We start from the raw sequence: 72,089 nt of genomic DNA on the forward strand, positions 1-72,089 counted from the left end.
TTTCCTTGAGAATACAAGTAATTTGAAAAGGGAGTATCAACATAAAGTTGAATAAGTGCATAAGTGTTTATGTTTAAAAGGGTGTCTCTGTATCTTGCATATGTAAACTGTTCCAGAAAATCTTATATTTTCTGTTGTATATGAAAAGTAGTTTTATTCCCATAAAACCGTTCTATTTGTAAACCAATGTTTTGTATTTGTAAAACTTGTAACTGAGAGTGTGCCTGGCTTCACCAGCTGTTACTGAAAACTGTATTGAACCATTGTAATTTGTATTCTGTAAACTGGTACATAGAAGATGTACTTTCGTTTAGTTGATTATACACTAACGTATTGTTAATATCTTTTTTAATGAGTTCTTATAACCATACTATGACTGGATGGCTTGAAACAAACGCTTGTACGCGTTTAAACTGTTGATAACAATTGACACTCATTGGCGTGTATGCCTGACTGTAGCTAGCAGTCTGAGTGTGGGGTTGTCAATCCCAACATAGATCTACACACAACTTGTTTCGATCCCCTGACTGGAGATTCTGGTTATAATGTCAGGACTTTACCTTGGTTGTCTAAATGAATTAAACAACCTGAATTGAATGACTCATAAAAAGCATATAAACGTTACATGTATATTAGTCATGAAAACCCAATCATTTTGAAATAAATGATTGATAGTATGTTCTTGAATTAGTATTCCGAACATGTATTTGACAGTTGTAAACCCTTGATTTGTTTTGAATCAAAATCCTTGTTTCTTGTAAAACAGTGTATCCTAGTATACTTGAATCATGAATTATTGTTCTATGTATCATAAATTATACCTATTATAATTTATATGTACTTTCTGAATCGGTATTTAACTATTTTTGCATACGAATTACCTCCTTTGAAAAAGAATTTCTTTGGTTATGGCCGATACCTATTGTTGTCAATGAGAAGATCTACCCGGAAAGGGATGTACCCCTTGCTCAACATGTTACAAAGGTAGTTAAACTGATGAAATAACTTTTATATTTATATACATATACAATTCTATATATAAGTAAAATTTAAACGACACTCGGACAAATAGCCGGTACTATAAGCCCACATCCAAACAAGGAAAAGGACCCAGAATGAGTTATCAGTCCTAAGCCTTTTAAATCTTATTTATATACATACATACATATATATATATATATATATATATATATATATATATATATATATATATATATACAAATATGAATTTTAGGGAAAAATATAAGTTTACAAAAGAGTTTAATGTTTTGAGTATATTTTGATGATTTAATGTCGTTTTATCATGATTTGAAATTATGTATTTATAACACAATGTTCTTGTGTTATACTTGTATTCCCCTCCTTAAAACAGTAGAAATTATGGAAATACGGGGGTATGAACTCACTTGATAGGTGGTGATTTGGACAGCGTTTCGTTTCCCGGAAAGGAGTTTATTTGATGAAAAACCGGCTTAAATCGAGCAGAGTTTCGACTGGAGAGAGGTTAGCTTCTCGAGAATTTCGGGGCTTCGAGGCTTGCTTATGGTTTGAAATATGATACCGGGGCTTTGGGGGTTGTAAATATGCTTGTGGGGGTAGAAGATGTGAAAAAGGATGAATTTTGGGGTAAAAGGTATGAATTTCTCGGAAGACCTCGCACCCTTATATAGGGCCGAAGTCTCGGACCGAAGGAGGTGAGTCATTGGCACGCGTCAGACATGCGAATGGGACACGGAGGTGAGGCTCGGACGCGAACACCTGGTGCGAGGCGCGTCGGAAGGTAAGTGGACCGCGACCTCGGTCGAATCAAAAGGCGCCACACGAGACTTCGGTCCAATCAGCAGACGACACGTAGCGTACACGGGTAAGCCTCGCATGCGAGGTGACGTGGCCGAAGGTCAGCCATGCGAAAATTCCCGGTTTTCAACATTTCTCAATTTTTGTGCCAAAAACTTGCGAAAATCATAACTTTCGCATACGAGCTCCGTTTTCGACGTTCTTTATGTGCACGCGTAGGTAAAATTATACTCTACAACATGCGTTTAGACTTCGTCGGGTAATTTTAAATTTATTTTTAATATTATTATTTTTAACAGACCGGGACAGGAAATCCGTTAAAAATTCATAACTTCTTCATCCGACGTCCGTTTTTTACTGTCTTTTTACCGTCGTACTACTATTGACGAGACCTTCAATTCCCGTTTAGGTTGTGTCGGCTAAAAATCACTCGATCTTTATTTCGAGTTTTTAGCTGTACACTTCTATACTGAAACTTAGAAAAATCGTAACTTTCTCATACGAAGTCAGATTTTGCCGTTCTTTTTATGAAAGTTCTCGGTTTAACATAAACTACAAATTTCATTTAGATTGTTATGGCTAAAAATCCTTTTATTGAAAATTCAGTTTTTACACTGAAACAGTGTTTTGCCGGTTTTGTCGCGGATTTTCGATTGATCATAACTTCTTCGTTATAACTCGGATTTTAGTGTTCTTTATGTTTTTGGAGACCTTGTTACAATCTCTATCACTTGGTTCATCCCAATCGAGATTGTTTAATAATTTATTTTTGAGGGTCAATTATGTAAATATACACGGTATGCTAAAATTTCTCTTTATTGTTTTAAAAAGAGCTACACATTGACCTACATTATTACATAGGTTTGAGATAACGGTTTGTTACACGCAATAATAAATCCATTAAAATTTAACAAAAAAAGGAAGAAAAAAAAGGCTTGAAACGTCGCTTGAGGTTAAAACTTGATCGGCATCTACTAACGCATCATCCACGTGTTTTCGCCCGATCGCTCATCACTCCCACTATCCGACGTTTAGCCACAGTCACCCCTCCAACATACCAACCTCCTACCTCCACAATCCACTTTGTTATAGTTTAGTATCGTATATTTGAAAATACTAAGTGTTTTTTATATTCAATCTCATGTTTATTAATTATTGAGTTTGGGTGTTTTGTGTCAATATTACAATTCTTTGCTTTCTCTCATTAATGAAATAAATTTGTTATAAGGGGTTATTCTTGGTATTTTGGGAATGTTGTGAGCTGTGTCTCGTTTCTTTCAAACTACAGGTGTGAAACGCGAATCTGATCCATGGTTAATATCCAAGACTCGGTTCATATCCATGACCCGGGGTATATATTGGTGAGAGGTGAAGGGTTTCGTCATATTCAGTTCTTTTTTTGCTCCCAATACTCAGATCTCTCTTTCTCGTTCTCACCTGCTTTAGTTAGGGTTTCACAGTTGTAATATTGTGTGTGATTGATCATCCTTTTGTTATTAATCATTATAGTGTAGGTTGAGTGTTTCATTCTGAGAATAGATTAGGGGTTTATAGTGAAATTTGATTTGTAAGTAACTTGAAAACCTTATGTTTCTTAATCCTCAAATGATATAAGAAATGTTGATGTTGGGAAAATTTGGTTTATCATTTTTTAACATGGTACCAGAGCTCTAAGGCTCTCCGATTCTCGTTTCTGACGACTGACGGTGTTCTAGCGTGTCTTTTTCGACGCTTTGTCGTTTTGAAAGGTTTCTTTCTCTCTTTTCTTTACGTTTTATATAGATCCTTATAGATTACATTTTATATAGATCCTTGTAGATCTTCACAGTTTGTGTTTGAATTAAGTTTCACTTGTAATCCCTACGTCTATGAATTAATCTGTGAAAATCTAGGGTTCTTCATTTTTCGATCTAGGGTTTCCGCTTTATTCTTCCAAAATCGAAACGTAATCGCTTTATTGTTTAAGATTCTGGTACTGCGAGTAGTTTGTTTGATCTTGCAGATCTGCTGACTCGTAACATGTGTTGGTGTATCGCCATCTATAACTTGTTCTTATAATATGCAATCGATTAATCCCTAAAATCTGAAATAACTCTCTAAAGGTCGGCTTTCATCACCGATAAACTCTTGCATGGAACGGTTCCAGGGAGTCGATTCTTGGTCATCTCTACATATCTGCAATGTGAGGGTTTTCTTATTCCCTTATTTTTTCTTTAACTGTATATGTGGGAGATCATGGTTGTCTTGAGTACAACAGTTATTGTTTACATTGTTTTCTTGACTCTGATTGATTGTCTTGGGCCCCAACATACCATGGTGACCATTTGGAATTTAAGTCAACACAATTGCCTGTTTTCTTTGTGTATTTGTTTGTTGTGCCTGCTGTATGATTTCTTTCATCATGACTAGTGAAACTCCTAGTGGTAGCGGTAACGATAATCCTGTTGATTTTGATGATCCTCTATATATTCATCCATCTGGTAATGCTATAACTTCTATTATCACTATAAAACTAATTAGGAATGAAAATTATCGATTATGGTGTAGTGCTATGATAAGAAGTCTTAAAGCTCAGAATAAGTTAGGGTTTATAGATGGTACTCTTACACTTGATAAAACTGAATCATCTAAAACCTTTAAATGGGAACGTGTTAATGTTGTTGTGTGTACTAGGATCTTAGGGTCAAATTCTGAGTTTATATATATGCCAGTCATGTGTATTCTAATAAGGCTGGGGACATTTGGAATGAGTTGTTTGAAACATCTAATAAGGCTGATGGGTCAGTTTTTTTTCAATATTCATCAACAAATTAACACTTTAAAACAAAATGACACATCCCTTTCTGACTACTTTAATAAGCTTGACTCCTTGTGGAAAGAATTTGATGGCTTAACTAGTTTAACTAAGTGTGTTTGTGATGCTGCTACAAGCTTAATGATCATTCTAAACTAATGAAACTAATGCAGTTTCTTAGTGGTCTTAATGACGTTTATAATCAAGTCAAAAGTCATATTCTTTTAATGGAACCCTTACCCAATGTAAAAACTGATTTCTCTATTCTTCCTAGAGAAGAGTCACATCAAAAGAATGGCTCTCTAGTTTCTATTGGTACTTCTAAAACCCAGGCCTCTGTATTTAATAGTAAGGTTAATAATTTTAAACGGGGACAGAATCAAAATAGGTCTAGGAATAAAGGACTACAATGCAAACATTATGGTATTAAAGGTCATTTGATAGAAAAGTGTTATAAGTTGATTGGCTATCCCAAATATTTTAAACCCATGAAAGATTTTAATAATCAAAATAGTCAAATTAAATCCTTTGCTGTGAATTCTTCTTTTGTTAATTATGGCAGCAACTCTTCTGTACTTATGAGTCTGTTAGTGGAAGTAATGATCGCTATCTTACAAGTGAACGATACAACAAGTTTCTTCGTGTCATTAATAATAACTCTGTTAATGAGGATGTGACTACTACTACTAATATGGTAGGTACTTTCTTGTTTCAGTGTTGTAATTCTTTTATCACTTCTAAGTCCCCTTAGAGTTGGATTGTTGACTCGGGAGCAAATCAACATATGATAGCTACTGATTCCCAACTTAGTGATACAGTGGATGTATCTAGACTTAATATTCTTGTCAAACATCCAAATGGTTCCTTTGCTCAAATAAATAAGATTGGAAATCTTCAGTTGTCTTCACATCTCACCTTGTTTGATGTTTTTGTTGTTCCAGACTTCAATGTTAATATTTTGTCTGTACATAAGCTTTGTAAAGATAGTGGTTGTCAAGTTGTATTTTATGAACATACCTGTAAAATCCATGATTTAGTGTCAAAGGAGATGGTGGAGAATGGTAGAGAATCTGGAGGGCTATATTATCTTGATTGTTTCCCATCAGGTATTCCTGCTAACATGACTAGCTCTAAATGTTGTGTCTCTAAACTTACGTGACATGGTAGACTTGGTCATCCTGCTGATCAAACTTTGAGTACTTTAAAAGGGAAATTAAAACTTGGTAATGAGTCCGTACCTCCATGTGATGTTTTTCATAAGGCAAAACAGACTAAGGAGTCTTTTCCTCATAGTCAACATAACACAACTAAATTAGGCAAGCTAATTCACCTAGATGTTTGAGGACCTTATAGGGTTACTTCAGCTGAAGGTTTTAATTATTTTCAGACTATTGTGAATGATCTTACAAGGACCAATTGGGTTTTTCTTTTAAAATCTAAAATTGAAGTTTTTGATTGTTTTATGTCTTTTGTCAACATTCTTCAAAATCAAATTAGTGTTATAATTAAAGTGGTTCGTTCAGATAACGGAACTGAATTTATTAATAATCAGATGAGTTCTTTTTGTTTTGAAAATGATGTTGTTCATCAAACATCTTGTGCTTACACTCCACAACAGAATGGAGTTGTGGAAAGGAAGCACATACATATTCTCAATGTAGTTCGTTCTCTTCTTTTCCAATCAGGAGTTCCTACTAAATATTGGGGAGATGTTTTGACTTTTGTTTTCTTTATCAATAGAATGCCAACTTCTATTTTAAATGGGTTATCTACCTATGAACTTGTTTTTAAAAGAACTCCTAGTTTTTATCATTTAAGAGTTTTTGGTTGCTTATGTTTTGTTGTTAAACAAAATATATCTAATAAGTGTTCTGAACGAGCTGAGAAATGTATTTTACTAGGTTATTCTTCTGATAAAAAGGCTTATAAACTTCTTAGTCTTGACACTAATTCATCTTTTGTATCCAGGGATGTTAAATTTTACGAATCCATCTTTCCATACAAGTTAAGGTCAACTTCTGTTGATTAATTTTCCAATAAAAATGGCCCTTGTGATCCTTTTTCCTATGATGTTTTTGACACTAATGAATATTCTAATGATTCTATTAATCTTGATGAGCTAAGAGTAGAACCCCAGTGGGATGGTGTTGATGCAGCCATCAACCTAGATGAGGCCAATACTAATGAGCACACTGATGAAAACTAGGAATTAAGAGGACAGAACTCTGACTCAAGAGCTCCTAATCGCCGGCTATCAGACACCTTAGGGCTTCGCCGACTAAAAACTTAAGGGAGAAAGGGCTTAAAATTGAGAGAAATCAAGAGAGAAACGTTCGAAGGGTGTGAGAATAGACTAAATTTTGACTTCTATCTATAGCTGATTTTGGACTGCACGTTGCGCACCTGGTCCACTGCACGTCGCGCATTTCGTCGGAAGTGATGACGTGTCGATTTCTGCATGGTACCACGTGTCGCATTCTAGGTGGAGTGTCAGTGCGTGCGGCGCACTTTGTCATTACACGTGGGTGCGCGCAAAGAATTTATGTTCCCAAGAAAGTTCATATCTTCTTCATATGAGCTCTGTTTTCGATGGATTTTATATCCACGCATAGCTATCGACGAGATCTACAACTTTCATTTAGACTTCGTCAGCTAGTTTTGAATTATTTTTAAAGCTATATTTTTAACAGAATTAGAATGTTAAAGTCCATTAAAAATTCATAACTATCTCATATGATATTCATGACTGTCTTTATATCAACAGAATCATGAGGATTAGATCTTCAACTCTCGTTTAGATTGTTTTTCCTAACAATCAACCGATCTCTACTTCAGTTTCTGAGTCGTATACTAATGTGCTGAAACTTGTGAAAACCCTAACTTCCTCTCACGAAATCAAATTTTGACGTTCTCTATATGCACATTATCGGTTCAACGACCACTACAACTTTTTTTTAGATCACCTAGGATAAAAAGCAACCTATCTTCGATTTCTTATTTACGACATCCAATTCAAAAGCAAAACTTCGGAAGGTCGTAACTTCTTCATTCGAAGTCGGTTTTGGGAGTTATTTACATGCACGAAATCCTCATCACATATACTATAAATTTGGTTAAGATTATTTATCCTAAATAATCTTCTATCAGAAAGTCAATTTTAACGCTTATAATAGTTAAATTGACTAGCCCTAATTTGCGGGTTTTACAGAAGTTACCGATGTTAACTATCGTAATTATCCTTTTATCCTTGAAAAGTTATATTTCGGTTCTAATACAGTAACTAAATGTTTACAATCATGTACACATAAAATTTCCTTTTTGAAGTTACCGATGTTAACTATCGTATGTTTATGTGTGTGTGTGTGGGGGGGGGGGGAGTTAATAGTGTGTAAAACCTAGTTTCAGGATGTTTCTTATTTCATGATTTTGGATTGTAATTTGATCATGCAAGGGTATTAGGATTCAAATGAATAGATTTTAGACTTATTGGATATTGATGATGTTGGATAAGTAATCTAAGCCTTGAATTGTGCTTAGGAGCTAAAGGGTAAAATGGGAAAAGTGATATTTCGGAAACTTTTTGAATGAATTAATGAATTTAGTTCGATGTGTTTTAAGCCAAAAATAAGTAGATGGAATTGCGGGGCTTATCAATACCTTCACGTGGATATAAAGATCACTAAAAATGGAGTTGAAATGAAGAAGTTATGATTGTTTGAAGTTGAAATGGAAAATATGAATTTTGCCCTAAGCGGAGTGTAGGAAAGCCCCTATGTTGAGCGTAGGTGATGAATACTAGACACAGATTTAATGACCTACGTTAAGCGTTGGTTATGCTACGCTGAGCGTAGCCACTACAAACCAAAACCCTAAACCTAAGGTTTTGAGCCATGTTTAAGGGGTCTAACTTCATGGGATCCTTCCCATGACTAGCCTTCATCACATGATATCATTCCTTGAGAAAACCAAGCCTCTTCTTTCTTGTTTTGAGCCTTGGCATATTTTGTGATCTTATCTTCTTCATTTGATGGTTGAATCTTAAAGAACAAGGTGTTTGTAAAGTGCATGGAAGAAGGGTTCAAGTATAGATCCAACAAGGTTGCTTCATTCTTGGACCATTGTGAGTAAAAAGCTTCTAACTTGCTCACTGGTTTCATAGATCTTCTTATTTTTTCATATTTGTCACTTTTTGGTCACTTAAGCTTGTGTTTTGGGAGTTGAGACAACTCTAACACCCTTTGATCTATATGGAACACTCTTGGGACTTGTTGGACATGGAAAGTTGTGCTTTGGTAGTTATTCCTTAAGCCATGCAAGTTGTGTTAGCATTTTTGGTCATTTTAGTGCATAAAGTTAAATCTTGCTTGATGGGAGTGTCTTAAAGGGTAAAGTTGGAAACTTTATCCATTAAGACATTGTAAAGGTCCATATTTGAAAGTTTGAGGGATTGGCTTTCTGTATTAGGAGCTTAATAGAGTTTATAGAATTCTGAGGCTATGTTGAGCGAGCATCATGTACGCTAAGCGTAGAGCAGTATGTTGCGCTGAGCGTAGGTCAGCTGATGGTTGACCGTTGACTTTTGACCAATTTAACTTTTGGTCAACTGTGTTGGGATTTAGTCTTGGATGGACAAAATGGTCTTTTTTCCTAAGGAGGATTAGCTATGAACCAAGAATGTTTGGGAGTTAGTTATTACCTTAATTGTTAATTAGGGTTTTATTATGTGTATGTTTAGCATGAGGAGACTTGATATCGTCAACTCGAGTGTGTGGTTCATCTTGTCTTCTTATTGAGGTGAGTCTTCTTACTATACTATGTAGGATGCTAGCTATATTTGTGACTCTTGCAGGTATATTGGGCGGGGGCCGTTATGTTGGGCGGGGCTCATTATGCTGGGTGGGGGCCGTTGTTATGTATGGTATGTGGTATTTTGGGGGACTCACTAAGCTTTATGCTTACGGTTTGTGGTTTAAATGTTTTCAGGTTTTCTTATATTACAAGTGGGGCATGGCTTTATTGCATCTCATCCAATGGAGATTTTCGCAGTTAACAACTCTTACATCGATACTCTGATAATTATTTTTTAATCAAATGGATTTATTAGATCCTTGATGTTGTAATTGGAACAAATAACTTTAATTTAAATGACAAATTTGGTTTGAAATTTTGGATGTTTCAAGTTGGTATTAGAGCCTTGGTTTGAGAGATTCGGGTACACTCTCGGGCGTGTTTAAACTCAAATTGAGGAATTGAATTTTTTTGCTAAAAAGGTTTTAACAAGAAAAAGGGGTGTGATGCATGAAATCAACCGAGCTCAAGTAAGTGATTCCCAAAATACACATCCATGTGGTTATGTTATATTTGTTATAATATGATATGCATGATAGAAGTTAGAATAAGGATATGCTCAGGGTTGCATGCTAGAATGCTTGCTCAGGAGAGATGCCTACTATACCTATTATGTGTATTGGTAGAGATGTATGATAGTGAGGATCTTAGGAATTACGTGTGCGGATTGCCTGGTCTTAATGATTCCTTATTTCCAGTCACTTTCGTTGCTCGAATGTTGCTTTCTTTGTGTTATGTGAGACCTATATTGATGCTAATTAACTATTAATCGAATATGTTAGGTTGCATGCCACAATAATTAAATAATTTTAGATTGCTTGATTCGGAACTACTGTGCAACTCTTGTTTGAGTCCAACCATTATAGGGCAGGATTTTTCAGTCGAAAGATTATTTAATATTTGTTGCATGTAATCTTATTCGTAAGATAGTTAATAGACATTGGTAGAAGTTCCCTTTACAGTTGAGAGCAGGGTGAAGTAGGGTTCCCAGTGGATTAGGAACAATATTCGAGCATGCTTATATGGAATGTGGAATCCTGGAGAGCCTAGGAAGTGCTTTAGTATGTTGCTTAGCCCAAGGATCTAAGAGAATGATCATAGGGAGGTGACATGGAGGATCCAGGATGATTCTTGAGGAAAGTACAAATAGGTGTGGTATGTAGTATTGGGCCCATACTATTGGAAGTACAGGATCTGTACTCGAATCAAGGAAAATCACAGGGGTTCTAAGGAGTAGGTTGAGGGTATATAGTGTGGTTTGGCACCATGACTCATTCTAGTGTTTCTATATTTATCGGTATTTTACGTATGGTTATCCAGTATGTAGATGAGTCTGGTATTTGTTCGGGCCTTAATGGCCATGGTAGTTTGGATCTGAAGGGTACATATCTGTGTGAGTTAGTTGCTCTTAAGGTGTCGAAGACCTTGTTCAAAGTAGTGCCAAATTGAGTCGTATGACTCATGTAGGAGGCGAATGTGATGATCGGCCTGAGGGTTGCAGCCTGAGGATGGGTGGTCGGTCGATGGATTGGGACATCATTCTCTACGAAGGGTTATGTTCTTCCAGCCTTAGGCGTATGATAGGGGAAGGGATCAAATGTGTGTCAGTTGATAGATATAATAAAGGGAGGGTGTTCTCTACATAAGCTTCTTCCCCAAGGGGGTATCGTTCAATTTGTGGTGAATCGTTTACGTCTTTCAACAGGGGAATGTTTGAGACTCGACCTTTCTTTTGGTTCGGTGGCCTACGTGAATACCATGTCGCGAGTCAAATATGTGGCACAGTTTTGAGAAGATCGGGTGTATCCAAGGAGGATCGAGATGTTCTGATTAGGAAAGGAAAATTTTATTGATATGTTGAGTTTACCGGAGTTATTATTTGAGCGTCTATATCTAACATCCCAAAATTCAGATAAAAATTTTATTTTTAATTCATTTCAAAACATCCAATGACCATGTCAAAACAAACAAAAGTGTGTCATGGTGTAACAATATCAGAGTACAATCCCAAAATCACATAAATGTGGAAAACATGGGTAGATGCGGTGCAATCAAGCCAGGCCCTTCCCTTTCGAGCTGGAGGTACCTGAAACATAAAATGAAAATTGTAAGCTCAAAGCTTAGTGAGCTCCCCCAAAATACCCCATACCATACATACATAACAGTTAAACATATGTGGGTATTTTTCAACCCCTTCGATCTCTTTCAACTGGTACTGGGTCTATTTCACCCCCTTCGGTCTCTTTCAACCAGTACTGGGTATTTTTCAACCCCTTCGATCGCTTTCAACCGGTACTAGGTCTATTTCACCCATTCGGTCTATTTCTACCGGTACTGGGTATATTTCAGCCCCTTCGATCTCTTTCAACCGTTATTGGGTCTATTTCACCCCATACAGCTAGCATGCAATCAAAAACAGTAAGAGTCACAGAGACATCAAGCATATACAAGCATAACATGTAATTGTCATGAAAACAATCATCATCCTACAAACATAATCTAGTGGGTCGGCATTGGTGCCTTCGACCCACTAGTATAGTGAAGGAAACTCACCTCTCAATCGATTATCAACTACTGCTGCTCTCATGGTCAGCTACACCGGTGCTACTCCACACCTAGGTAACCATACAAGGCAAACCTTTAGTCTACCCTTCAAAACCAAGAGTTGACCAAAAGTCAACTCTGATAAAAAGTCAACACCTAAGGTCTAGGGTTCTTCATTTTTCGATCTAGGGTTTCCGCTTTATTCTTCCTAAATCGAAACGAAATCGCTTTATTGTTTAAGATACTGGTACTGCGAGTAGTTTGTTTGATCTTGCAGGTCTGCTAACTCGTAACCTGTGTTGGTGTATCGCCATCCATAACTTCTTCTTCTAATCTGCAATCGATTAATCCCTAAAATCTGAAATAACTCTCTAAAGGTCGGATTTCATCACCGATAAACTCTTGCAGGGAACGGATCCAGGGAGTCGATTCTTGGTCGTCTCTACATACCTACAATGTGAGGGTTTTCTTGTTCCCTTATTTTTTTCTTTAATTGTAGATATGGGAGATCATGGTTGTCTTGAGTACAACGGTTATTGTTTACATTGTTTTCTTGACTCTGTTTGATTGTCTTGGGCCCCAACATACCATGGTGACCATTTGGACTTTAAGTCAACATAATTGTCTGTTTTCTTTGTGTATTTGTTTGTTGTGCCTGTTGTGTGATTTCTTTCATCATGACTAGTGAAACTCCCAGTGGTAGTGGTAAAGATAATCCTGTTGATTTTGATGATCCTCTGTATATTCATCCATCTGGTAATGCTATAACTTCTATTATCACTATAAAACTAACTAGGAATGAAAATTATCGATTATGGTGTAGTGCTATGATAAGAGGTCTTAAAGCTCGGAATAAGTTAGGGTTTATAGATGGTACTCTTACACTTGATAAAAATGAATCATCTAAAACCTTTAAATGGGAACGTGTTAATGTTGTTGTGTATACTTGGATCTTAGGGTCAAATTCGGAGTCTATATATATGCTAGTCATGTGTATTCTAATAAGGCTGGGGACATTTGGAATGAGTTGTTTGAAACATATAATAAGGCTGATGAGTCATTTTTTTTCAATATTCATCAACAAATTAACACTTTAAAACATCCCTTTCTGACTACTTTAATAAGCTTGACTCCTTGTGGAAAGAATTTGATGGCTTAACTAGTTTAACTAAGTGTGTTTGTGATGCTGCTACAAGCTTAATGATCATTCTAAACTAATGAAACTAATGCAGTTTCTTAGTGGTCTTAATGACGTTTATAATCAAGTCAAAAGTCATATTCTTTTAATGGAACCCTTACCCAATGTAAAAACTGATTTCTCTCTTCTTCCTAGAGAAGAGTCACATCAAAAGAATGGCTCTCTAGTTTCTATTGGTACTTCTAAAACCCAGGCCTCTGTATTTAATAGTAAGGTTAATGATTTTAAATGGGGACAGAATCAAAATAGGTCTAGGAATAAAGGACTACAATGCAAACATTATGGTATTAAAGGTCATTTGATAGAAAAGTGTTATAAGTTGATTGGCTATCCCAAATATTTTAAACCCATGAAAGATTTTAATAATCAAAATAGTCAAATTAAATCCTTTGCTGTGAATTCTTCTTTTGTTAATTATGGCAGCAACTCTTCTGTACTTATGAGTCTGTTAGTGGAAGTAATGATCGCTATCTTACAAGTGAACGATACAACAAGTTTCTTCGTGTCATTAATAATAACTCTGTTAATGAGGATGTGACTACTACTACTAATATGGTAGGTACTTTCTTGTTTCAGTGTTGTAATTCTTTTATCACTTCTAAGTCCCCTTAGAGTTGGATTGTTGACTCGGGAGCAAATCAACATATGATAGCTACTGATTCCCAACTTAGTGATACAGTGGATGTATCTAGACTTAATATTCTTGTCAAACATCCAAATGGTTCCTTTGCTCAAATAAATAAGATTGGAAATCTTCAGTTGTCTTCACATCTCACCTTGTTTGATGTTTTTGTTGTTCCAGACTTCAATGTTAATATTTTGTCTGTACATAAGCTTTGTAAAGATAGTGGTTGTCAAGTTGTATTTTATGAACATACCTGTAAAATCCATGATTTAGTGTCAAAGGAGATGGTGGAGAATGGTAGAGAATCTGGAGGGCTATATTATCTTGATTGTTTCCCATCAGGTATTCCTGCTAACATGACTAGCTCTAAATGTTGTGTCTCTAAACTTACGTGACATGGTAGACTTGGTCATCCTGCTGATCAAACTTTGAGTACTTTAAAAGGGAAATTAAAACTTGGTAATGAGTCCGTACCTCCATGTGATGTTTTTCATAAGGCAAAACAGACTAAGGAGTCTTTTCCTCATAGTCAACATAACACAACTAAATTAGGCAAGCTAATTCACCTAGATGTTTGAGGACCTTATAGGGTTACTTCAGCTGAAGGTTTTAATTATTTTCAGACTATTGTGAATGATCTTACAAGGACCAATTGGGTTTTTCTTTTAAAATCTAAAATTGAAGTTTTTGATTGTTTGATGTCTTTTGTCAACATTCTTCAAAATCAAATTAGTGTTATAATTAAAGTGGTTCGTTTAGATAACGGAACTGAATTTATTAATAATCAGATGAGTTCTTTTTGTTTTGAAAATGATGTTGTTCATCAAACATCTTGTGCTTACACTCCACAACAGAATGGAGTTGTGGAAAGGAAGCACATACATATTCTCAATGTAGGTCGTTCTCTTCTTTTCCAATCAGGAGTTCCTATTAAATATTAGGGAGATGTTTTGACTTTTGTTTTCTTTATCAATAGAATGCCAACTTCTATTTTAAATGGGTTATCTACCTATGAACTTGTTTTTAAAAGAACTCCTAGTTTTTATCATTTAAGAGTTTTTGGTTGCTTATGTTTTGTTGTTAAACAAAATATATCTAATAAGTTTTCTGAACGAGCTGAGAAATGTATTTTACTAGGTTATTCTTCTGATAAAAAGGCTTATAAACTTCTTAGTCTTGACACTAATTCATCTTTTGTATCCAGGGATGTTAAATTTTACGAATCCATCTTTCCATACAAGTTAAGGTCAACTTCTGTTGATTAATTTTCCAATAAAAATGGCCCTTGTGATCCTTTTTCCTATGATGTTTTTGACACTAATGAATATTCTAATGATTCTATTAATCTTGATGAGCTAAGAGTAGTACCCCAGTGGGATGGTGTTGATGCAGCCATCAACCTAGATGAGGCCAATACTAATGAGCACACTGATGAAAACTAGGAATTAAGAGGACAGAACTCTGACTCAAGAGCTCCTAATCGCCGGCTATCAGACACCTTAGGGCTTCGCCGACTAAAAACTTAAGGGAGAAAGGGCTTAAAATTGAGAGAAATCAAGAGAGAAACGTTCGAAGGGTGTGAGAATAGACTAAATTTTGACTTCTATCTATAGCTGATTTTGGACTGCACGTTGCGCACCTGGTCCACTGCACGTCGCGCATTTCGTCGGAAGTGATGACGTGTCGATTTCTGCATGGTACCACGTGTCGCATTCTAGGTGGAGTGTCAGTGCGCGCGGCGCACTTTGTCATTACACGTGGGTGCGCGCAAAGAATTTATGTTCCCAAGAAAGTTCATATCTTCTTCATATGAGCTCTGTTTTCGATGGATTTTATATCCACGCATAGCTATCGACGAGATCTACAACTTTCATTTAGACTTCGTCAGCTAGTTTTGAATTATTTTTAAAGCTATATTTTTAACAGAATTAGAATGTTAAAGTCCATTAAAAATTCATAACTATCTCATATGATATTCATGACTGTCTTTATATCAACGGAATCATGAGGATGAGATCTTCAACTCTCGTTTAGATTGTTTTTCCTAACAATCAACCGATCTCTACTTCAGTTTCTGAGTCGTATACTACTGTGCTGAAACATGTGAAAATCCTAACTTCCTCTCACGAAGTCAAATTTTGACGTTCTCTATATGCACATTATCGGTTCAACGACTACTACAACTTTTTTTTAGATCACCTAGGATAAAAAGCAACCTATCTCCGATTTCTTATTTACGACATCCAATTCAAAAGCAAAACTTCGGAAGGTCGTAACTTCTTCATTCGAAGTCGGTTTTGGGAGTTATTTACATGCACGAAATCCTCATCACATATACTATAAATTTGGTTAAGATTATTTATCCTAAATAATCTTCTATCAGAAAGTCAATTTTAACGCTTATAATAGTTAAATTGACTAGCCCTAATTTGCGGGTTTTACAGAAGTTACCGATGTTAACTATCGTAATTATCCTTTTATCCTTGAAAAGTTATATTTCGGTTCTAATACAGTAACTAAATGTTTACAATCATGTACACATAAAATTTCCTTTTCGAAGTTACCGATGTTAACTATCGTATGTTTGTGTGTGTGTAGGGGGGGGGGAGTTAATAGTGTGTAAAACCTAGTTTCAGGATGTTTCTTATTTCATGATTTTGGATTGTAATTTGATCATGCAAGGGTATTAGGATTCAAATGAATAGATTTTAGACCTTATTGGATATTGATGATGTTGGATAAGTAATCTAAGCCTTGAATTGTGCTTAGGAGCTAAAGGGTAAAATGGGAAAAGTGATATTTCGGAAACTTTTTGAATGAATTAATGAATTTAGTTCGATGTGTTTTAAGCCAAAAATAAGTAGATGGAATTGTGGGGTCTATGATAGTAGAATAGGATAAGATGTACCATATAATCACACAAATTTCAGCATAAGGGCATTTTAGTCAATTAACCTATATTAAAAAAGAAAAGTTTCAGATTTTTAGGGATAATTAATTCCTTTATTTTTATAAATATGAATATTTTAAATTAATTCAAAATAAAAAATCCGATTTTATTCTGTCAGAATGACAGAATGTTAACCATAAACTAGTAAATATATTTTTCGATTTTATTCTGTAGAAATGACAGAATGTTAACCATAAACTAGTAAATACATTATGAAAAGAATACACAAAATCAATTCTTGAACTAATAATATACCAAATAATTACATTGTATGATTGTGATTCATTGAATAATAACAACATTCTGAAAGAAAAAGAAACATCAAAATCTAACAAAACACTAATCTATTCTGAGAGAATATTATTTTTACGCAACACTTTATACATTGTAGCATAACACATTCTGGTATAATACACTCTCGTTCTCTATGTTTTCTTCCTTCTCTACATCAATGTTAGCCTCTTCAAAACCTAAATCCACAAAGAAAACATAGTCAAGTTTCAAAAATTAAAAAATTTAATGCACTCAAGTTTCACAAATTCATTACCAATTACACAAATATACTTGTTGTGTATGAAGAAGTATGAACCTGTTCAACCATTTTGATAGAATGTAATCCTCGAATCACCAATTTTTAATCGAAAAAAGACTCAAAAAACATAAAATACACCAAATTAAAGAATTAAAATTTATCAAAAATAATAATAAATGACAAACAAAGATTCTATAAGAACACATATACTTTATTCTAACAGAATATTACTTAGAGTCTAATAGCTATCAAGAAACATGTTTATTCTGCAAGAATGATATTGTAAAAATTCTCCAAGAATGGTTTTGAATATTCTTATAGAATTTGTATTATCAAGCCAATGGAATGTAATCCTAAATTTGAAATGAGAATAACCGTCATGAAGTTGTATTATCAAGCCAATGGAATGTAATCCTAAAATATAGTGGTACTTCTTTTCTTTATGACTCAAAATGAATAGATAGATGAGCTAAATTGGTTAAGTGGGAGAACGGTGTCTTTAAACCATTAAGACCTACTTCTATTTTTAACAAATATATTATCTATCTTGTGATTAAAATTTTAGTTGATATTAAACAAGTTGCAAGGATTTAAAATTATTCTTCACGACACTTAATGTAGTATTCAATAAAGATGAAAAATGAAAACAAAAAAATAGATACTCATCTACCTATCTTCACCAATGAACATATTCAAATTGTAAAAATAATATTCTGAAATTATAAAGAAAAAAAAATCCAGCTAGTCGTTTGATGATCTTCAAAAATATCATGTAACACGTGTAGACTTTTATTATTAATTGTGGTTGTAAGGTTTTTATACAAAAAAACTAATCTTTTTAGTTTTGAGTGTTTATATTGTGGATGATTTTGGTTTTATCATTAACTGAAAACTATTAATGAGAAAGTAAATGTTATCCTAAACATATACTTTTTTTTAATTTTTTTTATCCTAGTCATTTACAATTTCAATTTATAACTATTCTCAAACAGTCAACTATTCTAAACATCATTTCTAGACAGACAAATAAGTGTTCATTCAGCAAGTCTTTGTTTATGCAAAACTTGCTCCAAACAAACATCTATATCCATACTACTGCACTTTGCCCATACAACACAAAATGTGGAAGAAAAAGAAACAACCCCTAAAACTTTCCCCATTAAGTCTTATGTGAGAGAGAGAGAGAGAGAGAGAACCTGATATTCCTGCAAATACACAAATCCAGTACAAATTGAGAAAAATGTCCAAGCTATCTGAAACATAGGGACTATAAGTATGGCATCGAACTGTGATAATCCTTCGTTCAACCTTGCCATCTGTAGATATATGGTATACATAAAAACAAGTCAATACATGTCATCCAAATTTTTTACTACTACTAATAATAATAGTGTTAATGCTATTATTAATCATTACCCAAAATCCAGTTGTACATAGAAACAATAAAAGAATCGAATACGTGAACCAACTATCCAACCGATATGAACTTGACATGGACAGTCTTAAAAGATTTGAGCTGAAAAAATAACACAAATATTTCCTTCATTAATACCAATTTTACCAAATTAAAGCCAGCAAATCACATCATCATAGCAATGTAGCATTAAGAAAAAACTCACAGAGACTTTGCAAAGAGAACTGAACATGATCCTATGGCTCCTGAAACTATAGCAAATGAAAAAGGAAGCAGTAACTTCCAGTATCTCATAAGATCCTTCCCTGGAATAGCAAGCAACAATTATCCTCTCCTGTTTAATGTTAACCCATCCCAATTTATCAAATTAATTAAATGAAATGATTTTTTAGGGAAATATCTTTCGATTTGAAGGGCTTACCTTTATACATAATGATGCATGAGAACCACCACTACCAAAAGCAAACAGTAAAAAAGGAAAGTAATGTTGTTGTACTTTTCTGCCAACTGCTCCTGTGTGTAAACTGTAAAATCTACATACATAATATTTATAATCACCAACAGAAATAATTGAGAAACATTTTTTTTACCTGAGTCAATAATGATGATAGATGCGAACTTTTCTTCGGCGGAATGATGGTCTGTGTGAACGGCAGCAATGGGATGGCCGGCAATTTGGTTAGGGTTATTAAGATGCAAAGGTAGGATTAGAGAAAGAGAGGGAGAAGAGATAATAAAGGGAAAAAATTGATGTCCACATTTGTAAAAGAAAATATAGTAGGTATTTGTTTTGTTTCCTTAATTGTAGGGATTTATTTATATGATCTCATTAATTGCTAGTGCAAAAAACCGAAAATACCCTTTTTTATTTAATTAATTATTTAATTATTTGCAATTTTCTGATTGGTGCATTTAGGAACACAATAGTTGCTATAAACATTTGAACCTAGCTCTCTCCCCCCTCTCTCTCTCTCTCTCTCTCTCTCTCTCTATATATATATATATATATATATATATATATATATATATATATATATATATATATATATATATATATATATATATATATATATATATATATATATATAAATTTTTATTAACTACAAAAGACTAGAGATGTGAATTGCATATGGCATGTCCATTAAAATTTTCAAATTTTATACGAAGAGAATACATTTTGTTGCATACATTGTTACATTTTGTTATCATTTGAAGTATTTTGCTACCGTTCATATTTTTTAAATTATTTGGCATACCTTTAAACAAAATCTTGTCTCAGCCACTGGTGAAGCTAGCAACCAAATTGGCGAGACAATTGTACCTCCTACTGGTGGCTTTGTTCCTTCTTCCTCAAGTGTCTCTTAGGAAAGTAGTCAGTTGCATACTGATCCTTCAATTGATCAGTCTATTGGTTCCTCTAGGTCTAGACATGAATCACATATGTCTGTCAAGTTTGCTGACTATGTAGTAGATGGTAAATATAAGTATGGTATAGAAAGAATTGTTAACTATTCATGTCTTAATATTGAAACTAGATGTTTTGTGTCTAATCTTAATAAGACTGTTGAACCTAAATATTATAATGATGCTTCGCCTGATCCTGATTAAATCAAGGAGATGAATGAAGAGATGGAAGCTCTTCATCGAAATCACACTTGGGATATAACAAGTTTACCTAAGAATAGAAAACCCATTAGATGCAAATGGGTTTACAAGATTAAGTATAAGTCAAATGGGGAAGTAGAACGGTATAAAGCACATTTAGTTGCTAAAGGGTATAATCAGAGGGAATGTATCGATTTTGAAGAAACCTTTTCTCCGATAGCAAAAATTGTTACTGTTCGTATTGTTATTTCTTTGTTTGTTCATAATTCATGGTATTTATATCAATTGGACATAAATAATTCATTTCTTTATGGAGGCCTATCTAAAGATGTATATATGACTCTTCCACCTGGGTATTATACCGATAATGACTCTAGGGTTTGTAAACTTGTTAAATCTTTGTATGGCTTAAAACAAGCTCTTAGGAAGTGGAATGAAAAATTATGTGCTTCTTTGTTCATGTTTGGTTTTCAACAAAGTGTTAGTGCTTACTCTTTGTTTATTAGAAAATTTGAAGATTCTATTACTATTTTATTGGTATATGTACATGATATAATATTAATTGGATGTCATGAGAATGAGTTACAAAAGGTTAAAGATTTTATGAAAACTCAATTTTTGATAAAAGATCTCGGTATTCTTAAATATTTTTTGGAAATTGAGGTTGTTAATTTTGGTAATGGCTTGTATTTAAATCAGAGGAAATATTGTCTTAAGCTTCTTCATGGGTATGGTATGCTAGGGTGCAAACTTGTTGCCACACCTTTAGAAACCAATCTAGTTGTTAATTATGGTGATTTTGTTAAAAATGATGAATTGTTGGCAAATAAAACTGAATTTCAAAAACTTATTGGAAAGTATATCTCACCATTACTAGACCCAATATTTCTTATGTTGTTCAGGTTCTTAGTCAATATATGCACAAACCTAGAAAGTCACATTTGAAAATTGCTTTCAGACTGTTAAGATATTTGAAAAAGCAGTCCATGAAAAGGGGTTGCTTTGTGATGGATTTGAGTTAAAAGGTTTTGTAGATGCAGATTGGGCTAAGTGTCTATCCACAAGGTCTGTAATTGGTTATATGATTTTCCTTAATAATTCATTGGTTTCATGGAAGAATAAGAAACAGTTTACTGTTTCTAGGTCTTCTACTAAACCGGAGTATAGAGCCCTTGGTTCTGTTACTTGTGAAATAATTTGGATTTTGAAAATTTTGTTAGAATTGGGTATAAAAGATCTTACTCATGTATCTGTTTTTTGTGACAATGATTCAACAATTAAATTGGCTCTTAATCCGATTTTTCATGAACATACTAAGCATTTTGAAATAGATCTTCACTTTGTTAGAGAAAAAATATCTAATGGTGTGTTGAAAATGGTTAAGATTAGTTCTTCTTATCAAAATGTTGACATTCTTACTAAGTCTTTAAGTTTTAAGCAACATGATTTTTTGTCGAATAAAATGGGGCTTATTGATGTTTTTAAAAAGGAAAAATAAATATTCCGATTGAGGGGAGATGTTGAAAATACTAAGTGTTTTTAATATTCGATCTCATATTTATTAATTATTGAGTTTGGATGTTTTGTGTCAATATTACAATTTCTTGTTTCTCTCATTAATGAAATAAATTTGTTAAAGGGGGTTATTTCTGGTATTTTGGGCATGTTGTGGGTTGTGGCTCATTTCTTTCAAACTACAGGTGTGACACGCGGATCTGATTCATGGATAATATCCAAGACTCGGTTCATATCCATGACCCGGGGTATATATTGGTGAGAAGTGAAGGGTTTCGTCATATTCAGTTCTTTTTTTGCTCCCAATACTCAGAGCTCTCATTCTCGTTCTCACCTGCTTTAGTTAGGGTTTCACAGTTGCAATATTCTGTGTGATTGATCATCCTTTTGCTCTTGATCATTGCAGTGTAGGTTGAGTGTTTCATTCTGAGAGTAGATTAGGGTTTTGTAGTGAGGTTTGATTTGTAAGTAACTTGAAAATCTTTTGTTTCTTAATCCTCAAATGATATAAGAAACGTTGATGTTGGGAAATTTTGGTTTATCGTTTTTTAACACGTATATTGAAAAAAGTGTTTTAAAAAAAATCAATAACAATGTAATTATGAATATATTTCAAGATATAAGATATTGTAAGGTACAATCATAATAACTTTATTAAGTATAACTAATGAAGTTATGTTTAAATATTTGAAGGCATGCAAACTGACCCGTCACCATTATTATTTTTTACCTTTTCATCTTCTTCGGTTTCATTTACATAAGAACTCATGTGGTTTTCGGTTCTACATTTGACACTAAAAGTACAAGCCCACACCCTTTAGCCTAAGGGCGTGTTTGGCAAAAGTAGTTGTTAGCTGGAAGCAGGTAGCGGTTAGCTGGTAGCGGGTAGCTGGTAGCGTGTAGCGGATAGGTGGTAGCGGGAAGCTGTAGCTTTTATTTGTTATATGAGTGTTTGGTAAAAGTAGCTGGTAGCTTTTGAAATATATAAAATTACATAAAAGGACAATTGATTAAAAATAAATCAATATATAAATATATTTTTAAGGGTAATTATGGAAATTGATTTCAAAAGCTCAGTAGCGTTTTGTTAAACGCTACATGAAGTAGCTTTTAGATTTGGAGCGTTTTGTTTAAACTAAAAGTTAAACGCTCGTACTGCCAAACGAAGTTTTTTGTTTAAACTATAGCGTTTTGTCAAAAGGTAAAAGCTAGAAGCTCCCAAACGCTTCCAAAAGCTCCGTGCGAAACACGCCCTAAAAGTATTTTTATGTCTTCAGCTTCGCAGCAAACCTTTCGGCCTCTCTTATATCATATCATCGATCTCCTTGAGGCAATTTATAATGTTTATTAACCTAAAACACCATAAATATTTTCTTCATATAAATAGCCCAATAAGAAACACATTATGAGTTCTAGGTTAACAAATACTAAACCCCCAAACCGCTAATAGCTCTCTCATCATTGCATAAAACTAACTCTTAAAAATAAATACTAATATTCAATGCTCAATAATTGGCTCATAAGTCATAAATACTCTCTGAAAGTTAAATACAAAACAATAAATGCTCATAAAAATAGATGAAACCCCACATATCTTGAATGTCGTAACCTTTCCATGGCCAAATGGAAAGTGTCTTCATAAAACTTCATTTTTTACGAGTTTTACAACTTTGATTTTTTTGACTTTGGTACAAATCAACCCATAATTGCATATACTTAATAATTTCACCAAAATGGGCCAACACTCACAACGCACTTTTCATCATTTTGCTATTTCGCTCACACTTTTATCCTTGAAATCTTGAAAGTTTGTGACACCTACATAATCACAAACTAACTTTTTATTTCAATATTCACTTATTAAAATTTTATGTAAATTGGGTAAGGGTATTGTATTGTCAAGCATTTTCGTGGTTGTAGGTTGGAAAATAATGTAGAGAGTTGTTTTGGCATAACGCTAAGTTGAAAACTTGATATAGAGGGACCTCTTTTTTATGTTTACAGTTGAAATTTCAATTACAATTAATCAAACTATGTTATCAAGTTACGTACTAGGGGTATCAAAACCCTATAAAAATTAAGAAGTAAGTTGAAATCCAATCGCATCTCAAACCACTCACCATCCATGTAGATCAGGGCCACATGCTATATTACATTGACCGAGTCAAGATCTCATCCTTTTTGTAATTTCTATCCAAGTCACACAAAGGATTTCATTTAGTCAAAGCTATTAAATAAAACTATTAAGTTGATTTTTTATTTGAAACCCCATATTAACTTTAACCAATAAAATAACTTCTTGCTAGTTGCTCCTTGTCCAACTCCCATACAACTCAAGTAGAAAAGTTATCCATGTATCATGAGCATGTAAAATGCAAAATATGGGCTCATTTTGTTATAGGACTCAAATTTATACATGATTTTACTAAATATCTTTATTCAAACCCATTTGTTACGTTTCTTAAAAAAACCCATTTGTTACATGTTTAGTCGCGTCATTTTTTACCAACATGTATTTTATCCAAGTCAAATTCTAACATCATGGTTACCAAAAATAGAAAATAATTTGTAATCAATATTTGGTAAGAAAATCATTGATAAAAAAAAAATGTTGCACATTTAAAATGGAAAAATAACAAACAAACAATCCACTTATAGTTTTGTACCAAAGCATGGTGCTTTTAAAAAAATATTTTTACCAAACCAAATTAGTTTAAAACTTAATTACCAAAAGATCAACATCAACTAAAAGCTACTACTACTACTACTACAACTCATAACAACATTTCTAGCAAACATCTTGTAAATAGATACCAATTTCATAAAAAGATCAAACCAAGGTTTCTTTACTAAACATCAAAACCATAAAAAACAAGACTAACACATATACATGATTTACCAGTCTTTTATGCTAATAAAAAAAAACATGTGTCCCATGTCTTCGTACTCAATTGTCACGAATCAAATTTGTTGGCGCGCTAAAAACATACTTTGGTAACTCATATTTTGCACCTGCAATGTCCAAAATAATTTTACCATTAATCGAAACAACACGACCAGACAAAGTTTCTAGGGCTATTTTCGTCTTTTGTCCCATACTGACATCAGTCTCAGTCCCAGTCCCAATCAGAGTAGTACTGTCATTACACAATTAAGAAGTACCTCTCTCATCATAACAGACTGTCAAGTCAGCTTTTTGAACGATGACACCAGCACTATCTACTATGGCTTGCGCAAGGGTTAAGTCTGCCTCTGCAGCTGCTTGAAGGGCTTCCCAGATTTCTAATAATCACACAATTATATAAAAATAAATAAATAAATAAATAAAATGGAAATAAGATGATATAATAAATAAATTACCTTTTCGGCCACCATAATGTGGAGCAGTATCCCAAAATTCATCACGCATCTGCTTAAGCTGCTCTGTTGTAATTGGTTCAGTATGTTTCCATGGTTTTGGTTTTGTTATCTTTTTAATAGGTTCTGTTCAAAAATGATTATATGAATCCAGAAAACATCAGAATAAATTTATAATAAAGAAGTGTATAGTTCACATAAGAATCAGGAAATAAGCACAAATAGGTCTTAGGAATATAAAAGTAATGAATTATGTATAGTGGTCATAGATGACAACAATTTAAAATTACTTGTTTTCTAGATAATTTGATTGAATTCATTTGGATCCATAGGATCCATCTGTCTTGGATTATATATTAACACATTTGACAGAAAATTATCAACCAATTTTCAAGTAGGAAAAATAAAAATGAAATGATATGATACAGATAACTGATGCGATACAGACTACCAAACAGGAATTGGAGCTTCCATGTCAAAATCATTATTTGTTTAGGAATTTCAAAAACCCTCGGAAAGATTCACACTTTGAAAAGCCCCTAAATCAAGCAAGGATTATTCAATAATACTCAATACAAACAGCAAGTAGACTAAGATTTAAGAACCATCTTAATCAAAAATCCCCAAAGATCAATCAGAACAAGTTAAACCCTTTTCTCCTAGCACCTAAATTAATCAGTCAATTGAGTAAAATCCAATCAAGCTCATTAGATGCGAAATTTGTTTCTACAATCGATACATGCAACAACAACAACAAAAAAGTCTCCAAAAACACAAAAAAAAAAAAAAAAAATAATCGAAACCCCAATAGAAACTCGGAAATTGGAATGTTTACCGTCCCCTTTCGCATGCGATGATCCAGCACAACCCATACTGAAAACTCCGGTTATCCCCCTGTAAATATCTCCGGCGAGTAAAGTTATATCGAAATTGGTATAGTTTCCTAAGATAAGAATAAGAAGATCCCAGAAACGATTTTATTCAAAATCTCGAGAATAGTCTGGGTCTACGATAAAGAAGCTATACATTAAAAACTAATGAATGATTACTGGATAAAAGGAGACATATTAGGAGGAAGTTGGAGCCCTAATTTGATTATGGGCACCGAATTTGGAACTAGGTTTGTTGCTTTGTCAAAAACTGATAAAAGTTGGATGATAGAAAGAGGGGTAAAAGGGGCGGGATGATGACGTGGCTCATTTTTACCCAGCTCGGTACAACCTAGTTTTCTATATATACACACATGTGGCCTCCACATGGACCACATCTAGAATAATATACATATGTGATATGTCCTTTTGTCCTTTTAAACTATAGGTTTAAATGTTTGGGGTAATCACAAAAATAACCAAAACAAGATGGATATAATTGATGAATGGTTACATATTTATCTAAAATTAAAAAAAAAAAATTGTAAAAAAATCATTGTAATCTTCTTCTTTTTTTTAATTTTGAAGCAACAAGTTATTTGGGCTCGTATGAGACTAGCACGATTCATCCGTTTATGCATTAGGCTATCGTAATCAAAGCACATGCCCAAAGTATGTAGAAACACTAATAATTCTCTCATTATATATTGTAAGATGCTTATTTTCGAATAAACCAATATCTTTCATTAATTAGATATAAGTACAACATTACAAGGGACTTGATGGTCTATACAAAAATAGGGTAGCATGGTCTAACTATACATTGTTCATGCATAAACTAACATCACTGAAAGCTTTATTGGTAGGAACCGTTTGAATGTTTAAACCTAATCTAAACTCATTAAGTAGAGATGCTAGCACCCCTTTCGTGAAGATATTGGCATAATGAGAGCTATAAAGGACATGAAGAACTCGAGCATGTGCCAGGCAACCTAATCACGAACAAAATGAATGTCTATCTCTATGGTTTTGGTTTGTTGATGTTTTTTTGGTTCGTTGATGTTGAACGAGGATGGTAGACATGTTATAACATTATCACATTATATGATCATTGCTTTGTTATGTGACTCATGAAGTAAATTGCAAATACAACATGTTTGTACAACCATATTGGTCCTCCCTCGATACTCGGCATTTACACTGGAACAAAAGATAAATTGTTAGCATTTAGACAACCAAGATAGAAAATTATTGTAACGTCCTAATTTCTAGAATAATTTTTCATTTTTAAAATACATTTTCGTAAAAATACATTCAAGTCAAAACCCTTTGTTCAAATACCATATTTCAAAATCAGAGTTATAAAGGAAAACAACGTGGAATCTCAAATTACAAAACTGCAATGTATGTGTGTACAGTCTCGCATTTGCATCCCCAAGAACCAATAAAGTACCGGAAACATTTAAATCCATAACTGTAAGCCAAAGCTTAGTGAGTTTCCCAAAATATCCACTTAACAATAAACATAAAATTCATGAACACATGAGCCTTCAGTCTGACTGGACCACCTCGCAAGGCTTATAATACACCTGGACCGCTCTCCCGATCCTACAACATATATATGCACCGCTCTCGTGAGCCTACAACACTAGGATGGACGCTCTCCTTGGACCGACAATATCTACTTGACCACACGGGCCTCTTGGCCTACAATACACAGCTGAACCGCCTCAACTGTAACATCCGGGATCTAGAAGGTCAATTATGGAAATAAAACCTCATTTCTAAAGGCTAACTCTTCGAGTTTGGGGGAAGAAACTCGGCATGTTGGAAGTGTTGGTCGCACGTATTTTTGAAGACCAACTCGACGAGTTGGAGAGGACCAACTCGACGAGTTAGACGTGGTTTGGGAAACCCTAATTTCGGTGTTTTGCACCCTATTTAAACAACTTAAACCCCATATGTTGGCCTCATTTCCAGCCACCATTGTCCTAAACCCTAACCTTGAAACCCTAAGGCATTTTTTAGTGTTGTGAGCCATTTTGAGTGCTTTGGTGGTGTGCTTGAAGCCATTGGAAGGAAGGGAAGCTTGGTGAGAGTTGGTGATACAAGAAGGAGCTGCTAGATCTCGAATCTTTGCTTCATTTTCTTCACTTTTCTGGTAAAAAGTCTCAATCTTGCTTTGTGAATTCATAGATCTCCTTCTTAGGGTTCTTTTGCATGTTTTGGTCCAAATAGAGTGGTTATTGCGAGTTGGACGTCCCATTTGGACAAACCCTTTCAGATCTATGGTTCTATAGAGCTCTTGTGGCATAAAGGTGCCAACTTAATGGTCTTAAGGGCTCTATGCATCCATTAAGCCCTTATTGTGGTCTCTTTTAAGCTTTTAAGTTCCCTCTAGCCTTGCATGTGAGTAAATTTGAAGACTTTACGTGACCTTTTAGTCTTTAAGGTCCAAATCTGTGTTCATGGGTTCTATCTTGAAGATATGGTGGTTTTTGGGATTAAGATATAACGTCTGTGTTTCGAGGCTAAGCATTGATGTGATGATGTAATAATAGAGGACAACCGTTGTAACCTATTTTAAAGTAATAAAGATGAATTACTTGAATATTATGTGAATTATGTGCTTTTATGTGATTATATACTTGTTTGTAAAGATATAATAAAAATAAGCGTCAAAAATAAAATGTTAGATAAGCCCGATATCGATGAAGAAAGTGGTAGTGGTCGTGACAAGGATTCCGGAGATATAAAGAACACCGAAATCCGAGTTATAACGAAGAAGTTATGACTTGTCGAAGTTTCGCGACAGAACCGGCACGACACTGCGTGACGTAAATAGTGAATTTATGATAGAGGACGTTTTATCCTTAGCGATCAAAACGAAAGTCGTAGTGTTCGTTAAACCGAGAGCGTGCATAAAAAGAACACCCAAATCTGACTTCGTATGAGGAAGTTATTATTTTTCTAAGTTTCGGCTTAGCAGTATGCAGCCCGAAGTTCGAATATTAGACCGACTGATTTTTAGCTGACACAACCTAAATGAGAATCGACGGTCTCGTTAATAGTAGCTCAACGGTAAAAAGACAGACGAAAAACAGACGTCGGATGAGGAAGTTATGAATTTTTAATGGACTTTCCTGTCCCGGCCTGTTAAAAAATATAACTTTAAAAATAGAGTCAAAATTAGCCGACGGAGTCTAAACGAGAGTTGTATAGTACGGTCTCACCTACGCGTGGATATAAAGAACGTCCAAAACGGAGCTCGTATGCGAAAGTTATGAATTTTAGAAGTCGAGATGAGAAAATGTGAGCTGATGCGAGGGGTACGCCCCGCGTACGAAGATGGGTACGATGCACAGTCTTTTCTCTTCTGTGGTCCGAAATGAGTCACGATGAACCACCGAGACTCCGATACGTGTTGTACGACCCTCGCAGTACGCCCCGCGTAGAGTTGTTGTACCCCCAGCGTACCGAGGCCTCGCACCCTATAAAAGGGCTGCGAGGGCAGTCTTCTTTCTTCACCAATTCACTATCTCTTTCTCTCTCTAACATCTCTCTACCCCCCCCCCCCCCCCAAGCCTAGGGTACCCCCTAGCACTAGAAGAAAGCCTCAGAGAGCCCGAAGGCTCCAAGAAAAAGAGTTTTTCGGTTTGGAAACTCTGCCCCCGCAGAGCCCGGTTTTCAAGCAAACCTTCCGGCTTCATCAAAGAAGATTATTTTAAGAAGCGAAGTGTTGTCCGAATCACCACCTTATCAAAGTGAGTGTATAGTCACTTTCATCTTACACATAGATATAAAGTATTTTATATAAATTACGTGCTATATGTGTATATATATATATATATATTATTTGTTTACTTGAGATCTATGCTGGATGAAAGATTTGAACCTCTTTCTTTTCAGATCTGAACTTTTTCCTTCAGATCTAGACTTTTTCCTTCAGATCTAAACTTTTTTCTTCAGATCTAAACCTTTTCTTTTAGATCTAAACTTTTTCTTCCAGATCTGAACTTTTTCCTTCAGATCTAGACTTTCTCACTTCAGATCTAAACTTTTCAGATCTAACCCTTATATATGAATAATTTATACTTGAGATCTATGATGTATGAAAGATTTTAACTTCATTTTCATATCTAAACTGTATATGTATTTTATATCTACAAATATGTTGGGTAAAACATTGGTAGATGAAATAGTTGATGTGCGGTAGAATGATGAGAGGCATTGATGTTTACGATGATCTAGTCATCTAGGGGAGTATAAATGAAGACCACGGACTATTCTAGGCAGTCCAGTGGAACGATAGCAGGCTCGCAACCTGTAGGTGTTTTTGAAGATGTACTCCATCCCCCCATGGTTGCCTTATTTGACATGTATTGCTGAGGAATCCCCTAAGCAGTGCTGTCACCCCGAAGAAAAATCCTTAGGCTAGGTCCCTTAGAATAGATGCTTTAGGGACGTAATGTAACGCCTGCATTTCTGGGCTAGACATTAATATTGATGTAACAGTCTAGATTAACCTTTGTAACTCGTTTTGAAATAATAAGAATGTATTATTTGAGTATTATGTGTTTATTGCTTAACTGTGTGATTTAAATGAATTAAGGATAAAAATAAGCGATAAAATAAAATATTAGATAAGCCCGATATCTATGAAGGAAGTCGTAGTGGTCGTGGCAAGGTTTCCGAATATATAAGGAATGCCGAAATCCGAGTTATAACGAAGAAGTTATGACCTGTCGAAGTTTCGCGACAGATCCGGTACGACACTGTGTGACGAAAAATATGAATTTAAGATAGAGCGATATCTAGCCTTAGAAATCTAAACGAAAGTCGTAGAATACGTTAAACTGAGAGCTTGCATAAAAAGAACGTCTAAATCTGACTTCGTATGAGGAAGTTATGATTTTTTGAAGTTTCAACTTAGCAGTATGCAGCCCGAAGTTCGAATATGAGATCGAGTGATTTCTAGCCGAAATAATATAAACGACAATCGAAGATCTCGTCGATAGTAGCGCAACGGAAGAAAGACAGACAAAAAGGGACGTCAGATGAAGAAGTTATGAATTTATAACGGAGTTTTCCTGTCCCGGCCTACTAAAAATAATATAATAAAAATAAAGTCAAAATTAGCCGACGAAGTCTAAAGGAGAGTAGTAGATCATAATCTCACCTACGCGTGGATATAAAGAATGTCGAAAACGGAGCTCGTATGCGAAAGATATGAATTTCTGAAGTTTGGGACACAAATTTCGAGGCCGTGTCAGAGCTCACGACTTGAGCACAGTGGCTCACGACGTGAGCAGGTAGATTTCACCCTTAAGAGCCTGCACACGCAACTTGCGATGACGAACGCAGTGACATATTCGAGCTCACGACGTGAGCATTAGGGGCTCACGACATGAGTATAGGAAAAGTTGCCCTATAAATAGAATTCAAGTGCAGCCGAGTTTGGTTGCCAAATTTCTTTCCTCTCACCAATATTACCTCGATTTACGTGCAAGATATAATGTGACAACCGGCAAGTTTCTGGTCAAGTTAAAGTCAAGTCAAAGTCAAGTCAAGGTCAACGGGTCATCTGGTCAACTCATCTAGTGTTTATTTGTTAGGGTTTACTTATGTCTGCTAATGTATAACTCTAATTCTTAATGCAAAGTAACACTTGAAGGTTTCAAATGTTCCAAACTTAAATCCCTAATCAAATTTAGGGAAGTAACAATTCTATAAAACATTAATAAAGGCCCCCGACAAAGTCTCTCTCAATCTCTCCCACTGTATCTCTCTCTCTCCAAAATCTCTCCAAGTATATGAAGTCTCTCCCCAAATCTCTCCTAGAATATCAAATCTCTCCCAAAAATATGAAGTCTCTCCCAAATCTCTCCAAGAATATCAAATCTCTCCCAAATCTCTCCAAGTATATGAAATCTCTCCCAAATCTCTCCAAGAATATGAAATCTCTCCCAAATCTCTCCAAGTATGTGAAATCTCTCCCAAATCTCTCTATGTACTTTCCTCAGTCGAAAACAGCCCAAAACCGGAGGAGAAAACCCAAAAGGGGCCTCTTGGTCCTGAACCTCTCGTCCAGAATCCTCTTGGACCTGAACCTCTCGTCCGGACGCCTCTTGGTCCTGAACCTCTCGTCCGGAACCCTCTTGGTCCTGAACCTCTCGTTCGGAACCCTCTTGGACCTGAACCTCTCGTTCGGAACCCTCTTGGTCCTGAACCTCTCGTCCGGAACCCTCCTGGTCCTAACCCTCTTGTCTGGAATGTCTTCTAAGGAGCCAAGAGGAGTCACCCCTTCCATGGCTTCGGATCTCGCATGCTCCGGAAGGGTCAATGCTTGCTTCGAACCTCGCTTCACTCCGGAATAGACCCGCTTTGGAATCCTTGGTCCGGACCTGCTGGCTTCGCTCCTGACTCCGGTTCCGGGGGACATGCTCCGGATTCTACTATTGACTTCGGAAATGCACTCCTTGCTACGGAACTTAGAAGATGACTCCGGAAACCTCCTAAACCCTTCGGACCCTCGCAGGAACAACATCCCACTCCGGATTTTCATCATTTTCGGACTTTTTCACCATTTTAAGGCATTTTGACGCCGGAAATCACACCAAACTCGTATTTTTCATATCTTAGACCCTTTAAACCCCTATTTTATGCCAAAATTAATTATTTTTAAACATATTTATATAAAATAATATCAAAGATTTTTAACGGGTTTTCTAAGAAGATAAGGAGTTTGACTTTGTGATGTGATGCAAATCCTCCATTTTCCCATGCAAATCTCAGTAAAACATGTATTATCCAAAGAAACTAAGCTTTACCCACCAGCCCTCCATGCAAGTGTCAAGTCACTCCCTGATCCTCCCCTTCAGATACGTGAATCTCCTTTCCTCCCTTATTCCACTTCTCACTTCCTCATCCAGTAAACTCCTAAGAATTCTCTCAAACTCCTTCAAGACTCAAAGGAAAATTTCCAAAATTTTTGTAAGTGTTCATCCTCTTTTACTAGTTATTCTTCATATTATTCCTAAGACTTCCTTATATTTACACATAGAATTATTCTTAGGATTTTCTAAAGTTCAAAGAACACTTCCAAGTGTTGGAACTTGGAAACTCCTTACACCTCTTCAAATCACCCAACAAGCTAAACCAAGGTGAGCTTCATACCCCACCTTTTTCCTTAGTTTTTATTGATTTTGGGGGAGAGTACAAGTCACCTCTTGTTCTAAATTCTTGAATGATTGCATGTATACGTGTGTTTAATATGTGTGTTGAAATATTATCATTTTTTTTATTTCTCTCTGTGAACGTGAGGTTTCACAGAACCCATGAAAATAAATAATATTTTAATCACTACATGAATAATACAATTTACAAAAGGAGCCTCCCAAGTTTTTGGGGGTGTTTAACATGCACCCTTGTATCCATGCTCTTCATAATTAGAAATAAAAGTTGTTGAGATAGACCTTGAAATGTTGACACTAAGTCTAGAATTTCGAAATTTGAACTTTGTGTTCCATAAATGACTATTTGCAAACTGTTAAGGGGTTATTTATAAAAATTTGATATAAGTAAGTTCACCTAGAATATATGCAAATAGAGACTTTATGACAGAAAATTTTGCATGTCATAAAGCTACTGTCATAACTTCACAGAAGTCATAGTTTTACACAAATCATAACTTGACAGAAGTCATAGTTTTACACAAATCATAACTTGACATTTCTCCGGTAAATGGGGTCTCACTTAGTAATATATAGAGAGGAGATCCATTTTAGCCGACTTCGCTAATATTGAATCGATTCGATAAATATTTAAAGCGGATTATTTTCAACAAATGAAACGAAACGGAATATCTAGTCAACAAGTACAACTATTATTATTTATTTAGTAATTAATGGATTTCAACGATTTGCGCGAAACTGTTAGTATTCTAGTCAGACAAATCTTCACAGTACATATATTAATACAATATTGTACACTTTAAGTCCTGTAAGAGTTATAACTAGAGTCTCCTGGAGGGAGAGCGGGAATTTGTGTATAGATCTATACGGGGTTGACACCCCGCACCTTCGTTGTTCGCTACAGCTAGACCGGCCAGTCTAGGGTGACAAATGTCTTAAATGAAACCGACGCCTGAAGAACGTCATAACGGGCACTCCGTCGTATTAGTATGGTTGTAACGACTCATTAGAATATATCAGAAATGTACTTATACAGATTTTACCTTCGGGTTTATAATCAACTGTGTTTTGAATTACCTCAAATGAGACTTTTCACACAAGTGTTATTGTTTTAAAAGCTACTATTTTATACATCAGAAAATATCGGATTTTCTGGAGGAAACGATTTTATTCGATTTTGAAAACAAAGAACTAAGACACACATGCAACTATACTCGATTTGAAACAAGACTTACAACGATTTTGATAAGAAAATATGGGATTTTCTGGATTTCTAAACTATCATCAAAGTTTTATACGAAAATGCTTATGAACTCACCAACATATTTTTTGTTGACGCTTTTCAAACGACTTGTATTCTCAGGGAACCAATAAGCAGGTTATGGATCGCGAACTCAAGATTATTTTGATGTATTTTGGATTTGCTTACTGATGTCTCTTTTGTGTAAAATTTGAGAACATGAACATGATGTAAAACAATGTAAGCTTGTTATATTGATGTATGATGTTTGGGTTTGCTATGTTTCATTTATATACAATTGTTATGATACTGCACAATGACGTCACCCGCCTCCGGACGTTTCCGCCGTTCTGGTCCAGGGTTGTGACATATACCCCCGAAGCCCCGGTATCATCCCGAGACCCTAAGTGAGTCCCGAAGCTCCGAAGATCCTGAGAAGAAAAGAGTTTCCGAGCCGAAGCTCTGCCCGCGAGAAGCCCGGTGTGTGAAGATCTCCCAGTTTCACCGAAGAATACTGCTTTTAGAGCCGTAGTGCTGTCCGATAATCATCTTATCAAGTGAGTGTATATTCCTTTTCTTCTAACACATAGATATGAAGTATTCTCTACAAAATACGTGTTATGTGTTTGTATATTATTTGCTTATTTGAAATAATTGTTGAATGAATGATTTGTACAGGTTTTAAGCTGTATATAAATGTATATATTTTTATCTACTAATATGTTGGGTAGAACATGGGTAGACAGTTGTTGTGTGATGAAATAAAATGATGAGAGGCCTCGATGTTGTTGTTGATCTAGTCATCTAGCGGAGTATGGATGACGACCTCGGACTCTCTCTAGACTGTCCAGTGGAACGCTGGCAGGTTCATAACCTGTAGGTGTTGTGAATGATGTGTTCACCGGTGTACTCTATCCCCCTCATGGTTGCCTTTAGGACATCTATTGTCGAGGAAACCCCTTTGCAGTAATGTCCATCCCGATGAAAAATCCTAGACTAGGTCCCTTGTGATAGTTGTTGTTTTAGGGACGTAAAGTGAGGATAACGGAAATGGGTAATCGGGTTATTGTTGGTTGGTGAAATTAAATATAATTATTTATTGTAGGTTGAAAACCCTATATGCTCACCGGGCTCCCAAGCCTGACCCACTCAGTTTTATTTGTATTACAGGTAGTGGCGCGAGAGCATAAGATGGATGAATCATCAAGTTATTTTGTTTATAGGCCTGTAGTTGTATATAACTGTTGTAAGGCTTATAATGTGTTGTTTATGCTTTTGTGTCTGTATCGGAACATGACATCCTGAGTTTTGATTATATAATGAAAATACATTTCTTTATGAAATGCTTTGATAAATTTTGTTTTATCATATTTTGTTTTGGGAACAAATTCCGCAACTCTTTTAAATCAATGGATTTACTCTGAAATTATTTTAAAAGCATAAATTAAACTGGTCTTTTCTGGCCGTGAATTTGGGGATGTCACAGTTGGTATCAGAGCATTAGTTTAAGTGAACTAGGAATTTGTAGGATTTCTAGACTTAAACTTAGAATGCTAAGTAAAGATTGTGATATGAGTGTCTGTTATATTTAAGACACGAGCACTAGTTTATTTTAGGAAAGTTGCCTAAAATGCTTTTATGTGCTAAATGTTATATGTTTTCCATATATGATATTATTTGTCCGGATCCACAGTTTGTTGCCAACCGGATCTGGAGACCTTATGTGTTTAGGATTCTAAGCGTGCGACTACGGAATTAGAACTAGCATGTAAACGTTTCGGAGTGATATGGATAATTTAATTATCTATCGTGAATAAGGATCTAAATTCACCTTATTCGGTGTATAGATCAACAATGGCAAGAACAAGAAGCAGAGTTGGAAACGTGAACGAAAACAGGAATCAACCACCTGTAATCGAGCAAATACCTGTTGTAGCATCTGCACCTGAGCCAATGACAATGGTTGGTGTACAATTGATGATTCAGTCGATGTTGGATCGTCAGATGGAAGAAACTAGACGTCTGCTTCAGCGGAATCGTGAAGAACTTTCAATACAAGTTGAAGAGCCCGAAGTGAATGGAGGGCCGTTGGATGGAGGAAGCTTCAGTGGGACTGTTGGTCAAGCCAACCCACCGATTGTTAGGCAAGTCAACTAGGATGGTGGAAATGATGGACGAGGATGCAAGTATAAAGATTTCATGGCATCCAAACCACCATGTCTATCCGGAAGCCCGACGCCGGTAAAAGTTATGAATTGGATCTCCGAAATGGAGACAATGTTTGAAAGTTGTGAATGCAGCAACAAACAGAAGACTGCTCTTGCGATCCCTCTGTTAAAATCTGGAGTGTTGAGTTGGTGGAAGCTGTTAGCTGACTCGATGCCCAAGGGAGAAGCTAGCAAGATGTCTTGGGAAGACTTTGTGGAACAACTGAAACTACAATACTGCTCAGAGCAGGACCTTCTGGAAATCAATAATGAGTTTCAGAATTTGAAGAAGGAAAAAATGAGCGTTACTGAATACGATGCAAGTTTCACAGAAAAGATGAAGCTTATTCCATATCTAGTTCCAACTGAACTCTCTAAGGTCAATAAGTTTGTCCGTGGATTACCAGCGGACTTTGGTCCAATGGTTAAGCAAGCAACCACATTGAAAGCCGCCATCAGGGCTGCTAAGAATGTTGAGACCCAGATTAGGGAGAAGGGTCTGGAGAGGTTGGAGGTTGGTGAAAAGAGTAAGTTCGATGGACCTTCAGGGTCCAACAAGAAAAATAAGTTCTCGAAATCCGGTTCGAGAGGAGGTGGAGGAGGCGAAGCGAAATGGTGCGACAAATGCAAGAAGAAGCATCATGGGAAATGTGGCGGGGAAGCTACATGCTTCAAATGTAGAAAGCCAGGGCACTATGCCAACGAATGCACCATTACCAAGAAAGTCTGCTATGGGTGTGGTGAGGAGGGGCACATCTTGAGGGAGTGTCCGAAAAAAAAGGAGGCAGCAAAACCCAACATTCCACCAAAGCCGAAGGCGAGAGCCTTCTAGATGACATTGGAAGCTGCTAAAGAAGAAGCTAATGTCACTTCAGGTACCTTTCTCGTAAACAAATTGTCCTCCCAAATTTTATTTGATTACGGAGCCAACTACTCCTTTATTTCGCATGAATTTGGTAGAAAACTTGCTTTGCCTGTCGATAGACTAGATAATGCTTTATTAGTCGAAGTTGCTAGTGGAAAGTTTATACCTGTTAGCCATCGTATGAAAAACATCTTAATTGATTTGAATGGGAATAAGTTCCACGAGGAATTATTGCCTATTGAGTTAAATGGTTTCGACATCATGCTGGGAATGGATTGGCTTTGCGCCAATGATGCGAAATACTGTGCAGAAAGAAGATAGTAAAAGTAAACCCGCCAGGGAAGGAGTCATTTATGGTGTACGGGGACAAACGCAGAGTAAATTCTGGAATCATTTCTCTAATGAAAGCCAGAAAGTGTTTGGCCAAAGGATGTACATCATATTTGGCATTCGTGATTGATGCAAAGAAGGAGAAAAAGGAGGTGCAGAACATTCTGGTGGTGTGTGATTATCCGGAAGTTTTTCCCGAAGACCTTCCTGGATTACCGCCTGATAGACAAGTGGAGTTCAGAATAGACTTGTTTCCAGGAACCACGCCAATAGCGAAAGCACCTTACAGACTAGCACCAACGGAGATGAAGGAGCTGATGATGCAACTTCAGGAGTTATTGGACAAAGGTTTCGTTAGACCTAGTTCATCACCCTGGGGAGCTCCGGTGTTATTCGTAAAGAAGAAAGATGGAAGTATGAGAATGTGCATCGATTACTGAGAGCTGAACAAGGCGACAATAAAGAATAGATATACGTTGCCGAGGATTGATGACCTGTTCGATCAGCTTCAAGGTTCAAGCTATTTTTAGAAGATCGACCTAAGGTCAGGATATCATCAGCTGAAGGTGAGAGAGCAGGATATCAAGAAGACTGCATTCAGAACACGATATGGGCACTACGAGTTCTTGGTTATGTCGTTTGGACTGACCAATGCTCCCGCAACATTCATGGATTTAATGAACAGGGTTTGTAATCCGTTCCTTGATAAATCTGTGATAGTGTTCATAGATGACATTATGATTTACTCGAAAAGCCAAGAGGACCATGGTAGACACTTACGAGAAGTGTTAAAAGTCTTGAAGAAGGAGAAGCTGTATGCTAAGTTCTCCAAATGTGATTTTTGAATTCAAGAAGTCCAATTCTTGGGTCACGTGGTCAACCAAGAAGGGATAATGGTTGATCCAGCAACGATTGAAGCTGTGATGAAGTGGGAACAATCAAAAAGTCCCACAGAGATTCGAAGCTTTCTAGGATTAGTTGGATATTACCGAAGGTTTATCCAGGGCTTTTCTTTGATCGCTACTCCATTAACAGCTTTGACCCACAAAGGAGTTACCTATGCTTGGAGCGATAGGCACGAAGAAGCATTCGAGTTGCTAAAGAAGAAGCTATGTGAGGCACCGATTCTTTCCTTACCCGATGGAGTTGAAGACTTCGCTGTCTATAGCGATGCGTCTGGGTTTGGGTTGGGTTGTGTTTTGACCCAAAGAGAAAAGGTGATAGCATATGCATCTCGACAGCTGAAAGAGCATGAAAAGAACTACCCCACTCATGATTTGGAGCTGGCAGCGGTAGTATTTGCTCTAAAAATATGGAGGCATTACCTCTATGGTACGAAGTGCAAACTTTTCACTGATCATAAGAGTCTCCAATATCTCTTTAGTCAGAAAGAATTGAATATGAGGCAGCGATGCTGGCTAGAATTACTTAAGGACTACGACTGTGAGATACTTTACCACCCCGGTAAAGCAAATGTTGTCGCTGATGCTCTCAGTCGGAAAGTCAATCTTGAGAGAAAAAGGCCAAGAGCGTTGAGAATAGAAGTTGTCTCGACAATTGTGGAGAGTATAAAGAAAGCTCAAGAGGAAGCTTCAGAAAAGAATAATCGAAAGGAGGAACGTTTGGGCAAAACGTTGGTGTTCGGTACAAACGGTCATGGACTGAAGGTATTCCAAGATCGTATTTGGGTACCTAAGTCAGGAGGAATAAGAGATCTTCTGATGGAAGAAGCTCACAAAACCATGTACTCGATTCATCCTGGCAGCACTAAAATGTATAGGGACCTAAAACCCTACTACTGGTGGCCGACGATGAAGCTTGATATTGCAAAGTATGTGGCTGCGTGTGTGACATGTGCTAGAGTTAAGGCACAACATCAGAAACCGTACGGGAGTTTAGAACCTTTACATGTGCCTATGGGTAAATGGGAGGACATTGCCATGGATTTTGTCACTAAATTGCCCAGAACAAAGAATGGTCACGACATGATTTGGGTGATCGTTGATCGCTTCACTAAGAGTGCGCACTTCATAGCTGCCAATGAGAAATGGTCTATGGATAAGCTTGCAAATTCTTACGTGAAGAAAATTGTGAGGCTTCACGGTGTTCCGTTAACGATTGTATCGGATCGTGACAGTCGTTTCACCTCAAGGTTTTGGAGAAGTCTACAAGAGAAATTAGATACCAAGGTGTGTTTAAGTACAGCTTACCATCCACAGACTGATGGACAGAGCGAACGAACGATACAAACACTTGAAGATATGCTGAGAGCATGGACCCTGGAATTCCAAGGCAACTGGGATGAACATTTGCCTTTGGTATAATTTTCCTACAATAATAGTTTCCACTCGAGCATTAAGATGGCACCTTATCAAGCTTTGTACGGACAGAAGTGTCGTACGCCGTCTTGTTGGCTTGAGGCTGGGGAAAAGTAGTTTATGGGATCTGAGATAGTCCATCAGACTACTGAAAAGTTGAAAATAATCAGGGAGAGAATGTTAGCAGCTCAGGATCGTCAAAAGAGCTATGCTGACAAAAAGCGAAGACCGATGACATTTGAAGTTGGAGATTCGGTTTTACTTAAAGTCTCGCCGTGGAAGGGACTTATAAGATTTGATAAAAGGGGAAAGTTGAGTCCAAGGTTTATTGGACCGTTTAAAGTTCTTCAGAGGATTGGGAACCAAGCTTACAAGCTGGAATTACCCGAAGAACTGAATGGAATTCATAACACTTTTCATGTGTGTTATTTGAGGAAGTTCACGGGAGAAGTTCCTGACATAATTCCAATTTCTGAGTTAAGAATTGATGAGAACAAAAGGTTAATTGAAGAACCAGAGACAATCGTTGACCGAAAGACTAAGAAGTTGCGACGCAATATGGTCGAGTTAGTGCTTGTCCGATGGAAACATACGAATGGGCCAAATCTCACCTGGGAAACGGAGAGTGACATGATGAGTCGCTATCCACATTTGTTTGTTGATGTGTGATTCCGGGGACGGAATCATCCTAAGGTGGAGAGAATTGTAACGCCTGCGTTTCTGGGCTAGACATTAATATTGATGTAACAGTCTAGGTTAACCTTTGTAACTCGTTTTGAAATAATAAGAATGTATTATTTGAGTCTTATGTGTTTAATGCTTAACTGTGTGATTTAAATGAATTAAGGCTAAAAATAAGGGATAAAATAAAATATTAGATAAGCCTGGTATCTATGAAGGAAGGTGTAGTGGTCGTGTCAAGGTTTCCGAATATATAAGGAATATCGAAATCCGAGTGATAACGAAGAAGTTATGACCTGTCGAAGTTTCGCGACAGATCCGGTACGACACTGTGTGACGAAAAATATGAATTTAAGATCGAGCGATATCTAGCCTTAGTAATCTAAACGAAAGGCGTAGAATACGTTAAACCGAGAGCGTGCATAAAAAGAGCGTCTAAATCTGACTTCGTATGACGAACGCAGTGACATATTCGAGCTCACGACGTAAACATTAGGGTCTCACGACGTGAGTATAGGAAAAGTTGCCCTATAAATAGAATTCAAGTGCAGCCGAGTTTGGTTGCCAAATTTCTTTCCTCTCACCAATATTACCTCGATTTACGTGCAAGATATACCCCCGAAGCCCCGGTATCATCCCGAGACCCGAAGCGAGTCCCGAAGCTCCAAAGATCCCGAGAAGAAAAGAGTTTCCGAGCCGAAGCTCTGCCCGCGAGAAGCCCATTGTGTGAAGATCTCCCAGTTTCACCGAAGAATACTGCTTTTAGAGCCGTAGTGCTGTCCGATAATCATCTTATCAAGTGAGTGTATATTCCTTTTCTTCTAACACATAGATACGAAGTATTCTCTACAAAATACGTGTTATGTGTTTGTATATTATTTGCTTATTTGAAATAATTGTTGAATGAATGATTTGTACAGGTTTTAAGCTGTATATAAATGTATATATTTTTATCTACTAATATGTTGGGTAGAACATGGGTAGACAGTTGTTGTGTGATGAAATAAAATGATGAGAGACCTCGATGTTGTTGTTGATCTAGTCATCTAGCGGAGTATGGATGACGACCTCGGACTCTCTTTAGACTGTCCAGTGGAACGCTGGCAGGTTCATAACCTGTAGGTGTTGTGAACGATGTGTTCACCGGTGTACTCTATCCCCCTCATGGTTGCCTTTAGGACATCTATTGTCGAGGAAACCCCTTTGCAGTAATGTTTATCCCGATGAAAAATCCTAGACTAGGTCCCTTGTGATAGTTGTTGTTTTAGGGACGTAAAGTGAGGATAACGGAAATGGGTAATCGGGTTATTGTTGGTTGGTGAAATTAAATATAATTATTTATTGTAGGTTGAAAACCCTATATGCTCACCTGGCTCCCAAGCCTGACCCACTCAGTTTTATTTGTATTACAGGTAGTGGCGCGAGAGCATAAGATGGATGAATCATCAAGTTATTTTGTTTATAGGCATGTAGTTGTATATAACTGTTGTAAGGCTTATAATGTGTTGTTTATGCTTTTGTGTCTGTATCGGAACATGACATCCCGAGTTTTGATTATATAATGAAAATACATTTCTTTATGAAATGCTTTGATAAATTTTGTTTTATCATATTTTGTTTTGGGAACAAATTCCGCAACTCTTTTAAATCAATGGATTTACTCTGAAATTATATTAAAAGCATAAATTAAACCGGTCTTTTCTGGTCGTGAATTTGGGGATGTCACACGTAAAGTGAGGATAACGGGAACGAGTAATCGGGTTAATGATTTGATGAAAATAAAAATAATGAACTTATTATTGTGGGTTGAAAACCCTATATGCTCACCAGGCTCCCCATCCTGACCCACTCAGTTTCTTGTATTAAAGGTAGTGGCAAAAGCATAGTTGGATGATCTGACTAGAGATTATGGACTTATAGGCCAGTATAAGATAAATAGAATGTTGTAGGGCCTATATTGTTTTGAGGCCAATTTTGTTTTGTGGCTTATGATGTTTTGTTTATGCTTTTGATCTGTATTGACGATGACATCCCGAGTTTTGTAATGTAATGAAAATAAAGTCTTTGATAAATTTTTATCATATTTTGTTTTGGAAACAAATTCCGCAACACTTTTCTTTGAAAGATTATTCTAATTTTATTATAAAAGCATAAAGGAAATCGGTCTTTTCTGGCCGTAAAAATGGGGATATCACATAAGACATAAGCCTTTTTGGATTAGGGTTGAGCTTAATGCCTTTGGGGTGGTTCCTAATGGGTAAAGTTGGAAACTTTACCCTTCTAGACGTATTTTCAGTCTAGATCTGGAATAAAGGGCTTCGGTTTGAAGAAAAGTGGCTTAATGTATTAAGTGGGTTGCCTGATCGAAGAAATCGACGAGTTCTTAAAGGAACTCGGCGAGTTGGGTTGGGTTTGTTCCGGTTTTGTTGAAAAAGGAGGAACTCGACGAGTTAAAGGGAAACTCGGCGAGTTGGATCGAAATATCGCGATTCTGTACTTAATGGAAACTCGGCGAGTTATGGGATAACTCGACGAGTTGAGTCAACTCGTAGCGTGGACTTTGACTTTTGACTTATTGTAACATACACGTTTTTGAAATCGTGTTATGTAATTTAAAAAGTTAATAATATTATGAAATATTATGTGAAATTGAGTGTTGAGTTCTAACAGATAGTTTTTACTAGAAATGAAGTAAAACTATGTTTAGAATCACTCATAAAATTATTGGAAGTCTTATGAGATTCCAATTAAAAGTCAAATAGTGAAATTTAGCAAAAATATAAAATTTGAAATAAGTAAAATTTTATTATTGAAAGTTGTAGATAATCTCGTTAGAAACATGTAGGCGAAAACCTCGTCGAAATTCGAGTTATAACGAAGAAGTTATGACCAATCGAAGATCCGCGACAAAACCGGCACGGTGCCGAATGACGTAAAAAGTGAGTTGTTGATAAAATAATTTTTAGACTTAGAGATCTAAATGAAAGTCATAGTATTCGTTAAACCGAGAATTTTGATAAAAAGAACGCCAAAATCTGACTTCGTATGAGGAAGTTATGATTTTTCTAAGTTTCAACTTAGCAGTAGACAACTAAAAACTTGAATTTTAGATCGAGTGATTTTTAGCCGACACAACCTAAACGAGAATCGAAGGTCTCGTCAATAGTAGTACAACGGTAAAAAGTCTGACGAAAACGGACGTCGGATGAAGAAGTTATGAATTTTTAACGGATTTACCAGTCCCGGTCTGTTAAAAAATTAATAATATAAAAATTAAATCAAAGTTTTCCGACGAAGTCTAAACGAAAGTTGTAGAGCATAATTTTCCCTACGCGTGCATATAAAGAACGTCAAAAACGGAGCCCGTATGAGAAAGTTATGGATTTTACAAGATTGGGCACATTTTTCGAGAAATTTCGCATGAATAGTGCTGCCACGTCATCCTTCGCATGCAGCCTCCACGTGGCGTCTTCTGATTGGACCGCAGCATCGCGTGGGACCCGCTGATTGGTCCGAAGTCATCACCCTCTTTCCCCATTGGACCGAAGCTCGGTCCACTTAGGAGCTTCCATCTGTCCGAAGTCGATGAGCTGATACTTCGCAGGAGCTGCCCCGTGTCACCCTTCCGAGCCTCGCACCTGGCCTCCGAACGAAGCTTCTTTTGCCGCGTGGCCTTCGCATCTGCTGACCCTCCTAGCCTCGGGTCCGAAGCTTCGGACCTCCCCCCTATAAATAGGAGCCATGCGAGCCTTCCCGGGTATTTTGAGAAATTTGCCACTTTCACCCCCTTTTCAATATTTTTACTATCTCGACATCCCCCGAAGCCCCGATATCATTTTTAGCACCCGAAACACTCCCTGAAACTCCCGAGAAGCCCGAAAAATTTATCTTTTCGATTTGAAGCTCTACCTTCGCAAGGCCCGGTTTTTCAATAAATCTCCCGGTTTTCAACGAATAAAGTCATATTTAGAGCCGAAATGCTGCACAAATTATTATTTGACCCCCAGTTATTTCAAGGTGAGTTTAATATATAGGAACTGTTGTATGTTATGTGTTATATGTGCTATGTGCTTTTCCATGTCATCATCTCGAGTTATTATTTCCGCTATTTTTATAGCAAGGATGTACCTTTGACTTGAAGTGTATGACATAAGCATCACTTGGGTATTGATATGAACCGTTGACCATGAAGTGTATGACATAGGCATCACTTTGGCTTCGGTAGTATGCTAAGATAAGGCTGAAAGCCTAAATATTCTAGCAAAATGATATTCCTGAGTATTTTCTGAGCCATTTATGCTGAAACTTTATTGATTGTATATCAAGTATGGAAATTGTTATGTCTCATTGATTGATATCGAAAGCTCTTCGCATTATGCCTTTGTTGTTCCTTGTTCCTCTTTGCTTTTGGCATATTGAAGTATATATATGGCATAACGTTATATTGTATCTATTATTGAACTCACTAAGCGTCACCGCTTACCCTCTCAATGTTTAACAAATTTGCAGGGATTAAGTAACCAGTATAGTCATATACTTATGGAAGGTTTAGAATAGTTGTAATATTACTTTTGTATTTTGGTTTATGTTTGTATAAATTTACAATATCCTGGGTAGTTATGTAAAATATTAAAACATAGTCGGTTTGTATCCAATCTTTTGTAATGACTTTATCAATGTAAGATATTGTTTTATAAATATGCATGTAGCATGTTTTGGAATAACTATATTGTCAAGTATGAAAGTTTGGGTCTTTCAGAAATATGAAAGTTTAGAAAGGGGTTCTTTCAATCATGGTATCAGAGCAGTGGTTTAAGTGAACTAAATACCACGGATTGGTATTTAGACTTAAACTATTGGAAGTTCAATATATGAACGGATTCATTAGGAGTATAGGGATACAAACCATAGGAAATACTTAAGTAGGGTATTGGGTAGTGATAAACCCTAGTATTCTAAGACATTAAGTTACTTCAAAAATTTTAGAGAATTAGTTTAAGTGAACTAGGAATGTTGAGAATTTCTAGACTTAAACATAAATTGTTAAGTGAAGATGGTACGATGTGTATCTGGTATACTTAGGTTGAATACCTAAATGGAAACAAGCACTAGAATATTAAGAGGAGATATGCCTTATATTCTAATATGTGCTAAATGATAAATGAATATAGCATACCTTAGGTTGCTTGCCTTATTGCTATTATTTAAGAAAGTTTACGGTCTGTTGCCGACCTTGATTTAGAAGAGAAAACTTTATGCTTAGAATTCTAAGAATTTCTGTATTAGAATTTACATGAAACTTTTCGAAGTGATAAAGAGACTTATGATAGTCGACATCGATAAGTTTGTAGATAAACGATCGAGGGATATCGTAAAATAATATTTACTAAGTGAAATCGTAAATAGTGTATTAATACTAATAGAGTGGTATTATACATTTAAAGTATGTTTGATATATAATAACATCTTTGGAAGAAAGATGTGCGTTTGAAACACGTTTAGGTGAGATAAAGGTGTTGGTACAAATCCATGAAGTTGTTCCACCGCTGTCCTGATTGAAGCAGTGATTGTTTATAGAATCGGAAGAACCGAAGCTGGTGATAAATACTTCGACAGTATTGAAATTTATGTGGTACAAGATTTAGAAGAATTAAATGAAGATCAAAGGAAAGGCTAATGAAGTTTTCAGACTCAATAGGCCAAGACTTTGTGATGTAGTATGTAGTTCAAGTAGTAACATTATACATGATGCTCAGACTTAGTATTTCATAATACTGAGTGATGATTGAATACTATCACATCCTTATGGAAGTTCCATTGTGTGTTAAGCTGACTTTAACATACATGATTAGGATGGTGAAATAGGTTATTTGGTTGTGAAAAGGCTGAGTGGCTTACTTGTTAGAGTAAGGTAGTGTACTTAGTTGAAGAAGATATACACTCATATTATTATATGAGAAGAAATGTTGTAGTTAGGAATGACAGAGAACCAAGTTGAAGCTAGTAGAGCTTGCTGAGATGCACCTATAATGCAGACTTCTTAGGATAGACTCCTATGAAGTAGACTTAAAAGATACAACCATGAGAAGAAGATTTACTCAGATACAGGAATGATGATGTCATGAAAGGATAATGAAACCAACAAATATGCATGATGATTTGCATGAGTTAGAAGATGATGTAAGTAGTTGGAAACTATTTGTCTTTACACTGCTAGAGTAAATTTTGGGTGTAGTATGTCTTGCAGAGTAGACACTACCCGAGAAAGAATTTATATGAAGAAATGGAAGTAAAAATTTCTATCGACCTATGGAAAAGTATTAGGATATATTAAATCGAGTATATGCATGAGAAGAATCCTAGAAGGCGAGTATATGTAATCCAAGATATGTTTGATAGAAACGCGAAAACTCTAGTTGAGTCTAGGAGAAATTGTTGTATGTACTTGTTTGAACACACTCAGGTGTGAAAAGTTGCTTTGTGAAAACTTTTGAATGGTGACTTGGGAACCACGAGACAATACTTGGGACAAGTATGAGTAGGTGTGAATAGTAGTAGAGGCCTATACTACTGGAAGCACAAGACTCACACTTGGATCAGGAAAAGTCACAAGGTTACCAAGAAGCTAGTAAATGATTTTGTTTTATTCATGTGTGTCGTTACCTTCGTTTCGGTAATGACTAAGAAGATAATTATCGTTCAAATCTTAATGTCATAAAGAGTGGAGTCCGATTAATATAAATCTACAAAGATAAAGTTGATTGGTTTAGAAAGCCATGTATTGAGTAATGACGAAACTTCAGTCAAGAAGGAGATGGTCGAGATGGTCGATAGAAATATAACGATCTTCATTAAGAATTAAGCAACCATTAACTAGAGATGTTACCTGTTATGAAGGCGATGAAGAATTTAGTTATTCATGGAAGGATTACAGTATGAAACCCGTGATTTAGTAATCAATCGAGATATTCTGTCATTTGACAAAATTAATGTGTTTGTCCGAAAGCACGAATTAGAGATATGTGGTGCTATTCTTTCTGTTCCAAAGCATCCACGTGTTGATCAAACTCTTTTTGTTTTCTTTATTCCATCAGCTCGACTTATTCGACCTGATTTTTAATACAAGAGTTTGGTTCGTTATGTTTCTTGTGCGTTATAAAACCAAAGGTCATTAGAAAAAGACCATTCGAGTTGTTATTATAGCAAAAGTAAAGACCTTATCTTGGGTTTAGTCTATAAACCAAGAAGGAGCAGGAGTCTGCAATGAGAATTGAGTTTTAACTCAAAGATTAGGATCGAAGGCCCAATAGAGAACGATGAGCGGGTGCAGGTTTGAGCACCGCTAATAATTAAGAAATTCAAAGAGTTTGACAATCGTTTGGCAAACCAAAAGTTAAATATCGTACATTTTAGATTACCACAGAAGAAGTAAGTTAGGACTCGAATGTTGTGACTAGTAATTTTCTCATAAACTTTAGATCTGCTCACATCTTATTTGATTGTGATGCCTCAGATTCTTTCGTGCCTTATAAATTCGCACATTCTTTTCAAATTGCTTGTTACGCAATTGTCCAATCATTTCATATAGATAACATAGGAAGTATATCATTACTTGCTGATAAAGTCTATAGAGATAGTGTCATAGGAATTGAAGGTTATAATCTTCTTGCTAACCTAATTCCTATCTCCTTGCCCAACTTTGATATTATTCTCGGCATGAATTAGTTATCAAAGAACCACGCAGAACTCTTGTGATATGAAGAGATGATATGCATCCCTATCAAAAGGAAGGATTCTATTTATGTATACGGTGAAAATAATAAATTTCTTTCTTAAAAACTCGTAAATTTATATCGAATGGATATTCTACTTATCCGGCTTATACAGTTAATACCTTGAAAGAGGAGAAGAAAACTGTGAATAATAGCCTTTAGATAATTATCGACCGACTGATTAAGAGTGCATATTTTCTCGCCATACGTACAACGGTTGTAATGGAGAAATACGCACAAGTTTACTTAGACGAAATTGTGGCGAGACATGGTGTGCCACTAAAGATTATTTCCGATCGTGATACTCGCTTCACTTCTCACTTTTGGGCGAGTATAAAAAGTGAATTGGGATCTCGAGTTGCTCTCAGCACAGCTTATCATCCCCAGACCGATGGTTAGACGGAGAGAACAATCCAAACAGTAGAAGATATGCTTCGTGCATGTGTCTTAGAGTTCGGTAGTAACTGTGAACACCATTATGTTGGCATAATGTAGGACAGAAAATCCTTGGTGGTCCTGAAATTATTCAAGACACCACTGATAAGATTCAAATTATACTTAGGGAAAATAAGAATGAGATAAGAGCGAAATATCCTCATTTGTCTAAATCGTTGTGATTTCGGGGACGAAATCCTCAAAAGGAGGAAGTATTTGTAACATACACGTTTTTGAAATCGTGTTATGTAATTTAAAAAGTTAATAATATTATGTAAAATATTAAAACATAGTCGGTTTGTATCCAATCTTTTGTAATGACTTTATCAATGTAAGATATTGTTTTATAAATATGCATGTAGCATGTTTTGGAATAACTATATTGTCAAGTATGAAAGTTTGGGTCTTTCAGAAATATGAAAGTTTAGAAAGGGGTTCTTTCACTTATACTTTTGACTAAGTTTGTCCCAAGGGGTGTTTGAGGTAACTTGAATTGTATTCGATGGAAATATGGGCTTAGGGTAAGACCCATATGGGATTGGGTCCAATTTAGAAAATTGGGCATTAGTGGGCTTTTATGGATTTTATAGTTGTGGACCTTGTTGGTTTTGGGCTTGGGCATTGGTTGTAAGTTGATGGGCCAGGGGGTAAAATGGTCATTTTACCCCAAGTTTGGATTATGGATCATGATTTGGATTTCAGTTGCTAATTGGATGTTGTTTAGGTATTGATAGTTTGGGAAGTCGTCAGGTCAGCAGCTAAGGTGTCGTGCAGTGAGCTTCAGCATTTGAGGTGAGTCTCCTCACTGTTCGTATGGGTCGAAGGTGCCAATGCCGGCCCATTTGGTTTGTGTATTGTAGGGAGATTCGGGGTTAGCCCTTGGCATGCTGTATGAAAGACCAGGAGGTGGCTCCTGGCACACTGTATGAAGGCCAGAGTCTGAACTCTAGCAATTATTAGTTAAGTAGTTGTAGATTGTATGCTAGTTGTCTTTGTGATGCTTGCATGGAAGACCCGAAGGTGGCTCCTGGCACTTGTCTGTAAGACCTAGGGTTGTTGCCCCCGGCTTGGCAAGAAAGACCATGAGGTGGCTCGTTGCATAATGGCAAGACTATGCGTGACACATAGCACCTTTATTGATTATGATATATGAATGATATGTATGGCTCGCAGTTATGTATGGCATGTATGGATCGTTTGATATGTATGGTATGTGGTATTTGGGGAACTCACTGAGCTTCGTGCTTACGGTTTTCAGTTTTTGTTTCAAGTACTCCAGTTTCAAATGAAAGAGTTCGGGACGATCGCAACGCATACACCCGTGTTTTACGCAAAACGTGATCTTTGGGATTAGACTCTGATATTGGTTTTAATTGAAATGTTGCTTTTAATGTCTTAAACAAGATACAATAGTGCTTTGGTTATAATAAGAATGAAATTTTTACCTTGGATTTTTGGGTCGTTACATCAACCCAACCGCAATATGCCGACATATAGGGATGAGCAAAGGAACCGACCCCGGCTGGAACCGGCCGGGGAACCGAACTTGGTGGAAAATAGGAACCAAAACGGACTGTCAGTTCTACCGATTCCGGTTCCTACCGGTTCTTGGCATGTATTCAATATTGGAACCGGTCCTCGAGAAATAGCAACATACGGTTCTGGTTTTTGCCGGTTCTACCGGTTCCGGTTCCAAAAATCCACAAGAATATCGTCACGGTCCCGACTATTAGGGTACAAAGTTTTCCATGAATGACTTTGTAATGTTTGACTTTTGTAAAACTCACTTGCATGTGGTGTATTAGCCCTATGACACATAAGAGATAGAGAGTGAGAGAGAGACATGTAAACACCTCTATATAAGGTGGGTTTATTCCACTTGTAGAGGTGTGCTTGAGAAATGTAAAAGTTGAGTGTGTAAGTGTGTGTTATTTATGTAGACTAGATATAGATACCTTTTATTAACACCATACATAATCAATACATCTCTTGAACACCCAAATCACCATGTTCATTGTGCAATCTTTAATTCCGCATGTCAAACCATGTTCTTTAGTCACTACAATTGGTATCAGAGCGGGTCTTCAAGATCAACGTGATTTTTGAAGAACGATTCTCCGTTTGGCAACATTTGTCACAATTGAAGCAATTTTGGTGAGTCTCTCTCTATGGTCTCTCTTAATTTCATTGAATTCGTGCGTTGCGTTTTTGATTTGTGATCATTTGACTTGTTGGATCAAATTTTTTTTGAAAAACTCATTTGTTATGATCCAATATTTTTTTTAATTGATCGAACCCAAAACAAATTTTGAAATCAATTGTTAGTTCATTTGAAAGTCCAATGTTCATCCGATCAATGCATTTAGCCCAAATTCAAGCCTAAAATCTTGAGTTCAGTTACTGTTCATCATATGATCCAATTCGAATTCAGTTAATAAATTCATGGGATCCGATTTTATGAAAACGTGAGCCAAATTATTCATTTTTTTATTCGAATATAATTGTTTTTAAATCCAAATGTCATTAAATCGAAATCAAAATTGGATATCGCTTGTTCATTCTCGTATGCTTCAACTACTTGTACCTTTTAGTGTTCTTGACTTTGTTCTTTACAAACTGGTGATTATCGGTAGTTGTCATTCACATCGGCTATTCTTGAAATCAATTTCGATATTGGCTGTTGAGTTATTGAAATCTAAATCTAGTTGAGAGTTATATTCTGATTTTGGATTGAGTCCATTGAAGCCTAAATCTTTGATTGAAAGTCAAACGAAATTTTTTTTTAATCAAAATCGATGTCAGTTTTGGAAGTGAAATCGAAGGGTAATAAGGATGTGAAATCGATTGGTATTTTCGATTGATGATCTGCAAATTTGATTTTGGAGTTGTGATGGCAATTTTGGTAGATGTTGTTCTTGATGTCTAATTGACGAACTGAAACGAAGATCAAATGTTCTTTCGTCATCGTCAAAAGCAAAGGATGTTAGTTGATCGGAATTTTTGGTTGAATCGACATTCGATTGTTGATTTGGGATCGATAGTCGATAGATGGGTTTAAGGTGAGTTGGAGTCGACATGAGACAAAGGTTAAGAACGAAGGCTGTGAAATCGATTCTTGGCAAATGATGTTGATGTTGATGTGGTTTACTGATTTGGAATCGATGGAATCTAGGGGTCGAATTTCTTGAAAACGAACGAAGCCATGGTTCAATGGAAATTGTTTGCAGATAGTCGACTAGGAATGATGATGTACGAAGTGTTCCTGGTTGTTGTTTGGATTGTGATAACGATTTTGAGTTATTGCTTGAAGAAACGAAGTCTGATTTTGGGGTTGATCGATTCAAAGGGTATTTGCTTTGGGTTTGGGAAGAACTGTAAGAACGAATTTTGAAACTGTGTTTGAATCAGATGAAGCCTTGAAGCTTTTGGAGTTCATGTGTTTGTTCTTGATGATAGATAATTTTGATTTGGAAAGAATTTGGGGTTAATATACGAAGGGTCCCTGTGTTTGGATTTTGAAGATACGACGGGTCGATTGTTGATATTGGTAATGTTGATTCTACAGTCGATTAAGAGGATGAATGATTAAGAAGTTACTGTTCACTAGGTAAGTCTTCGTATGCTGAGAATTTTTCGTTTGATTGGGGAAGATGAAGTTTCATATGAAGAGGAGAGAGAAAATCAAGGGTGTTTGGGAAAGAATAGTTTCGTATGAAGTGTCAAATTTTCGTGTGAATTAAAAAAGAAAGTGATAATGGTCGAAGGGTGTTTGGGAAAAAAACTGATAATGTACGAAGGGTGTGTTTGGGTTTTTATTAACGAAGGGGTAACAAAATTTCATACGAAAGGCAAGAATTTTTTCTCGTATGATTTGAAGATGAAGTTTCATTTATGGCCCCTGAAGTTTCGATAGTTTGATAAAACTTCAATCCTTCATATGAATTGGCACAATTCTTCGTTTGAATTGAAGAAGAAAAGCAAAGTTTTGAAAACAGTCCCTGAACCTTCGAACATTTGGCAATTCGAAAATTAACTGATGTTTCGGACGTTTGACACTTTTCACCCAACTTTGAATATTGTCTGAAGCTTCGTATGTTTGGGACAACTCTTCGTATGTTTGGAGCACAAAGGGCAGAATTTTCGAAAATAGTCCCTGAGGCTTTGAATGTTTGGCAGTTCGTACCCAAATTCGAAAAAGGACTGTTTTTGCTGAGAATTTGAAAGAAATGCTTTTCAGGCCCCTGAGTTTATGCAAATTGACGCTTTCTACCCAGCTTTGGAAAATGGGGAGAGTTTTGCATATTTTGCTGTTTTGGGCGCACCGGGTCACTTCAGAATTTTGAAATTGACAATTTCTACCCATTTTTGAGAAATTTTGTCAAAGGCGATCCGTGAACGAAGCTAAAAATTGAATATTTTTTGGGTTTTCCGGATTGAAACACAAAGTTTATACCACATATTAAGAGGGAGTTTTGACACGAAAAATTCTGAATAGAGCACGTTCTCTTTCCTTGAAGGTTTTATAATCAAATTTCGATTATAAAAAGGGGGAGAAATTTATATGGAAATTCGAACTTGAATTTTTCATATTACGCGGATTTGAAGACCGAAGTAATCTTGAATTTTTGAAGTACACGAAATGATGCAATTGGAAGTTTGGAAGTGATTTCGTTTCGAAATGGGTTTGGTTTTATTGAAGATTTTTAGGGTGTGCTTTTATGCTCAACTTTTGGTGATCAATTTGGAGTTTGAGAATCTCGTGATCATTCGTTGATGCTCGGTTTGTATGATCTCACATCCTAGAGCCCAAATTGAAGAATCATGGAAGAATTGAAGATTGAAGTTCGTTTCAACATGTGTCACCCTTGAGGCTCGGATCGCGTAGTTGCTTGATTTTGGAAGATTTGAAGTGGGTCATTCATTCCTAACTTTGAGGGGGAGAATGTTAGGGTACAAAGTTTTCCATGAATGACTTTGTAATGTTTGACTTTTGTAAAACCCACTTGCATGTGGTGTATTAGCCTTATGACACGTGAGAGATAGAGAGTGAGAGAGAGACATGTAAACACCTCTATATAAGGTGGGTTTATTCCACGTGTAGAGGTGTGCTTGAGAGATGTAAAAGTTGAGTGTGTAAGTGTGTGTTATTTATGTAGACTAGATCTAGATCCCTTTTTGTAACACCATACATAATCAATACATCTCTTGAACACCCAAATCACCATGTTCATTGTGCAATCTTTAATTCCGCATGCCAAACCATGTTCTTTAGTCACTACATCGGCCCGACCAGTTCCATCGGGTTCCGGTTCCCCGGTCCATATGCTCATCCCTACCGACATATGCAAATAAACAATATCAAGCAACACAAGTAATCATAACATATCTACCAGACTAACACATTACTACAGTATAGCAACATCCTACACATAAGGATACATATTGTAGTACAAAGTATAGTAAGAAAACTCACCTAAGCTAACCAATAGAACTCAACCGCAAAACTCAACAACAGAACAACTAACATGGGCTACCTTAAACCAAACCGGAACTAGCCTTAGCTAAACACTCAGTTGTACCAAGGTTTGACTAAAGTCAACGGTCAAAGTCAACACAACTGACCACCATGTCGTGGCCAAGCTTATGTCATGTCGAGGCATTCCCACGACAAAACAGTCGTGAAGAACCTTTCTGCCACGTCGTGGTGAGCACACCACCACGTTGTGGGATTTGTTATGGACCTCTTAATGGATTAAGTCTTTAATTCATTAAGCCTCGTACTTATCTTTTTTAGAAGGTTTCCCTGCACCCATAACCATCATAAAAACCTTTGCTTTATGGGCATGCATATCCAAGGCATGTTATACATTCAAGTTAGGTTAAACTAAGAAGAAAGAGATCAAAACCATGACATGGAACCAAAACTTTATAGGAATTTAGATCTGGAACATATAGCCACATAGAGACCTCATGGATCCATAAATTTTCCAACTTTATGGAATCCATCCACTCAAATCAACACAAACATGAAGAATAAGCCTCAAAACTTAGATCTATAAGACTTGAAAAAAAAGATATAAACTTGTGGACTTATAAAGGCCAAAGCTATGCATATGAAGGTGGTGAAGAACTTTCCTTACTAAATCCTTGCACTTGTAGCTCCCTCTACATATTCAATACCACAAAACGCCACCAAAAGGCTTCAAGATGTCAACAATATAGGCTAGGGTTCGATTCTAGACTTGAGAGGGTGATGTAGGTTGAGGGTGAGCAAACCCTAGCCATCACATCATTTAAATAGGGCTCTAATCCTGAAAATTAGGGTTTTACACTCTAGGCGTCGCCACGTCGTGGTGCATTAAAATTGTGCATTTCATATCATCTTTGACCACGTCGTGGTGCTTCCTCCACCACGTCGTGCTCACTATAAGATTCCACATTTTGAAGGTCTAACAATGATACAATCTTAAAGCAAGTATTCCTGGAACGGGTGTTACAATTACTTCCCTAAAACATATAGTAACCGGATACAGAGAAGCATCACATAGTCGGTTTCAAAATATTCCATTATAGGTAATAAAGGAGGCATTAAGCTACAATATGCGGTCAAGAGTGACTCGAATATACCAAAGTACGTGCTTCATAACACCAAATTAATAAAATGTGGATCATATATAAAAATGAAATCTGTTGAACCACATATGGGAGATCCGATCGAGAGATGGTAATACTAAAAAGCACAAACTAAACTTCGATTGGCATTGGATCAATGATAATGTGTCGGATGGCCAATATGGATTATTGTATTTACATGTGTGCATCATGATTTCCCTATGCTCGTGAGCTAAATAATCTTGAAGTCATACTTCTATTGGGTAAGAGAAGTTGTATATACAAATATTTTATATATCTCAACATTTGTTATTTTAGGATACATTTCAATCTCTCAATTAATTGGTTATGTAGTAGGGATTTCATGTATATTGTCTCCTTAATCATTTGAATGATCAAAAAATCATTATCGGCTTATAAAAAATATGCGACATTTTAACAGTAAGGTTGTTAGATCTTGACATGACTCTAATTAAATTATTGTTTGTGCAACAATGTTTCACTTCTATACGGATTTATTGAATAAATTTTTTTCACATTTTATATGGTTCGTTAACAAGCTGACATTTGCAATTTGTGAAGGTTGTTTGGTTTTATACGAAATCTTTGATTGATACCAAGATAAATAACTTATTTTCTTTCAAAACTTTCATAGAATCGGTTATATATTCTAACAAAAAAAGTGATAAAAATAACTAGGAATATATTTGATTAGTTGGTAGGTAAAATGTCATTGTAGCATAATGAAATTATGAGTTTGGTCCGATTTGACAATTTATGTATTTTTTTGTCCAATAGGTTATCTAATTTTTACTGTACATGTCAATTAAGTCATTATCGTTAGTTTTTAACCATTCCTCCGTTAACCAGTTTTTCTAATTTACATAAATGGCCCCTATGGTTTAAATTTCTTTCGTAGTTCGTCCTTTTTCAACTATGGTTAAAATTAAACGACCAAAACTGCCACATTTCTAAAACGTCGGGGATCAAAGTCTAACATTGCAATTGAGCTCCTTTCTCCTTCACCACCAGCGTATCCACAGTCACACTAATTTTTCGTTTAACAAAAACTGCCCTAAGCATCGCTTCCTGTTCTTATAAAGCAACGTCACAAAAACTAGGGTTTTTCATCTCAAAATCTCTCCTTCATGTTCAATCAACGAAATAAGATTTGAGTCTAAATTCTTGTCCCCCACCAGTGGGAGAAGGTGACGATCGATGTTAGGGAAGAAATTGTCGCCAAGGACTTGCGATTTCTTTGAAGGTGGCTCATTTTGAGATGTCTCTCGCGATTTCTTTGAAGGTGAGTTTTTGGTGGGAGGCTAAAAGAGACTAATTGCAGCAAAGATGATCTGACGGTGAGTCGGATGGTTTCTTGTTTTCCTGGAGCTCGGAATATGTAGTAGAGGTTATTGATAAAATCTAAGTTGGTTCACCCAAAGCAACCATCGAGAATCTTTTAACATTTTCTTGCCTATCTACCAAACCTTCATTCAAAGCACACAATATTCCAGAATTCGACAATTCATCATCTGTAATAGTAGAATGACATATTAGCAAGCCAAGAACCGAAGCAAGTTGAACACCCACAGTAGAGGCCTTTGATTGCCGAAGCATTTTCATAAGAACCGACATCATTGAGCCATTGGTCAAAATGTTGGCAGCTTCGACATTCGTGCTTAACATCTCTAGGTATCTAATCATGGTCTGCTTCTCTAAACCTATTCTCACATGGCCTTTCTTTCCACCAACATTCCATTAACGATGGGTACTCCTCTGATGCTTCCTTGATTAACTGCAACGCTAACTTTAGGTACACCGATGTTGCCAACAAAGTGTTCGATAATATGCCTGAGAGAAATGTTGTTCACTGGACTGCCATTATTGGGTGTTATGCTTTGATTGATGATGTTAAAGAAATTTCACAAATATTATCTAGAATGCTTGTTAGTGGATTGAACCATATGAAATTTACACTTTGGTCCAGAAGGCGATCAAGAAAATAGAATTTGATTCTGGCAATCCAGAAGGCGATTTAATGGGGAAGAAGATAAGAAATTTACACTTTGATCCCTAGAGTTTCATAAATGTAGGAATTTTGGTCGTGTTATTTAAATCATAGTTGATAAGGGACCAACTACGAAAGAATTTTAAATCATAAGGACCATTCATGTCATTTAGATAACTAGTTAACGGAGGAATGATTAAAAACTAACGATAACGGCCTAATTGACATGCAAAGTAAAAATTAGATGACCTATTGTGCAAAAAAAAAAAAAAAAAAAAAATTGTCAAATCGAACCAAGTCTCATAACTCCATTGTGCTAGAGTAACATTCTCCCTAGGTATCCAAACTATATCTAAATTGTTGAATCAAAATAATTTTATTTAAAATTTTATGTTGGTCGGGATGCAATATAGATGTTCCATCATATTCCATTGACACAACACAACAAATTCGGTATACGATATATTCGGTTTGAAAAGTAGGCAAATAATTTTATTGGCAAATTGGTTGTAATTGTTATTTTGTCAGTACAACCATTCTTAGCAACTAAATTTCAACTGATTAACATGTTTGCTTAAAATATTGCATATTTTAGTCATGAAATAAAACATTATTTTGGGTTTCATATCAAAACAAATTCGTTACATTAATTAGAAAAAAGAGTAAACGAAGTACACATTTAATCCTCAATCTAGAAGTAAAAAGCATGAAGTTATTACTTTAGTTGGTTTGATTTTAGACTTGTATACACACATATACAGATATTATAAACCCCATAACCAATATCGTGCAACATAGATTATAATTCAAACAAGATTCACAAATACACCGGGAGCATGTTTCAGAAACATTACAATGGATGTTTGCAATGAAGAAGTTCAGATCAAACTTAAATGCTGCCTTGCCCTAAAAGTAGATTCTAGTTCAATCATTGATCATTGCCAGTTGCCCTAAAATCATCATTGATCATTGCCAGTTGCCCTAAAATCAGAAAACGGTGGTTATATTCACCGGAGATTAATTAATATAGTTCGGCGAAATCACGTAAATCAAGGTAGTTGTTGGAGATGAAAAGCACAGTAAATTACAGAACAACGAAACACGAACATTACAGAAATCTCGACAATCAGATCTCCAGATCCCTCAATTTGTTTCGAATCACGAAACAAAAACGTAATTATACTGAATCTAAGGAAGAGAGATGATTATTAGTATTGCATTAGCAAACGAATATATGAGAAGGCAAACGCGAAGATTCAGATTTAGAGAAGCAGGTGTCGTCAAGGACGTCGCTCTGGCACCATCGGCAATCGGTGTTTTTGGAACACAGAGATCTCGACACAATTTCTCCACACTCTTCTTGGATCTGCTTCTTCTTCTTATGTAAAACGACGCCGTATAAGGGTGTTGTCCCAAGTAGCAGGAAGATGATCAGAATAGGGACCAGATGCGAATGCCTGAAAGGAGCAGAAGAAGGAGCCATTTTGGGAGAGAAGCAGGATTGAGATTTGAGGGGGTTATATGCTTATGAAACTCGAAGGACCAAATCCGATTTAATCAGAACATGAGTGGCTAAAAAGAAATATCTAAAAGTTCAGAAGATAAGATTGTAGAAGGACAAAAGAGAATTTAATCAAAACATGAGGAACTAGAAAGAAACAACAAAATAAAATTTTAATAAAAAAATGGCCCATGCAGGTCTCGAACCTGCGACCTTCGCGTTATTAGCACGACGCTCTAACCAGCTGAGCTAATAGGCCTTTGTGTTTTGGTTTTACACAGTATTAATTTCTCATGTTGATAATAATTTCATCCAACCACTTTTTCAATTTTTTAATATTACATCGTTAACATGGTACTTGTTTATACGCGAAACGCGAAAGTATTACAATTTACACATGTAACTCTATGTAAACTTTCGTATCTTTTTAAATTTTAATTACTTCTTAATAATAATAAAAACCCATGCTTTTTGTTAATTCGTTTTGAGAAACAACATATTACATCTAACAGTTTCAACTTCCAAGGTTAAATGCTTTACTTGTTGACAAAAACTATACAACAATGGTTGCAAACCAAAATTATAAATAGGCTTTCGGAATATCAACTAGTTTACTAATATAAAAATTTACAAACAACTTTGATTATGACACCAAATAAAAAATAAGGTCCACAAGCTACTTCGGACTTACACGGGTGTTTCGCGATGAATAATTATTTACAGAAACACCCCTCGTCCACGGAGCAATAACAGGCGTACAACATAAAAGAATAAACAACAACTCTACAACAAACATCACAATACTAACCCACACGTAAATCGTCCCTTTCCAATACCACAAAATCCGTTTAAAAAAAGGCGGTTGAGATTCAAGCTTCAAGGAGGCTTCATAGATTTCCGGTACACCGGCACCACGTGTGAATTCGGCTCGTTGTTCCAATATTACCCTTAAACAAGAAGTGGGGTCGTTTCCTTCTGTGTATCCTCTGAATTTTATTTTTAGGGTTTGTGATTCTGATGAGTAGCCAGTGATGAGAGGTGCTAAGTTTAAAAACGTTAAAATAAGTCGGATCGGTTGGCTTTTGAATTGGAGCATACATGGTTGTCTTGTGCTTGCTAGGCGGTTACCATTTTTAAAAAGAAAATCTATCCTCACCTTCGAGAAAAAAAAAAACAAAAATAAATTTTGCGCTAAATGCAAAACATCACAATGTACTTTCATCTGCTTCTACAAAAGGGTTATTCTTCTTTAAAACCCCTTAGCATCATGTCAGATGTAAATCAGGTAATCTAATCCACATTGGAATTGGAACTCTCATACTGCAGTTGTTGAAACTCGAACCAGTTGTGTCTGATTATATTTATAGCATTGTACTTAAAAAAAACCGTATTACGACATTATACTTTGAAAAAACTACCCAATTATAGGAGTGAAAATTGCTTTGAATCTAAATTGCATTTCCATATAACAAAATCAACGAAAGTATTTTACTATTTTGTAATAGGATGAAATGAATGTATGATTTTATTATATACCTGAAAGATTCCAAGATCTCGATTGTAGTAAGATTCGGGCAATGTTAAAGAAAGAGTAGCATGGACTTTGTGATCAAGAGGGATAATCCGTGATTCATCACTACACCCGGGCTTAATCAAATCAGTGCATTCAAGAAAAGAGGAATCTGGGCAAGACATTAGGGGTACATAAGCCATGGGACTATCTTTTGTGTAATCAAAATGCAACTCTTGTGTTATTTGAATCGGTTCTTCCATTATGCACTTCAAGGTGATGCCAGAAACAAGAAACGCAAAAACTAATAAACTAATCAGAATGAATCCTACATAAACTGACCACAAGAATCCCCACCCGAATCGACCACATAGCTTCCATGTAGATTCGTGTTTTTTAATCCACGTGATGATGGTCGATTTGAAGGAATTGCAACAGAGACTGAAGATTTTGGAGATGTTTCCTAGTATATAGTATTTTGCACGACTTATGATCCTAAAGGGATCGAGAACGAACAAGTATGAATAGTAGATTAAGGATATGGGAAACGTGACTGAAGTAACTAACAGATTTAATTGAAACCCTATCATTTTGATCACTAATCCCGCTAAGGAATAAAGAAAATTCGAACCAGAAATGGGTGAATTTGCTGTAATGGAATCATCGTCGATTCTTTGATCATCATCACTAACACTCGTAATTGCAGAATAACCACTAGTAGTGTCTTCGTTTAACGACTTAAGATGACTGCTTGAACTCGAACGAAACCTAGTGGATTTCAATTTAGTTTTTGATTTCTCTTTATCCTTCATACTGGAGGAAACTTTGCAATCATTCCCGGGAGAAGTAGCGGAGTCATGAGAATTCAAATCTCCCAAACTGTCAGTTTTACTGAAGGAATAAAATGAGGAGATTTCTTTCAAACTCTGATGGGAATCATCAAGTTGCGTGTGATTAAGGTCATCGGAGGTTGAAGAAGATGGTGTTTCTTTTGATTGGATTGGACTGGCAACATTGATATTGTTAAGGTCGGAGATTGATGAAGATTTGGCGACGAAAAGGGGGTGATCGGACTCAAAATTGTCCCAGGAATCGACAAAGAGGGATTCTTCGCAGAATTGGGTATCGGCGTCTTCGATGTTGTTGTTTATGGTCGATTTGGTGTTCTCCTGCTCCATTGTAATAAATCAAGAGCTGGAATATTGGGCTAGGGTTAGGGTTAGAAGAGGATACATTGGAGAAGAAAGAACGAAAGGAGTAACGGATTCTGGTACGATGTAGAAAATTATAAAAAGTTTGTCTCGAACTTCAGAAAAAACAAAAATAATAGTAATATCATATAATAATAATCTTGTTGTTTTCAAAGCCACTTCCAACCTTTACAATCGAACAACACGTTTTGACTAAACTAGTAATAAAAAAACTAATTCTACGTTTCTTTACTATGTATCTCGTCTCATATGATTGGGTGGGTCAGAATCGGTTTGGTTTATGGGTTCATCAGTTTCTTCAAATTAGATTTTTCGGTTTGAAATTTTTTTAATCCAATTTGAAAACCAAACCAAATCGAATTCAAATTCTTCTAGACCAAGCTAAAAATCAAACCACCAACTAAAACTGTTGATGGTGCGGCTATTCCGGCAACTCCTGTCACCGCCACATCTCCGGCCGTCGCTGTTGTACCAGCTACCACAATACCAAATCCAGAATATGCTGCTTGGAAAAAAAGAGATCGATATGTTCTTTTGTGGATCAAGTCGACACTATCGGACAATCCCTCTGCTCTAGTTGCCTGCTCACCCTCCTTTCGAATTGCGTGACAGACACTTGAAAAACTCTTTCAAGCCCAAACTACGGCTTGTCGTTTACAACTCAAAACTCAGCTTCAAACCCTTTCAAAAGGGTCAATAACAATGATTGAGTACATAGAACGAAAACGATCGATTTCTGATTCTTTGGCTGAAAATCTTCATCTTGTCGATGATGAAGATCTAATTGGCTATATTCTCAACGGCCTTGACTCCTCATACGGAGCATTTGTTGTTTCTTTTATGATGAAATGAGAGGTATTAAATATTGATGATCTCGTTAGCTTATTGTTATAGGAAGAAGCTCGATTGGAGCAAGAGCACATCCGTCTTGCTTCTGTAACTCGGACATCAACAATCGCACTCAATGTAAATCGCTTAAATTCCTCAAATTCCCGTTCATCTTCTTCCTACAATGGCTCCAGTTCAGGATCATCCAACTCTGCTTGAGGCATAGATTCACGGAAGAAGAAATCCATTTACTTGTTGTGTATGAAACCAGGGCACAAGGCAATTGACTACTGGCATCGTGGAAATCAAACTGACTTTCCATCACGCAGACCAAACCCGAGGAATAACTAACGTCAAGCTCACTTGACACAGCAACAGAGTCCCTCGACAGTCATTGATCCTTCATGGTACTTTGACATTGGGGCGACTGATCATGTCTCTCCTAATATCTCAAAGCTTAACATTGCAAATGTGTACACTGGGAGTGACAAACTTCAAGTAGGCAATGGTAAAAATTTACATATTTCTCATGTTGGATCTTCTTCTTTGCCTAATCTCAAATTGCCAAATGTGCTAATTGTTCCTGGACTCACTAAAAATCTTCTTAGTTTGTCCAAACTAACTGATGATAATGATGTTTACATAGAGTTTTGGCCTAAATCTTGTTCTGTTAAGACATTTCAGAGCAAAACACTGCTCCAATGGGATAAAAATTAAGGTTTATATCGATTAGTCGCAGTTTCCGTTCTTCACCAAAAGCTTTCAATAACATTCGAGTCTCTCTTAATGGATGGCATAAGAAGCTGGCTCACCCACATGAACAACTTCTTCGTCGATTAGTTTCTATTTTTAATCTTCTTGTTTCAACTAATAACTTTCCTAATGTTTGTGACTCTTGTCAATTAGGAAAAAGTCATAGGTTGCATCTTCCAGTTTCACATGTAACCTCTTTAAAACCTTTTAAATTGGTTTACTCTGATGTTTGGGGGGCTGCTCCAGTTTTCTCAATGAATGGCAATCGATATTTTGTTTTGTTTATGGATGATTGTTCTAAATTTATATGGGTTTATTTCCTTTCCCACAAATCGCAAGTTTACTCAACCTTTTTACAATTTCGCAAAATGGCCAAAACTCAGTTTTAATGTGATATAAAAAGCCTACAAAGTGATTGGGGAAGAGAGTATCGTAATGTTTCTACCTTTCTCAAGTCTCATGGTATCATGCATCGAGACTCCTGCCCTTATATACAAGAACAAAATGGGTCCATTGAAAGACAGAATTGAATCATTGTGGAAAAAGGTCTCACCTTGTTAGCACAATCCGCTCTTCCTCATGTTTTTTGGGAACATGCTTTCAAAACTGCCACTTATCTAAACAATCAAACTATTACCCCCATCTTAAACTACGAGTCCCCATACCAACGCTTGTATAAAAAAAATTCCAGATTATGTTTTTTTAAAAATGGTTGGCTGCTTGTGCTATCCGTATTTACGTCCCTATAATCCTCACAAAATAGATTTTCGTTCTAAACCGTGCATTTTTTTGGGATATAGTGCTTCCCACAAAGGGTACATCTGTTATCATCCACCAACATCAAAAATATACATCTCCAAACATGTAATTTTTGATGAAGATGTCTTTCCATACGTGCCTTCATCGCCTACTCAAACTAAGCCCACTTCTTTTAATATGGACTCTTTGCCAAATATTGTTGCTCACATACCAAGCCCACCTCCTGTAATTAACACTGACCCATCTACACATCCACCTATATATTCTCCTTCTACTTCTCTCAACAGCCCAATCATCCAAAGCCCACATCCTAACTCATCTCAAAACCCTATCACTCCAACCAACCAGGCATCGATGATTTCTGCTGTTCTTTCTCCTTCCGTTGTTCCTTCTACTATCTCTTCTCCAACTCGTGCCATACCATCCTTTTTCTGGCCTTCTGATACAACTCAGCATCCCATGGTTACTAGGGCTCGTACAAATTCGCTTAAACCTAAGCTGTTTCATACCGTTATTTCATCCCCCTCTGCCATCAAACCTTCTAATTTTTCTCAAGCAATTAAGCACGAATGCTGGCAAGATGTGATGAAAGCAGAGTATGAGGCTCTCATGAAAAATCATACCTGGTCCCTTGTTGAATGTCCCATTAATTCTAATGTTGTTGGTTGTAAGTGGATCTACAGAGTAAAGAAAAATTCTGATGGGACATTTGCAAGACACAAGGCACGACTAGTGGCACAAGGTTTCAGTCAAGAGGCAGGGCTTGATTTCTTTGACAAATTCAGCCCTGTTACCAAACCTACAACAATCAGACTAGTTCTCTCTATTGCCCTTTCTAGCTGCTGGAGAATTCGGCAAATAGACATCAACAATGCATTCTTAAATGGGGTATGACAACCTAAAATTTCTATTCTATACAACCATCAAACTCAATAGAAGTCGGAACAGTTCCTGTTAACTTTCAAACTTTTTGGAATAAGTTTGAGTGTTTTAAAAATAGTACTTCGAGAGATATCAGGAGAGAGGATGCCCTAGGGTTTATTGTGCAACAATAATGTCCCAAAACTCCAAGAGTTTGGAGTTTACGGCCTAAACAAAGGTGTTTACGGCCGTAAACCCTAAAAGGGGGTATAAATATGACACTTAGTCATTATTTACCACTTTTTCACATTTACAAGATCCAAACTCAAATCCTCTCAAGTATCATCCAACTTTTCTTCTAGATCTTCAACTATGTAAGTGTTTCTTACCCTAAAAAGTTGATATCTTACTTAATCTAGTGATCTTACATGATTTCATCTGTGAAATCATTCCAAAAGTGTAGATCTTCAAGTTTCACCAAGAACACACACTAGTGTTCTTGGACTTTTAGCACATTTTCAAGCTTCTACATAGTAAGTACTCTTACCCTAGTGTGTTATAAGACTTGTTACACTTCTAATCATCTAGAAAACACCAAGGAAACACAAGATCAAAGGTGTTTACGGTCCAAGATGTTCTTGGACCGTAAACCCTAAAAAGGGTGCCAAAGTGTGCCTTAGTCCCTTACCAAGCCTTGGAAACTAGTCTAGATACCATCCTTGATGTGCTTAGGACTTAAAACATCAAAAAGACCATAAACCATTTGGGTTTACGGCCGTAAACCCAAAAAGAAATGGTCCAAGGACCGTAAACTCCACAAAGGAGTGAAATGTTGCCCTAAACACTTCCTAAGGCTTAAACATGAAGTAGGAATGCTTCTCATGACCTTTAAAGCTTCAAAACACAAAATGGTAAATGTACCATGAGTTTACGGCCGTAAACTCAATGAGTGTTGGTCCCAAAATCGTAAACTCCAAAAGAGTTTACCCTTGAACCCTAAACTCAAATGCAAGGTCCTACCACCCTTAGATGCAATCCTTAGTACGTATAACACTTGAATCAAGGTGTTTCCTAGTCCCGGAAGGTGTTTCTCTTCATATAGTTGTTTATAAACACTATATTCATGTCAATATGTGTCCTTATATGTCATTTATGACTTATTGTGTCTCGGAACTTCATTCGTGGAACTTCTCATCCTTACACACATACCCGTTTGAATCACCCACATCAGGTGAGTTCATACCCCGTAATGAATCTTTTAACTATTTTAACTGTTGAAGGGGGGGGGATACAAGTCGAACACAATGATAATTATGTAAATGTTTGTTATAAACATTTTTCAAAATGTTACTTATGTCATTTATAAGTCGTCAAAACATTTCAAAACTCTTTTAAAGTTATGTTACTTTTAGTTATACAAAACCTTGTTTTTAAAGTACAAACATAACTTAGTAGATAAACGAGTCTTTTCAGTAACAGTCCCGGTAGAACGTTAGTAGGCTATAATAGGTATAGTTTAGGAGAATGTTATTCATTACTTCTAGTACAATGAAGCACACAAAGAGTCAATACCATAACAGAACATATAATGAAGAGAATCAAACAATACCATACAGAGAGAACACACAATTAAGAGAAACAAACAGAACAAACAAGTTAGGTTGCTATAGCATGAGAACACATACAGGATCTAATTATACCAATGAATCACTAACTCATTGTTTTAAACAAAAGGTGATAGTTATATTGGGTATACATGATCATATACTTTAATGTGAATTACATGGCTTGCAAGAATTTGCAGAGGTCGTGTTTAGTTCCCCTAATCTCCTGACAGGGAGAGCGTATAGTAAGGGTTCTAGCCTTCACATTATAACTATAATAAAACAAATACGTTTTTAGGTTATTAGTACATCCGCATGTCATTATAAACGACAGCTGTGTACTTACTTTTCCCATTACTTTCATAAAGTGACAATACCGCTTGAAAGTCGAACTCAATCTATTTTCGAGTTATAAACTAGGGAAAATATACATTTTTTACAAACGACAAATGGATCAGTCGAGTCTAGCACATAACAGAAGATGCTTTGGTAGAAGGCTACGATTAAAAGATAAGACCATAATGCTAGTCTTATGATTCCTTAATGTATACATCACATGATACATATATACCAATAGGGTCCGACAGCTAATAGGATGTGTGCTCTCCGCTTCATTTCCTGTTCCTTGTTTGGTTGTGGGCTTGGAACGAATTCACCCAATTTATTATCCACCCGATTCTATATATATGTATGCTTAGTATGCATTAAGTCATCATAAGGGTACCAGGTATGGGTCAGGTTATAGGACACAGAGTCAAAGCACAGTTTTTCTAGTACAAAGCATACTTTCAAAAATCAGTACTTTTGGTATACAAAACTAGAAACCTCACAGTAAAGGGTTTAATCCATTTTATTAAACCAGTACAATTTAAAGGACCTTAGGTGAGTAACTCTATAATACCTTAGTTTATACATCATGTTTATATATAAAACTAATACCCAGTAGGTAGTTGGATGTGTGCTTTTCCGCCTTACTTCCTGTTCCTTGTTTGGTTGTGGGATTAGGGCAGATTCACTCAATTAACTTTCTATCCGATATTAGATTATATATATCAGTATAAACTAAGCTATTATAAAAGTAGTCATTGTGGTCACCATTTTATTATAAGAAATAAGGGTTTTCTTAAAGAATTTTTCATTAGATATAAAGGAACCATTACAATTAACTCCATGAGTAACAAGTGAATACACATGGGTTATATATGACAATGATCTAACAACCAATGGGATGTGTGCTATCCGCCTTAATTTCTGTTCCTTGTTTGGTTGTGAGCTTAGGGCAGATGCGCACAATCGATTGTTTGTTTACTCTGAGTCTTATATAACTTGTACCCACTTAGTACCCATAGAAAGGGTTGTAGTGTCATTTTACTTAAACTTCCATCAAAGTAGGAAATATAGGATTTTCTAGAGGAACAGGCGAGCTTTTCAAAACAGAACTTACCACTTACTACATTTTACAACTGCATGTTACATCTACATTTTCAACAACACTTTACAACTTACTCACATCACAAAAATCTTATGAACTCACCAGCTTAATTGCTGATCAACTCTTTCAAATAACTTGTATTCTCAGGAGACTATTAGACAGGTGCTCGTGCTGGGGATTCAGAGGATGAAGCATTATAGCTTCAAGTCTTGTTTTGTTATTTGTGTATGAATTCTATGTTTTGTGAACACACACATTGTAAACACTTTCTTTCGAAATGAAATGGTTGTTCATTACTTGCTTACCATATACATATCTCGTGATACTAAACATGACGTCCTCCACCCCCGAACGATTTCGCCGTTCCGGTTTTGGGGTGTGACAGATTGGTATCAGAGCATTGTTTATAGTGAACTAAGTATATCAGCCAATAAAAGATATACAACTATAAATACAATGGGGCTTAAGTTCTCTGGATAATGATATATTTTTAGAATATAACTATAGGTTATAAAAATATACCTACTTGCTTATACATGTACATAATAGAACTAGTGTCACGAGGAGAACAGAACTAAAGTATTTATGGGTTGGGCACTGTCGTCACCCTGAACAGTTATGTAATCATAGCTAGGATCAATATAGCCTGATCAAGTATATTCATTCGAGATGTGACCGACATGTGTTTGGGAATGATGTGGTGTTGCAATAGTGTTAAAACTTACCTGAACACCAGTCAAGAGAACACCAGAACAAGTACATTCAGAGTTAGAATACTATAGGAGTATTCTATGATATGATAACGCGATAACGAGTTTAGAACATACCAATTACATTATGTTAAAATACTATAGGAGTATTTTAGTCCATATAAATAACTTATGTGATAACTTAAAAAGACCCTTACGGAAAGGTCTATAATCTTGCAAGGTATATTCCTAAAGTTTTATATATAATCAAGATCTTATAGACTTAGAATCTGTGATCTACGCTTCGCTATCCATTCCTCTTAAGGGTGTAGTTTTGGAGTAGGATCACTTATTCGAAGGTCTATTTAATCTTCAAATATATACAAACTTGTATACATTGTACAATTATAGGAGGACCCCGTAAGGATCACCCCATAAAGTTACCTTAAAGCTCATAGACTCTTTAGTCACCTTCATTCTCGCACGACAAGCCCAGATAGATGTAACCACTTCCTCATAGTAGACAACAGAAGAGTCCAGGAGGAACAAGAACAAGTTCATGAGAAGTTTTCAAAGAGGGATCAACCGAAGTAACCAAAACGTCTTACACGTCACACTAATAAATAATAATCTTGTTAAATGAGCGAGTGGGAACACTGCTCACATTATATGTTAAGGATTATTTTCTTACATGCAGCTGGTAACAGTTATTCAGGAAAACAGATATTCATTCGAGGATAGTTATTTCAAATTCATAGAGTTTATTAGGTATAGACTCTTTTATGGATTGTTTCTAGAACCCTGTGGAAGTCAGGACCCGATACATCCAGAACTAGGATAACCCTGTCTTTTCAGCTTTCAGCTTGTGTCCATTGCTTTAGACTTATTCTGTCTCATCTTTGTGTTCTTTTAGCAAACATGCCTCCTCGCAGATGTATCAGACGCACTACTCCGATAACCCCAATACCGCCTCCTTCGCAAATCGATATGGCAGCTATAAACGTTGCAGTGGCTGCGGCTGTGGCAACAGCCATGGCTCAATATCACTCCATCAGTACCAGTGGAGGTGGAACGCCTACTGATTCTACTCGAGGTGAGGTCCTCCGCTACCGGAAGTACCTGGAACCAAAACTGAAAACCGTAAGCACGAAGCTTAGTGAGTTCCCCAACCTACCACATACCACATACTATAAGCACTGGGCCTCGCCCGCTACCTCGGGCCCCCGCCTGGCTTCGAGCCCCGCTCGGTATACATATCTGTTTCTTTTAGGCCCCGCCTGTCTCTGGGCCTCGCCAGCTAAACACATACAAACATATAACATAACGCATAACACCTAAGCTAAACACACTCTATTGTATTCATGTACTAAGGCCCCGCCTATCATGGGTCCTGCCCCTGTCTTGCTACTGGCGAGTCATGGAACCCCGTCCATGCTCCTGTTGGTAGTGATATACGGGCCCCCGCCCACACTCACCTCTCTCCTATCTCGGGCCTCCCCCTGCTCTTCTACTAATGAGATACAGAACCCCGTCCATACTCTGCTATTGGTGAGATACGGGACCTCGCCCACGCTCACCTCCCTACCAGGCACATACGAGTATCACACAGACAACAAGTATAAACTATCATATAAACATTCCTCGGGCACCCCCCCGACATCGGACCTTAATCCGGAATCACATACTAGCATACAGTGCCTAGGGCTAACCCCCTGGGTCTTCCTATTCATAAACAACATGGGTCGACATTGTGGCCGTAGACCCATTCACACAATGAGGAGACTCACCTTGCACGACTGAAGTTCTGCTGATACCCCTCTGGCTGCTATCTGATAAATCCCTGAACTGCTAATCCTTCGGCTCTCCGAGCTATTAATACCAAAACATCACTTAGTCCCATTCAACAATCCTTCATAGGGTAGAAAGACCATTCTACCCCTCCTAGTCCAACTTGGTGCATACCCAAAGTCCACTATCATGATACACAAGGCCCAATACTAGGCATGCTTCCCAAGCCCACTAGTGGCCCACTAATGGCCCAATTTTCTACATTGGGCCCAACCCCTTTAATGGGCCTTACCTTAATCCCATGACATATTTTGGCCCATATTAACCGACTCCTGATGGCCCACTATGTCCTAAAGGCCCAAAGTCCAAAGCACAGCCCACACCGAGGCCCAATGACGCAAAGCCCAAACTGGCAGAGTACGCGGGGCGTACTCCTATGTACGCTAAGCGTACTGGTTGGTGGCTTGTACGCCGTGCGTACCTCCTCGTACGCCCAGCGTACAGGCCTGTTAAGCCACTTTTCCATTAAGTGCTTAATACCCTGTTCCAGAGGCTACAAACTCAGATCCATGTCCTCTTCCACGTCTTAATCCATAAAGTTGCTTACTTGATGGCTTGCAACCCATCAAATAAGCCCAAACTCAAAATATGACAACCTACTTCCATGATAATGGTCCTATCTCTTGCATGGCTCCATTAAGACCATCAAGGTATCAACTTTCTGTTCTAGGGAGTCATTTAGCACCAAGGGTGGCAACCCCTGGCCTGGAAATCGGATTTAAGCTATAAAGCTTCCACCTTTGGACCAAAAACTACTCAATAACTAAATCACACTAGATCTAAGCACCCTTAAGTAAAGTTGTGAACTTTATACCTCCAAAGAGTTCCAAAAGATGATGCTATCTCATATCTACGAGCTCCAGCTTCCAAGGTTCATCCTTGCCAATCTTCTTATTTTCCTCTTCCAAGCTTACACCACCAAAATGAGCTTCTTGAAGTCAAAATTGTAACGCCCGCGTTTCCAGGCTAGGCATTATCGTTGATGTAATAGTCTAGGTTAACCTTTGTAACTCTTTTTGAAGTATTAATGATGAAATATTTGAGTATTATGTGAATTATGTGATTTACGTGTTTGTTTTCTTAATTATTATAATTTAATGAATTAAGAATAAAATAAGCGTCAAAAGTAAAGTGTGAGATAAGCCCGATATCTTTTCTTGAAGATGTAGTGGTTGAAACAAGGATTTCGGAGATATAAAGAATGCCAAAATCCGAGTTATAACAAAGAAGTTATGACCTTTCGAAGTTTCGCGACAGAACCGGCACGACGCTGAATGACGTAAAATGTGAATTTAAGATAGAGCGATATTTAGCCTTAGTGATCTAAACGAATGTTGTAGAGTTCTTTAAACCGAGAGCGTGCATAAAAAGATCGTCCAAATCT

General features: G+C 36.4%; 2 protein-coding genes and 1 non-coding gene across 3 annotated transcripts; all 3 read right to left on the minus strand.

The window, feature by feature from the left end:
- Positions 1 to 24,607: 24,607 nt before the first annotated feature.
- LOC145106458 (uncharacterized) lies at positions 24,608 to 26,369 on the minus strand. The gene is made up of 4 exons (XM_079043427.1): positions 26,015 to 26,369; positions 25,183 to 25,305; positions 24,985 to 25,104; positions 24,608 to 24,834 (listed from the first exon to the last, which is right to left on the minus strand). The coding sequence occupies exons 1-4, from the start codon at positions 26,049 to 26,051 to the stop codon at positions 24,770 to 24,772; spliced, it is 345 nt and encodes a 114-aa protein (XP_078899553.1). The 5' UTR covers positions 26,052 to 26,369; the 3' UTR covers positions 24,608 to 24,769.
- Positions 26,370 to 59,395: 33,026 nt separating this feature from the next.
- On the minus strand, positions 59,396 to 59,469 carry TRNAI-AAU (transfer RNA isoleucine (anticodon AAU)). Its single transcript has one exon. It is a non-coding gene; the product is annotated as a tRNA-Ile (tRNA).
- Positions 59,470 to 59,863: 394 nt separating this feature from the next.
- LOC145109923 (seipin-2-like) lies at positions 59,864 to 62,010 on the minus strand. Its single transcript, XM_079047033.1, has 2 exons — positions 60,747 to 62,010; positions 59,864 to 60,366 (listed from the first exon to the last, which is right to left on the minus strand). The coding sequence occupies exons 1-2, from the start codon at positions 61,896 to 61,898 to the stop codon at positions 59,887 to 59,889; spliced, it is 1,632 nt and encodes a 543-aa protein (XP_078903159.1). The 5' UTR covers positions 61,899 to 62,010; the 3' UTR covers positions 59,864 to 59,886.
- Positions 62,011 to 72,089: the final 10,079 nt, after the last annotated feature.

The sequence above is a fragment of the Lactuca virosa genome, chromosome 4 (assembly GCF_052849685.1).
Source record: "Lactuca virosa cultivar CGN04683 chromosome 4, Lactuca_virosa_CGN04683_v6, whole genome shotgun sequence".
Lineage (NCBI taxonomy): Eukaryota > Viridiplantae > Streptophyta > Magnoliopsida > Asterales > Asteraceae > Lactuca > Lactuca virosa.

Coding starts and splice junctions, on each gene's coding strand:
- LOC145106458 (XM_079043427.1), bottom strand. CDS start 26,051: ATGGGTTGTGCTGGATCATCGCATGCGAAAGGGGACG. Junction 25,306..26,014: donor ATCGCATGCGAAAGGGGACG/GTAAACATTCCA, acceptor ATTTTTGAACAG/AACCTATTAAAAAGATAACA. Junction 24,835..24,984: donor AGTCTGTTATGATGAGAGAG/GTACTTCTTAAT, acceptor TGGACATTGCAG/GTGCAAAATATGAGTTACCA.
- LOC145109923 (XM_079047033.1), bottom strand. CDS start 61,898: ATGGAGCAGGAGAACACCAAATCGACCATAAACAACAACATCGAAGAC. Junction 60,367..60,746: donor GAGATCTTGGAATCTTTCAG/GTATATAATAAA, acceptor TTTTTCTCGAAG/GTGAGGATAGATTTTCTTTT.